At 41.8% G+C, this 64,477-nt stretch overlaps 1 protein-coding gene across 7 annotated transcripts; it reads left to right on the top strand.

Moving 5' to 3' along the window:
• The first annotated feature begins 7,011 nt into the window (after window positions 1-7,011).
• Csnk1a1 (casein kinase 1 alpha 1) lies at window positions 7,012-41,546 on the top strand. Of its 7 annotated transcripts, none has more exons than XM_075968521.1 (11): window positions 7,012-7,142; window positions 7,773-7,879; window positions 19,661-19,787; window positions 20,763-20,861; window positions 23,240-23,323; window positions 26,637-26,776; window positions 28,530-28,608; window positions 29,263-29,337; window positions 30,650-30,756; window positions 32,552-32,664; window positions 40,675-41,546. In XM_075968521.1, the coding sequence occupies exons 1-11, from the start codon at window positions 7,020-7,022 to the stop codon at window positions 40,680-40,682; spliced, it is 1,062 nt and encodes a 353-aa protein (XP_075824636.1). In that variant the 5' UTR covers window positions 7,012-7,019; the 3' UTR covers window positions 40,683-41,546. The 7 variants fall into 7 exon arrangements, with proteins under 7 accessions (XP_075824636.1, XP_075824634.1, XP_075824635.1 ...); XM_075968519.1 differs by having other exon boundaries at window positions 32,552-32,700; XM_075968520.1 differs by lacking the exon at window positions 40,675-41,546 and adding an exon at window positions 34,520-34,650.
• Window positions 41,547-64,477: the final 22,931 nt, after the last annotated feature.

Here is a 64,477-nt window from a genome sequence, read left to right as displayed (position 1 = left end):
TATGATTGGATATTTTTTCTTGGTGGATTAGGGTCCTACAACCCAAACCACCCCCCCCCACACACACACACAGAGTACCATGTTGACTCTGCTCACTGCACAGTCTTATGGTAGCCCTGTTGATCTTTGCTGGCACCAAATGGACCCATTATTCCATTTCCTGTGAATAAACATCAATGCCTCCTGACTAGCAGGGAGAGTTGGGAGTTAACAGGATGTGGCTTTAGGACCAGCTCTTCTCAGGAATGGTAACTCAAGCATCTCCAAATGTGGTCTCACAAAGAAGAGTGGATTGCGAGAGTTAACTGTGAGTCACGGGAACACAGCCTCATGCGCTGGCTGGTGAACAATGCAGCGGAAGAGAAGAGGGATTGAGAAAAGAAAGGCACCTAGAAATTGCAGAAACTCTAGAATATAGAACAGTCTTCCCGATAAGATATAGCTAGCAAACATCCCAAAGTGCCGGGCAGTACATTTTCAGGGATTAATGGTCCATATAAATATTAAAATATAATTTGGTAATCTAAATATTGTCAGGTCGGTGTAAGCAGAGTTATGGGAATAGAGTAGAGAAAGTTAGCCAATGACAACACATTGTCTTACTACCCCGAGGCTCCAGTCCTGGCTTTAGTCAGTGGGGATGAAGTGCGGTTCACCTTCTTGTTGTCAGCATGTATTTTCAGCTTTTGTGTATTGTACTGCGGGACATTCAAAGCCTCTGGCATTGTTTCATAGTCCTGAGAAGGAAGGGAGAGACTTGACTGAACCTTCATTGTTGAATTTTATTATTTTATTGTGTTGAGTAGTATAAGTCATTTTCTCCTTTCCCTCTATATTAAGCAATATTTGTAGGCAAAAAAAAATGGATTTTTAAAGGTCCCTCTTCTACATCCAGAGAAAACTATACAAAAAAAAACAAGTTATAATTGCAGTCTTTCTTAAACATCCTGAAAGAAGCATATTTCATTATCCCTTCTAATTTCTACTTGCTGCTGTAGCTCCTGATGGAGGATCCGGTTTCCCAACGGTTTAGGGTTGAAAATCATGGATGAAGATCTAGCCACCTGAATTTTGTCTGTTTTTTGAGACGGGGTTTCTCTAGCCCTAGCTGTCCTGTAACTAGCTGTGTAGATCAGGTTGACCTCAAACTCATAGAGATTTGCCTCCCAAATGCAGGGATTAAAGCCAGGCACCATGACTGCCTGGCCTTCTACTTTTATTTCCTGAGGCAGGGTCACTTGTAACCAAAGCTTGCCAATTTGAGTAGTTTAATTTGCTGTCTTGCCTCAGAGATCCTGTCTCCCTGCCCCCAAAGCACCGGGATTACAGATGCCTGTCATACCTGCCTGGCTTTTACAGAAGTCTTGAACTATGAGTTTGAACTCTGCTCCTCATACTACTATCTATCTATCTATCTATCTATCTATCTATCTATCTATCTATATTTACTGAACTAGCTATACATTTATTTTTACAGGAAGATGAACTCACGCAAAATGTGAGAGATTACATGAGCGTATTCTTTTTTACAATTAAATATATATACTTAGATAGGGCCTTATTATGTTTCCCACATCTTAAACTTGCAGCATCTTTGCCTCAACTCCTGAACGTGTCCATCACAAGTAAATGCCATCTTTACTGAGGTTCTTTTGTTTGTTTGGTTTTGTTTTAAAGAGTCAGAGTTGAGCCGGGCGATGGTGGCGCACGCCTTTAATCCCAGCACTCAGGAGGCAGAGGCAGGCGGATCTCTGGGAGTTCAAGACCAGCCTGGTCTACAAGAGCTAGTTCCAGGACAGGCTCCAAAGCCACAGAGAAACCCTGTCTCCAAAAACAAAACAAAAAAAGAAAGAAAGAAAGAAAACAACAACAACAAAAAAAGAGTCAGAGTTGAGCTGGGCGGAAGTGGCGCACGCCTTTAATACCTGCACTTGGGAGGCAGAGGCAGGCGGATCTTTATGAGTTCAAGGTCAGTCTGTTCTACAGAGCTGTGACACTAAGAAACCCTGTCTCAAAAATCAAAACCAAAAACAACAACAAAAAAGAGTCAGAGTTGGTTTCTCTGTGCATCCCTAGCTATTCTGGAACTCTCTCGACAGGGCAGGCTGGCCTTGAACTCAGCGATCTGCCTGCCCCTGGGCTAAAAGGTGTGCTTCACACTAGCCACGTCCTCGCCCTTTACTGAGGTTCTTTGATCTGCATTCCTTCCCAGCAAACTCATTTTCCTGTCCTGTTCAAGTGAGCCAAAATCGTTGTAGAACTCAGTTGCTTCTCGAATGGAGAGCAAATGCCTTCTTAGTCTTCTCTTTTGTGTTAAAGGGGACATTTACACTAGCACATTCGTAAACCAGGTGAAGAAAGAAAGGGGTTACAAAATTAAAATCTATTAGGTTTTTCTACCAACACGTTAGTCAGAAAAGAAGACCTAACATTCCCTTTCAGAGATAAAATGAAAAGATTTGAATTTAAATGTGTGACTATAAATTTAAGCGAGCAGCTAGAATAGCTCTTGAGTGAACTGAATCAGTGCAGATGGTATCAATAAAATCAGTTTGCTGAACCTGTTTGATTATGCTACCAAGAGTTTTTAGGCCAGCAGTATTTCTAGAAATATGTTCTCACCAATTGATGTTGCATGATAACAAATACTTAGCTACAGTAATATTCATTATAGCATGGTTTGTACAAAAGTCAGGAAAACAGAATGCTCAATAGGGATTGGTTCAATGTTCCATCAATACTATATGTATTTCCATAGACATTAGAAGTGACACTGCAGAAACCCAGGTATATGGGGCCTTATCACACAACAAATCATTAAGAGGAAAACTACACAGGTCTCAAGATAAAATTAACAAAATGGCTATAGTTTTAAGAAAGAAAATTGAACATGTGTACACACATATATCCTTGAAATGCTAAACAATCTTTAAAAATATCAAATTGTGAGTTGTATATGAGCTGAAAGGGTTAGCAGGGCAATAGGAGGGTCTGATATCTGTGCCATTTGCCCAATGGATATAAGTGAGAAGAACTTTTAGGCGCTCTTGCCAAGCTCAGCGCCCTCTGACAAGTAAGGACCTCATGAACTACAAAAATAGTCTAAGTGTAAAGGACTATTCAATATAATTCTGAAACTTTTTTTTAGTACTGTGTACTGCGCTTACATTATTTCTACCCATCTCCCTCTCCAACTTCACCCCCATCACCCACACTCCCTCTCAACTTTATGATTTATTTTTTTCCTTTTTTTTTTTTTCGAGACAGGGTTTCTCTGTGGTTTTGGAGCCTGTCTTGGAACTAGCTCTTGTAGACCAGGCTGGTCTCGAACTCACAGAGATCCTCTTGCCTCTGCCTCCCAAGTGCTGGGATTAAAGGCATGCGCCACCACCACCTGGCTATGATTTCTTATATATAAACACACACACACACACACACACACACACACACACACGCGCGCGCGACCTGTTGTACCTACTTAGTGTTGCTCTTATGTGTTTAGGGTTGACCACAATTTGGGACTGGATAATAACCTATCAGAGAGCATGACCTCAGAATACTGATTGTCCCTCTCTTTCAGTAGCCATGAATTGCCTTTCATCTAGACACTGGGACTTGAGATTTCCACATCCACGTTGGGTGTGAACCGGTGTTGTCGTTGGGCTGCTCTTGTGTAAGTGAGCATATTGTTAAGATCTGGTGGAAGCGACTTCCTGTCATATACAGAAGACAGTATCTCATAGCAATCCACTTTTAACAGAACCCCATGAACAGTGTAGTGGGAAGAACAAGAACTGAGAAAAGGAAGAAATATAAAATTGTTTATCAGGGTCAACCACTGGGAAACAAGCAGAAAGGATTGTGACTAACCCGAAAGCGCATTTCTGGTTCCCTCATGATTCTCATCCCTCCTCTGACTCCTGCATCTGATATTGACCGCACTCAGGGGTGCTTAATAGTCAACACCTGGGACAGTGCTCGATGGAAAAGTGTTGCGTTTTCCTACTGATGTGTAGGTTTGCGAGCCTAGACATGGACAGGCGGCTTGTGCCTTTTGGAACCCACCTGAGCTTTCTGTGGTTCTTTATTTTACCCAAAACACACTCTGATCACCAGAGAACTTTTCTTAACACTGGCTTTAAAAATTTGTAACCACTTGCTCTAGAATGGTCAATACACACAGATGTAATTACTGGGACACAATTGTCCAAACTTGTGTTCTACTGTTCCCAAAAGTTTTCTGTTTTGGTTAAGTTGAGGTTCCAGTCCTGTCTTTGCCACTAAGAGTTGTGTAACCTGTGGCAAGACAGTTCATCATAGGAGGGCACAAATAATATGTAGGAAAGCATTCTGGAAATTGTATTTGAAATAGTAGTTATCAAACTTGGTCTGTAAATTTCCCCAGAGCCTAAATTTTTTTTTTGTTTTTTTGTTTTTCGAGACAGGGTTTCTCTGTGGTTTTGGAGCCTGTCCTGGAACTAGCTCTTGTAGAGCAGGCTGGTCTCGAACTCACAGAGATCCGCCTGCCTCTGCCTCCCAAGTGCTGGGATTAAAGGAACTAGCTCTTTGTAGACCATGCTGGCCTCAAACTCAGAGATCTGCCTGCCTCCCCCCCCCCCATGTGCACCACCACTGCCCGGCAGGAAGAATTTCAATAAAGTACAATGTGAAATTAGATTAGGAAGTGGAGAACTACACTTCTGTAAGTTTACACAATGCTTTGCTAGACTTGCACCTATCCACACACATACCTTAAAAAAAAATCACTAACTTGGGCCACTTTGTCCTCTCCCTATTACATCAACTGAGCATTTATATACTGCCACCAAGACTCCTTTTTTCTCAACTTCCATGGAAGCTATGACCAACCCTGGTTTTCTTATACTTCAGAACTCCTTGTTAAATCCTAGATGGATTCTGTTTCTCACTACTGTACCAGCTTTCAATGTGGCATTTAAAGCTTTTTTTTTCCTTTCCCGTTTTCCCTTGGTTTAGAATGACAGCTCAGTGGTTTAGAGCACTTACTACTCTTGCAGAGGACCCGGAAATCAGTTTTTGTCACCCATATTAGGTGGCTTTCAGGCACATGTGACTCCAGTTCAGGCAATCTAGTTGCTTGTTATGGTGCACATAAACATGCAAACACACACACACAAAATAAAAAAAAAATACATCTTTTTTTCATTTTGATGAGTTCATTTTAGGGTTGAATTAACATTTTTACAACCTAGGGCTATCATCATGCTTCCTTGCAATCGACAGGGCTTTTGTAAACTTTATAATTTCACGTTTAATTTTCAGTCAAATTTTGTAATTGAAAATAAGGTCAAGTCCTGATTGTCTTATCAGTTTTTACTTTAAACAAATACCTTGTTAAGTTTATATGCCGTCAATTTTGTTTTTCTTTTTTCAGATTTATGTGTTTTATATATGTGAGCGCTCTACTTACATGTATGCCTGCATGACAGAAAGGGGCTTTGGATCACATTATAGGTGGTTGTGGACCACCATCATGTTGTTACTGGGAATTAAACTCAGGACCTCTGGAAGAGGAGTCAGGGCTCTTAACCACTGAGCCTCTCTCCAGGCCCCACTTTTATTTTTTAATAGTTAATCTGTGCCATTTACATCATTATTGTACTAAAACGCTACTGTTTCTTTGGGGGATGGGTACAACAATTTTTACTGTGCGGTTTTTTTGTTTTTGTTTTTTTGAGGAGAGGGGTTGGAGACAGAGTTTCTTTGCGTATCCATGGCTTTCCTGGAACTAGCTTGTTGGCCAGGCTGGCCTCAAACTCGGATTCACCTGCTTCTGCCTCCCAAGTACTGGGATTAAAGGCATGTGCACCATTATTGCCCGGCTTGTTATTGTTTTTCTCTTCATCATATGTTAGTAATATTATGAAGCACCTACTAGATTCGTTCCTTTCAGACCAAGTGTATTCATAGGGGGAGACCAATTCCAGGTTCTGAGTAGGGGAGGGAAGTTCGCAACATTCCACGGAGCCCCGAACCTTAATTATTAGTAATCAACTAGGCCAGATAAAAACATGAGCCACTTCCTGAACCCAGCTCGCCCAGCGCAGCTTTTCTCTTTCCAAGCAGAAGCTAGGCTGGAAAAGGACGGCGCCAGAGAGGGACAACCTGAAGAAGGATCAAAGGTTATAAACCACCTCAAACGCGGAATAATGGTCAACACTCAACTCCCAAGGAGATCAGAAGCTTCCATAGGCCACATTTGAAATTTAAAAAAAAAAGAAAAAGAAAAAAGGTGACTCCCTAACGCTCTCCCCAGACGCACAGCCTGAGACAGGCCTCGGGGCCAGAAGTGACTAACAGGTAGCAAGAGTGGACCCGCAGACGGCCGGAAGTGGAAGTGAGCCCGGGCTGGGGAAAGACGGCAGGCCGTACCGGGCCTGCGCGGTCCGCAGGCATTGCAGCGCGCAGGCGCAGCTGGGCGGTGCCGGGGTGACGCTTGGAGCGTGGGCTGCGACTCTCGCGGATCCGGTTCCGCCCTCCGTCTCGCAGCCCACCCTACCGAAAGAGCGCCCGAGCTCCCTTTCCCAGAGTGCTCTGCGCCGTGAAGAAGCGGCTCCCAGGGACTGGGGGCATTTTGTGTTGGCTGGAGCTGGAGGAACAAGATGGCGGCATCGGCAGAGTGACGGGGTCCCTCCGGGCCGGAGCCGGCTGCAGTGGTGGCATCGGTACCGCCGCCCTAACTCACCGCGCCCCTTTCCCAGCCCGCAACGTCGCCACGGACGCGAGACAGCGGCGGCCGCCCCAAAGCAACCGGCCGAGCGTCAGCCGCCGCGACCACTCTTCACGAACCGGCCCCTCAGCGAGCGGCGGCGATCCGGCTTCTCGCAGCCGACTCCGCTCCCCTGTAACGCCAACAAAGCCTCGCTTTTCGCTTGCCCGCCGCTCTCCGCAGTTGTACCGGGCGGAACAGACCCGGAGGCCTCCATCCTCTCCCCAGAGGTGTCGGGGCTTCGCCCCCGCCTCCATCTTCGCGTCTCAGGATGGCGAGCAGCAGCGGCTCTAAAGCCGAATTTATCGTCGGAGGGAAATACAAACTGGTGCGGAAGATCGGATCTGGCTCCTTCGGGGACATTTATCTGGCGATCAACATCACCAATGGCGAGGTAATCACCCGGTGAGGGGAGGGAGACGATAACGCTGGGCTGTTGTTTTTCCCCCCCCACCCCAACCCCCCCTAAGTACTCCAAGCCTCATCCCACTGCACGCACGCACGCACGCACTGGGGAGTCTAGAGCGAGCCAGCTTTCCTGGCTTAGCAACCTCCCCCACTATTTCCCTAAAAAGGAAAAACGCGATAGAAGGGATGGATAAACTCTGAGGTTTCCCAACTTGTCCAAAATGTCTCTATTTAACGCTAATTAAGATAAGAAGTAGGGCGAAGTCGCGTAATCGCCATGGTAGTCTTTGTATTTTTTTAGTTTGGGATTCTTGTTCCAGTTAGAACAGTTTCCTTCTTTAAAAAATCTCGCCTTACGTTTCAAGGTTGCCTGTTTTCTGGACGAATCCTTTCATTCACTTTAGATTGAGAGGACAAGGAAGGTTCGCCATTGTCCCCAGGAAAAAGCCTTTGAAGCTGGTTGGCTTGTTTTGTAATTAGTAAAGGTTGCTTTTCCCCATCCTCTCACGTCCTTGTAGTGGCGACTAGAAGCAAACATTGCTAATGTCTCTTCTCGTTTCCCAAGTGAGTTTGAATCCGTAGGGATGTTGATGCCATCATCCCCTTTCCTCTGCAGGAAGTGGCAGTGAAGCTAGAATCCCAGAAGGCCAGGCATCCCCAGTTGCTGTACGAGAGCAAACTGTATAAGATTCTTCAAGGTGGGGTTGGCATCCCTCATATACGGTAAGCACCTTTGAGCGCAGTTGATCACAGAGGGAATTGCGAAATGGTGAAAGGGGTTGAGGCTGATAATGAAACCGGCTGAATCGGTTGTGGTGCTGAGTTCCCCAGGTTCCACAGTTAACCGTAATTGTTGAATAAATTTTAGTTCTCCGACTTAGTTGAAATTTTGTGTGCTACTGCATTTAGTTTGTCATTTTTCCGCTTCCCGTGGCTTTCATTAGCAGTTAACTATGCAGGTCATCTTTGATCCCTACGCGGAAGGGATCTTGCTGTCTTTACGGCGACACTTTTGTAATTCTTACGTTTGTCCACTGAAGTGGTTTTGAAGGTGCGGATGTGACCGAGTTTCGTCTGTTGGGGTTGCTATCGGAACTGGTTTGGGAAATGGCTGCTCTTTTGTTGTGTTTTTGTTCCAACATGTCTTCCTCCTCCGCTTAGAAAATGGCGGAACGACGTGACTCAACCCCCATATTCCTGCCTTTTTCTTCGCTTGGATTCACATATTAAGCTTCCTTGATTTCCCTTTAGCAGCCTTAAATGGATAAACCCTTGAAAAGCCAAGAATTAAGTTCCATAAGGCCATGAGACTCTGGGAAGAAGATGTCATAACAGAGTATGATCTCTAGTTGATGCGACATAACTTGTTAAATTATGCTGACCTAAAATTCTTAATATCCCTGCCAATGTGTTCGTTAGTTTTTGCTTTTGTGAATGGTAATGTCTGAAATATTTCGGTTCTTAAAAACTTTATGGGGCTATGGCAAAGGCAGTTCAGAACAGCACCAACTGTTGAAATCTGGTCAGCTTTATGAAAGAAAGCTTCACTTAGTAGCAGTTTGAGTAGCTTCAACCTGTTGAGTTATTTTGTCTGTAACATTTAAGGAAAATTTGGGGGGTGACTGGTAATAGAAATAATGATAAAAACTGCTCTTTCGAGTATTTAATTTTATTAATGTTATTTTTAAAATTAAACCTCACTGTTTCCAGCAGTGGTTAAAGATAACATTTACAGAAAAAGTCATAGTTGAGGATTAAGTGGACTGCTACATGTTTTCTCTCCTTTTCCATTCCTCCCTCTTCCCTGTCTCTGCCTAGTGTGGGTTAAATAGACCAGCTTCGGCCTTGAACGCAGAGATCTGCCTGCCTCTTCCCAGATGCGGGGAATAAAGGAGTACACTGTCATACCCAGCTTCTTTTTCCTAAATCCTGAATTGAGTGATGAATTACCTTCAATCTAAATAACAATACATTTAAAGGACAGACATTTTAATATAGACACTGTGAGAAATACTCCACTGGTCATTTGTAAGTGAGCTCTTTCAAAGAAAATTCCAGATTTATGGCAAAGATTAAAGTGAAATTGGAGGAGGTTTGAGTTTTTGAATGGTTTTTGGTCCCTAAAATACAATATGATGGGAGGAAATAGGGCCCTTGACCTCCACTGATTTGCTTCTATTACTATTGTTTTTCCTGTTTGTTTTTTGTTTTTGTTTTTTTTTAACAAGTAGAATCAGTTTGTGTCAGGTTATTTGTGTTTGGCTCATTTCACGTATTGGTCATGCTTTTAGGATAATCCTGTGCTGGGAAGTTCATAAATTTCAAAAATTCATCACTGCATTTTCAATGCAAAACCAATGCTAATGTGTTCTTTAGTCAGGTAGCCTTAAAGACCATCATTAAGGGCAATGAGTAGTTTACTAAATAAGCAGATGAATAAATTAACAGGGGAGCAGACCAGTAGGTGCCCATTATACAATGGTGAATGCAGAGAGAGTTATGGCCTTTGTAAGCTTTCTGTGGGTGGGGCTAAATAGATTAACCTGGCTTTTAAATAAGGCTTCCTGGGAAAGGAGATGATTTCAGGAAGCAAGCTTGGTGGACTGGTTGGGGAGGGCATCCAAGAATAGAGTGGCTTCTGGGAGTGGTTCCTAAGACAGAATGTAATTAGGGAGGGGTGGGGAAAGTGTACACTTGTTAGCAGTGGGAGAACAGGTACATAGAAACACAGTGTGTTGTAGTTTTTCCTTTTTATTTTGAGATGGATCTCACTGTATACTTCTGGCTGGTATCAAGAACTCAAGATTCTACTGTCATTCCTTCTAGTGCTGGCCACTATGACAGGCTATTTTGTTGGTTTTAAACAAAAGTATGAAAGGACACTTTTTGCACCAAAAGATAAAGATTCCCAAGGTACTTTTTTTGTGCTAACATTTTCCCATTCTTGTATATTTGTCAGCATTTCTGTGCCACTTATGCATAGAATGTTTAAAATATTTACTTGGAAAATATTCAGGCAAGTTGGCTGGCTAGTTTTAGGTAACTAGAATAATGTTTTGTCCATTAGTTAATAGTAATTTAAAAGCTCAAATTTTTACCTATCGTACACATCCTCGTTTCATACCTAAGAGTTTATATACACACAATACTGTTTATAAGATTAGCTTTAAGATATTCTGGTATATCTTAAAAGACAGGATCAAAATTACTGGGCCTCCACAGGTGGGTGGCTTCCCTCTTCCTGTGTAGTTTGAGGGTCTTACAGCTGCCTAGAAAGAGATATAACCAAGAGTGAAGTATGTCATCTGGTTGTATGGTGTAAGAAGAAACTTAATCCTTTTGGCTTCCAGGACATCTGGAAGCTCACCTAGAATTACCACGGCCTTTACATTCCTTTTCTACGTGCAGCTCTGAATTGAATTAATTCTGCAAAGGAAAAACAATTTATATAAACTAGAGCTCTTTAGCGGAACAATTAGATTGAATGCTTGATGCTTGAGTACTTGAACCTAGGGTGATCTACAGTTTTTTTTTTGTTTTTTTTTTTTTTTTTTTTTTTTTTTGGTTTTTCGAGACAGGGTTTCTCTGGCTTTTGGAGCCTGTCCTGGAACTAGCTCTGTAGACCAGGCTGGTCTCGAACTCACAGAGTTCTGGGATTAAAGGCATGTGCCACCATCGCCAGTTGCTTTTTTTTTTTTTAACCTCTGAGGTTCATCAACTTTCTGTCTATACAGTTGAAAAAGAATGTAACTAATGTTTTAGTTTTGTTGGGGTTGGAAGAATATTCAATAGAAATGTTGGGGAAGGCTAGAGAGCTGGACAGTTCAGTTTCCACTACCCATCAGGGGTTTTCCATAACTGCCTCTAACTCCAGCTCAGGGAATCTGGTGCCCTCTTTCTTGTCTAGGCATTTGCACTCCTATATGACATACTTTCACACAGATCTACACCTCCTCCCCAGAAGAAATGTTTGGGAAATTTATTCTGCTGGGAAAAGAACTTATTGCCACCTGCTTTTTAGGGCAGAACTTTTGGTGTGAACAGGATTCTTCTCTACTTAAAAGTCTTTTGCTTAGTTATTCTTCGACCTTTCAGGTTTGGACTTTTAAGGCCTGTATCCAGATGATAGTTGCAAAGCATTCCCCCTCCCCCAGAGTTTGGTACTTATGTCCAAGTCTTATATTTACGTAGTATTTTATGAAACAGTACCTCACAAAATGTACACATCTGTCTCTGGCAACTTTTAGATTAACTATTTAGAAAAACATACAATGGTAAGAAGGTAGTTGGGTATGGGGAAATGTTCTTGCCTCCTATGTTTGATCCCCTCTCTTTCGTTTTTCAAGACAGGGTTTCTCTGTAGCTTAGGAGCTTGTCCTCAAACTCACTCCAAGACCAGACTGGCCTTGAGCTTTCAGAGATCCGCCTGCCTCTGCCTCCAGAGTGCTGGGACTAAAGGCGTGCACCAACACCATTTTAGAAAGCATTTACAAAGTATTAGTTAATCCTTTTCACAGCTGAAGTATTTGTGAGTAAAGTTGAGATGTTGTAAAAGGAAACTGTTGCGTTAGCTTCCTTCAGAGTGTAACTAAATTTACCAATGTTCTAGAAATGCTTTGTATTGTGCATTTACGGGATAGTAGTCGTGTTTTTGAGCTGAACAAAATCTGAGGGATGAATAAGGAACATTTACTCGTACAAGTTAAACCTTGGGTCTCTGAAGAGTCTTCTCTGGCTCCTACTTGTCCCGAAGGCCATGATCACCTTGATGTCAAGGTCATACCCCACCTGCTCGAACTCACCACACCTTTCTAGTTGATACTAAGAAAGCCACATTTAGCTTCATTCACTATCCACAATTCTCCTGTCTCCTCCATCCACATAGCGTTTAGCAAAAAACAAAAATTGGCTTCGAGGTGAAGAGTCATTGATGAAACCCATGCTTAACATATGGGAGACTAAATTTAATTAAGTATAAGCATCCCAAAGAACAATATAATTAGGCTTGGTGGCTCATACCAATAATCTAAGCACTTGAACATTAGCTGAGGCCAGCCTGGGTAACATAGCAGACCTGTCTGGAAAGGAAAAAAAAAGAAATCTAGAATTTGTTGTAACTAAAATGAATTTGAATCTTTTTGAGACTCACCGTGTGGCATGGAAATCACTTTATATACTAGGCTGGCCTTGAACTCACATCCTTCTGCCTCCGAGTGGTGGGATTAAAGGTGTTCCCCCATCGCTGCCTACTAATTTAATCTTTAAAATGGGTTATTAAGTAGGTTACATGAATATGTTTTCATAGTTTCCAGTGAATGAATGTATACCTAAAGTGATGTTCCCTGCTTACTGTTTTGTTTATAATGCAACCTCAGTGGCTCCTAATAGTTGTGACCGCCAGTGTTAGCTAGTTGTAAACTGATTTGTGGTTTAATGGAATTTTTGAAATCTTAGGTATAATTTATATAGTGAAATGTCCAAATGCTAATGTGTGGCTGGATTAGTTCTGACAAATGTATTTTTTTACTGAGATGAAAGAATTAACATATGCATATTACTTAATTTGTGACAATTTTTTGTGGTAGTTGTGTGTCATTTCTTCTAAATTTAATGAAAGACTGTTCAAAACAAAGTAATAGCAAAGCCTTCGGGTTGGTAGATACCCTGTAGAAGTTACCTAACGGCATAGTTGATGTAGTTAGGACAGCTGCTGGTTGACATCTCTAGCTTGTTTTCTCCCATGGAGGACCCAGAATATCGCCATTCCCTAGTCTTATGACTAGTGAGAATGAGATGTGTTGTGGCTGGTTTTTAAGGTTTTTCTTGGCTGCCTTGGAACTCGCTTTGTAGACCAGGCTGGCCACAAACTCGAGATCTCTCTGCCTCTGCCTCCCAAGTGCTGGAATTAAAGGCATGCAACAAATTTTAGATTTGTTTCTAAATTTTTGTTGTGGCTGTTTTAATAAGGACTTTGAAAGTACTGTACGTAAAGGATTGGTTGAAGAGTGTTTCTAAAGAAAATGGAAAAGGCAAAAACCAAACTGTATCTGAACCTAGAATTCCATAATTTTTAATGTTAGCTGCTTTTCAGATAAAAGATTGTTAGACCAAATAGTTTTATCTTGTTTTTGATACAGAATTTCATGTAGTCCTGGCTGGCAAAACCTGGCTTCTGCCTGGCAGCTAACTTGAAAGGCCATGGCCACTCCTGGCTTCCAAATGGGTTCCAGCTTTTAAATGTTTTATATAAGTTGATAGGATTATGATAAAAGATACTGCTTCTCACCTTTGATGTATACCGTACAGTGATTTGTTTTGAGGTGTAATTCCTTTTTATTTATAGGATTGATAAGCACTGTTGAAATAGGGAATGTGATGCTGGAGAGATGGCTCAGTGGTTAAGAGCACTCACTGGCTGCTCTTCCAGAGGTCTTGAGTTCAGTTCCCAACAATCACAGTGGCTCGCAGCCATCTATAATGAGATCTGGTGCCCTCTTCTGGCCTGTAGGCACACATGGAAGGAATGGTGTATGCATAATAATTAAATATTTAAAAGAAAATAAATAAGGGAATAGTTGATAAACTTCAGTGCGGCTACATATTTTTCCTTTTATGTGCAAGAAGTTAAAAGAACCAGACATGGTAGCACATGCTTGTAATTTAAATACTTGGAAGGTTGGGACAGGAGGTTCAAAGACAACCTGAGCTATATGAAAGCCCCTCCCCCCCATTGCTGATTAGTTAAGACTACTTTTGTAAAAAAAAAAAAATATCTGAATTATATTCCCAGCACATATGTTTGATGGCTGATAACTCACTCTAGCTCCAGGGAGTGCAACCCTCCTCTGTGGTCCCTAGCACTCACTACATCCATGAACATAATGGAGAAGTAAATAAAAGGAAGAACAAGAGTCAAACAGTATCCAGGCATTATATACTCATCTCTTTTAATTATTATAACAATCCTGTAAGTTGGAAGTTTCATATGAAAATAACACCTGGTATATGACAGATATTTAAGGCCTTCTAGGGTGATTCTGGTGTCAAAATACAGGATCAACCCTACTATACTATGTAGGGTTTTAATAGCTGCTGCCTCTCTGCTCAGCTAATTTATCCACATGTTTTCTGGACCTGTATCTCTCAGTCTCTCGTAATGGCTCATTCCTTTAATCTCAGCACCTGGGAGGCTGTGGCAGGTGGATCTCTGGGTTTGAGGCTAGCCTGATCTTCAGAACCAGTTCCAGGACAAACAGCTACACAGAGAAACCCCGTCTCACAAAATCAATGGATTCTTTAAATTTATGTGCTCACAAGATGTAGTATTAGGCAGTGAAGTGCTAGAAATTACACTGTAACCTCATGCAACCAAATCGTTTGGAGGGGCTTGGTGGGGGAAAGTATCTAAAACATGTAAAAACACAAACACTATTGTGCATTCCTACAGTGCTGTGAGGGAAAGAACTAGGTCTTAATAGGTTCTTAGCATGGTTTGTGACTATAAAGGTACTTACTCTGGCTTCATTGTATGTGTTAACTTTTTAATCCAGCTGTAGAAATAAATCTTAGAAGTATTTGATGTGTGTAGAGTTAAGTTCTTGAGTTTCTTAATGGTCTTCAGTTCCAATACGTATTAGACTAAGACAGGACGAAAGCTAATTGCTGATTTATTTACAAAGTAAAATGTAGCTGTGCTCTTTTTGCTTTGAATACAGTTAGAAAGAATTCATTATCTCACTGAAATTTAGTTTTCTAGAGCCAGGTGTGGTGGCACGCACATGTAATACCAGAACTCCAGGCCATATGTAGTGAGACCTTGTCTTTAAAACTTAAAGGTTCTTTAACTTAATCACAAGGTTTTACCACTATGTTGGGCATTTTAATTTTCTAGGCTAACACGAAGAGTGTTTGCTGCTTTCAGTATTAGTGTAGTGCATGCTTTTATTTTTGTTTTTGGAGACGGGGCCCACACTGGTCTCAGACTCACAGAAATCCACCTGCCTCTGCTTCCCGAGTGCTGAGATTAAAGGTGTGCGCCATCGCTACCTGTTTTTTTTTTCTTTAAGAAAATGTCGACAGTGGATGAAGTAGAGGTAGTATAAATTAGCCCCATGTTTGTGTTGTATTTAAATGTAGAAGAAAAAAGTTTACAGGAGAACTTCTAAGATGGTGTCTTGTCAGCTCTTATCTGAAATTGAAAAACTTGAGTAGTTATATTACAAGTGTCTCATACATTGTACTTGGTAAAAATGTTGGAAGAACCTGGAGTGGGGTGCATGCTTTTATATGAATGTTTCTCCATTTTATGTTCTTCACATTCACTGAGAACAAGGATCATGTAGTATAGGGTATTGAACTCACGGAACTTTCCTAGTTCTGGAATTAAAGGTGTGTGCTACCATGCCAGTCTTCTCTTTTCTGTTCTTTTTTGTGCCTTTTAGTATTTAATTGATTGGATTGTTTGTGTGGGATCTGTTGACACTAGGTTTAAATTGTTCCTGACACCAAGTTCCACTTAGTGAAATCAGTGTTCCAGTTAAATGACTATTAACTGCTATTCAATCTCTAGTGATTGAAACTGTCTTGGTTAACGTAACACACTTGAACTTATAAGCGTACTTACATCATTTATTTATAATAAGTTATAGATAATAAAAAGCTTTTTCCTGTATGAGTGCTTACTGTGTACGAATGAGTTTAAAATAGGCACACTTCAAAATTTGGTTTTTTTTTTTTTAACATGTGTCACGAGCCAGGCAAGTGGTACCAGTAAGTTTGTCTTCCTCTGAAAACAAAGAGAACAGTGTCTAGATCTCAAACTGAAATTGAACATAAGGGCACAAGTGTTTTCTTAAGAGGATAATGTGTAAGACTACCAGAAAGCCCTCAGCTACTTTCATTGGTCAGTATCTAATAAGTTAGGGGTTTCTATTTCTATTATAAAGCGCCACGACCAGTAAACCCTTTGCGGAGGAAGGGGTTTATTTTATTTACAGTTCCATAGCACAGTTGAGGGAAGTCAGGGTAGGAACTTAGAGGCAGAATCTGATGCAGAGGCCATTGAGAAATGCTGTCTTGCTCAGGCTGCTTTATAGCAGCTAGGACCACCAGCTGGGTTGTACTGGGCCTTCTTACATTAAGAAACTGCCCCAGGCTTGCCCACAAGCCAGTCTAGTGGGGACATTTTACAGAGTGAGGTTCCTTTTTCCTTATGACTCTAGCTTGTGTAAAATAAACAAAAACAACAACAAAAAACACTAGCTAGCACAGTCAGATTCAAGGATAAACCCTGTTAAAGTTGTTTGAATCTAGTGAAGTAAGCCTTTCCTCAGATCTTTACCACGTGTACTGGAGAGATAGCTCAAGAGTACATGTTGCTCTTTCAGGGGACCAGAATTCAGTATTATCCAAGGTAGGGTGTTTGCTTGGCTTCTGGGAGTCCCAGGGTTTGACCTACAGCACCTAGAAAGTGATTATTAATCACTTTTGATTGGTGTGCAGAGGATTGCTAGATTTTCCACTTCCCAATGAAGATGTGTATTTTTTTTTGCTTTGTTTTGAATACTTGCTTGAATATTCTTGATGTTCAGTTGTCTACATTCTGTCCCATAGTAGCACTTAGCAATATTTAAAGTAATGACAAAAACTGGCAAAAAAAAAGGTCAGTCATTGTCATTTTTGACAAACTAAGTAGTATGGTTAGAATCTATTATTCCAGCCAAGAAACAAAAGTGGGAAAAGTAGCCGGTATAAAATGGGTTTTCAGTGAATTAACCTGTGAAGAAAATGAGGTAGCAGTGTGTATACCAACCACACTGGTTACTTAGTTTATTGTAATCTTTCGTCCTTTCACCAGACTCTCTAAACTATGCTTTAATGATCACCTTATTTCTAAAGTTTGGATCCTTGAAATTTTTGCTTTCTTAAACATGTGTTTCTTATTTGGCATTCTTGTTGCATAGTAAACAGATGATCATGAAAGAAGATATTACTTGATTGTCTTGTTAGCGACTATAAACGTCAGATTAATAACTGCAGTAGCTTGAGTGGTGTACAGACTTTATGCTGATAGTCACAACTAATGAGAATTTGAGGGTACAGTAGACACATTATGCCCAGAAGAAAATGTTCCACAGCACTCTGCCCTTTCTACCCTTTCCTCCAGCTCTCCCATTCTTTTGGAATGCTCCCCAAGCCTTGCAGAGCAGGATATAGAAATCCCAGTTAAGGCTTGCCTTTCAACAGTTCTGCTATCTCAGCGCTCTTTGACCGTTAGAAGTTTCTATAGTAAGCACATAATCTACTGCCTAAAGAATCCTCTAACCACAGCTGACAGCAGCGCTGGTGAGTGGACATAAACAAAAATATTTAGAAGGCATTAGATAGGTACAGAGTCTCCAGTTAGCAATATACGTGGAAGCTTCCCCACTAGGTAGGGCCCGTGCCTTCCCAAGCCACAGACTTTTACCCAAGCTCACAGTACCAGATGTGAATTCTTTACTGTGGAGTTAACTTCAAATCTAGACAGGAATAATTAACAGAACTGCCACTGCTGGATCTCATTTTCATACAAGTGTATATTGTATGTTTAATGCTCTCTTACTTAGATTAACTAAGGTACCTGAATATGGACTCGTTAGTAAAGGTCAGAAGTTAGAGCCAGCCGATTTGAGGTTTTATCTATATTTCTCTTGAATGTCACTTTTGGAATCTCCTGCAGTTCTGATGGATGGCATTAAAGGGATAATAGCATTGAGTATCTGGACCACTAGTTAAGCAACTTTTTTTAAAAAAGGAAAGAAAAGATTCCATCTGGGCAGCTGTAGTGCACACCTTTAATCTCAGTCAGAAGGTGGGTCTTCAAGGACAGCCAGGGCTACAAAGAGAAACCTTATCTCCAAAACAGGACAAACACTTATAGTAAACTGTATTTTCTAGGAAAATGTTCGTGTTCTTTTGTTAATACTGATGTTTTAAAACCAATGCTATTGCTGGGCAGTGGTAGTGCATGCCTTTCTTTAATCCCAGCACTTGGTAGGTGGATCTCTGAGCTCGAGGCCAGCCTGGTCTACAAGAGCTAGTTTCAGGGGGCTGGAGAGATGGCTCAGCCGTTAAGAGCATTGCCTGCTCTTCTAAAGGACCCGAGTTCGATTCCCAGCAACTACATGGTGGCTCACAACCATCTGTAATGAGGTCTGGTGCCCTCTTCTAGCTTGCAGGCATATATGTAAACAATATTGTATCCATAATAAATAAATATTTTTTTAAAAAAAGAGCTAGTTTCAGGACAGGCTCCAAAGCCACAGAGAAACCCTGTCTTGAAAAAAAAAAGCTATTTATCAGTAGAACAACATAATAGAGCAAAATTGTAGAGAAGAAATAGCATTGAAACACTTAAGTAGTTTCCTAGAGATTGGCATTTAATGTTCTCGTTTGGTCTTTTGAGACAGGCTCTCAACTCACCCTATAGTTTAGGCTGACCTTAAACTTTGCCTCAGGCTCCTGAACACTAAGGTTATAGGCTTGGCCAACATTCTGATGTTATACCTTTAACACAGATTAAAAAAAAAAAGCCTTTTCTCTCCTTCTGAGTTTTTTTAATACATATTTCCAAATATGGTAACCTCTTGGCTTTAGCTTCTATTGGTGTTAACAAAGAAACTAAGCCAGTTTAGTTACTTAAAGTAATTTACTCCAGTTTTAGTTGTTCTGGAAACAGACTTGCTGTATATAACCAGGTTGGCCTCATATTGTTTGGGAAGAATTTTATAGACATCAAAATGCGAAAAAATTTATGGTGATTATTTCTAGTCCTCACAAGAAAAGTTAATATTTTGAGTTATTGAGGAAAAATTTTTTTTTTATTTTTTTTGGCTCCCCGTCGGGGAATCGAACCCCGGTCTCCCGGAGGAAAATTTTTATATATGTACAGTATAACATAAAATAGTTAAAGTAATTTTTCTCTAACAGATAAATAGAATCGTGTGTCTATGCTATTCTTGAAGAACTAAACTAAGCAAAACGTGATTCCTTTTCAAAGAAGGACAAATAAATTGAAGGGGAGTTTGATGTGGAGGGAGTTGGGAGGTAATGACATGACGAGAGGCCTTTCTGAGGTGTGGTACAGCTGATGGAGTCAGTTCTTCATTACAAAGTTAGTCCAAGGTCAGGACACGATGCAGATGGCTTAAAATTGCTGTGTTGGTGAGAGTAGTTACGAAGAGGCCATGCGGGAGGGAAAGGGTCTCGTTACTCTTGAGCAGTATATTTAACCACTGGATTTGTCCTGTAAATAGTGCAAAGGTTCCCTTTTAAAAAAATGTAAATTTCCTTGTTGGAGCCAGAATCTCCCTAGCTAACTATGACTTAAAATTTAGCAACTTTAATGTCCCAAGCTCTGAAATTATAGGTGTGTGCTTCCATGCCTAAGGAATACGTCGTAATCTTAGAAGTATTAAGTGATAATGTTTTTGCATTGACTCTCCCATTTCTTGTTTTTATTAGGTGGTATGGACAAGAAAAAGACTATAACGTGCTAGTCATGGATCTTCTGGGGCCCAGCCTTGAAGATCTCTTCAATTTTTGTTCAAGAAGGTTCACTATGAAGACTGTACTTATGTTAGCTGACCAGGTGTGTGAACTTTGACAGAAATAAAAAAAACTGCAAAGTTATTTGTATAATGGTCAGCATTTCACAGACCACATTGTTGTAAGCCCATGTGTCATTATTTCTCTTAAAAAAATTATAAAAGGATTGTTTGTTGTCTTACAGTAGTGTAGGGTATTTGTTCAGGTGTGCTTTAGAAATGTGTTCCTCAGGCAATAGACTATTACTTGCAGCATTCTGTATTTTTACTGTACGTGGTAGCACAGACTCTTAGAGTCCCAGCATTCAGGAGACTGAAGAGGGGTTTTGGATTCAGGGCCATCCTGGGTATTATATAAGATCCTACTCAGATGAACAAAGAGCTTAATTTTTTGTTTTTTTTTTTTTAAATAAAGTACCAGAGTAACTAAAGATGAAGCTTTAGCCAAATTAATGCTTGAAGTAATGAAAGTCTGAAGCATGAATAATAGCATTGAAGCAACACTAGGACATTTTAGAAATGCCTAAGTTTGCCTTGTTTTGTGGCCCAATCTGGCTTCAAACTCCCTAGGTTTACCACTGAGAAAAATGGAGTAGAATAGTCCTTTCTAGGAACTGAAAGTCAAAAAGAGAAAGAAAATATCTAGTCGAGGTTCTGTGGTATCATTAGCAAAAAATTGCTAAGGACTATAAGGCTTTCTTGCAATATAGCAATTATTCTTTTTTACTATGTAGAACAGGCTGGTCTTGAACCCATAGAGATCCACTTGCCTTTGCCTCCTGAGTGCTGGGCTTAAAGGTGAGTATCACCACATTCAGCAGCCCGTTTTAAATCATTAAAAACTAACAGAACAAGTCAAACACCACAAAAGTTTAGGCCTTGGTAGCCAGCATGCTTGAAATAAGGGGCTTTGTTCTTTTTGTTTTTCTAGTGCTGTCATTAATTAAAAGACTGGAGTACTTGAGAAATTGAGTTGCTGCTTTTGTCACTTAACTGTTTTTATCCCTTTTCTTTTTCAGATGATCAGTAGGATTGAATATGTGCACACAAAGAATTTTATACACAGAGACATTAAACCAGATAACTTCCTAATGGGTATTGGGCGTCACTGTAATAAGGTTAGTTAACTGCTCTTGGCATGAAAGAACAAAGAGTAAAATATTGATATGAATTACTTTGATAAATTTTTGAATCTTTAAAAAGCCATAGTAATTGTATTTGCTGTAATCTGCTTAAGAGATTGTGCTAGAAGGATAATCAGCTAACTCTATTAACTTAGTGACTTGAAATATATATATAGTCTCTCCAACTTAGCCCACTGAGGTTAGCTTATTTATGTGAAAATATGAAATTCCAAGGGCTTTAATCATCTGTACTTAACTTGGACAATTGTATCTAGTTTTCATTCACTTAAATAGTGAAAACGTTTACCTTTAATCCTTCTTGAGTGGTATAAATCAGATTCTAACTTTATAGACTTTATAAAGTAGTGTGGGTTTGTAATATATGTGCTTGTGCCAGTATGGCAACCATTGACCCATCTGTCACTATGGCGTTAATCCTTGCTGGCTGAGCATGGTTGATACTGAGAATTCTTTAGTCCTTGGATTGGAGTATTTAAAAGAATAACTTTTGAGCCTGCTTCAAAAGTAGCTTACACTTTATTAATTGGGTTCCCAGTTGGGTGAGTTCTCCACCCTCCATGCTGTTACAGGAAAATACTGACGAGTGATTGAATATTCATATAGCTAAATGAGTGCTTATTGGGGATTTCTGACAATGGGTTCTGTATACGGGGTGATTAGGTTGTAGTGACGCATGATTGCAGTTAGAAACTAATGATATTGAACTTTTGTCTGCAATGCTTAGTTTTATTGAGTGAATTGCTTTCTTTATTCATTCAATGTTGAGCTCGGGCAGACAGGCAGCATTGGCAATGCACGAAGCATGTTCCAATCTGATGATCTCAGAAATTCTCAACTTCAGGACAACTGTGGGGAGGGAGGGGGCTTTTTTTGTTTTTGTTTTTCTTTTCTTTCTTTTTGTTCTTTTGTGGTTTTTTTGGAAGGAAACTTCCCATTTGTTAACCAGTTAGGGAATGTGGTGTTTTAGGTCCAGCTGTAAATGTTTACCTTTGTTTGCCTGTATGAATGCCAACTTGGAGCCATTATATTAGAACTGGTGTTGCTTGTTAATGTTGGTCTGACCAAGTTTTAGATTAGATTTTTCACTGAACTTCAATATATTGAAGGGTTTTACAGCCATGTAATTTGTCTTGCATTCCCAGATTTCATTTAAAGAAATGTGGCTTCTCTCTTTGAAGCAGCCAGGTTCTTAGTTATAATTCTAAAACCTGGTAGTTGGTTAGAAGAAAAATTTGGCCTTATATTTTTCTCCTACAGTTTTGGCAGTTTGACTCTTCTTTTAGCCATTTCCCGGCCCTCCCTCTCCTTCCTGTTTTCTTACCTTAAACACCCATTATCCCTACATGGTCCCTGTTCTGCGTAGTGACAGAGCAGTAAGTACATGATTTTTGCCTTCACTTTAAACAGTGGCCTAGGTAGTAACACTTCACGCTCTTCCTCTCCCCCCTTATGAATAGTTGTCTTAATCACATACATGTCTTGGATTCCATGTTCCTTTTTTAGAATCTGTGTACTCCGTACAGTTAGTCAAATGATTTTTGTGGCACTGCTTATCTGGAGCTGTTTTCAGAGAGATTATTGGACAGAAGTGAAGTGTTTTATATAAGATTCAAATGTAAATGTTTCTCTTGAACACTTTAGTGTTTTGTTTCTGTAGCTTTTTTTTTGTTTTTGTTTTTTTGTTTTTTTTTTGTTTTTTTTTTGGTGTTTTCTGTACTGTAGTTTGAAATTGCCCATTGTGTAAGACTGGTTCCTTCAGTCAGCTTGTACCAGTAGTTTATACCCACAGGGGATCAGGTTTGATGGGGTGGGAGCAGCTTCCGAGTTTGGCTTTTGAAGTTAAAATTTCTTACTTGAAAATTGTTCTGAATTTGATATTTAGGAGTAGCCACTCCAATCTTAGTGAATTTGCTCATCTCGTCCAGTAATCGGCCCTGCATGCTTTTAAAAATAAATTTTAAGGTGACTAAATGCCTTCTACCTCTTCCTTACTGAAGATTTTTCCCCCATTCATTCTTTTTTGGGGGAAGGGCAGATTGTGATAAAGATTGCAGATCCAAATTCCCCATTTTTTATTTAAAAATGAAAACGCCAAATGTCACCATTGCTCTCCCTGTTTCAGGCAGTGACACAGTCCTAGTGGCATTAAAAACATAAGTATTCTAGAATTCATGTTGTTGAGCTCATGATTTTTATTTGGAAACTGAGAAGCTACAGTGCTTGGTGGAAGAAGGATGGCATTTGGCTACCCTGTTCTTTCTCTAATGCCTCGGTGTTGCCTGTCTGCGCCGGCCATTGTTGCAATGTACGCAATACTGTTTGATGCACTGCCACCTCTATTGTCTGTTCAGTGTTTAGAATCTCCAGTGGGGAAGAGGAAAAGAAGCATGACTGTTAGTCCTTCTCAGGACCCATCTTTCTCAGGATTAAACCAGGTCTGAAACTGTCTCCTATTCCAACCTCAACCCCAAAGTCATGTGCTTTTCTTTCTTATTGTTTCGTTTGAATTACTTTTATTTAATTCTGGAGAATATAGATCTTGCTCAAGCACCTCTTACGTTGGCATTATTCAGACATACTTGGCAAACATGTAACATTACTAAGATATTTTTGTGGCTTTTGCTTAAAACTTTAAAAAGCTTAGAGAAAACTTAAATGAAAATAAGATTGTCTTTGTTTTAGATCGACAGCATTGATGAGGAAATGCTGTTAGTTTAGTATTGGAACCTTTACTTTAAAAATAGACGAGATAGACTAGCTTTAAAAATGTGTTTGGAGTTGGAGAGCTTACTACACAGTTAAGTCTCATGTGCTATATTGACTGCTCTGCTGTACTTTCCTCTCCTTCCTTAAGAGCCTCAGGTAAGTAGAAGTCAGAGTTCACATCTAGGATTTCTCAGTGGTTGCTTAAAGAGGATTATACACTCTAGACTAGAAGACAGTGTATTTATAACAGAATAGTGACAGTTGAAGGAAAAAACAAACTACCTGAATGTATAACCCGATTTAGATTTGGGCAGGCTAAACCACCCAGTAATTTAATCACTTTACATTTTCTTATACTTTTCTAGAAATTGTAGCTGTGCCCTCCATGTGAATTTGTTTTTGGTTTTATTTTGAGGCCTAGTCTCTAGCCCTACGTTGGCCTGAAACTTGATAAGTAGATTAGGTTGCTCTCAAACTCAGAGTCATCCTACCTCTGCCTCCAATTAAAGGTCTATGCCATCAAGCTTGATCCAATGAGTTTTTATAGACAAAGGAACATTTACTTTAGGATGTGAATTTTGGTGCTTCTGGAACCCACAAGTCTATAATTTGATACCACATACCTTGAGAAGACAATATTGGCATAAATAACCAAAATTGAAGAAATAAGCAATCTGGCTTAATCGCCTAAATTACCTTTCATTTATTTTCTGCACTGCCTCTGCTTTGGTTTTGCATTTTGTTGTTTTCAGTACTCTCCAGGGGGCAAGCTCCTCCTACACAAAGGTTTTCAAGTACTCAAGAGTTACCTTATCCCAGAAAAGAAATGCCAACCATTGGACTGAGTGTGGTGGCACATGCCTGTAATTTGGTAGGAGGAGGATCACAGCAAATTCAAGGCCAGGACTAGTTACACAGGGAGTTCCAGGTAACCCAGGCATACTGAGACCTTCTCTAAAAATAATTCCAAACAGAGCTTACTGTTATGGCTAAATCTTGGTGGAGTAAGAGTGCATAAGTTAAATTGGTCGTTACAGGAAGAAACTTTAAAAACTTAATAGCCTCAGTTTTACCCATTCATCTGTATATTTTGCTTACATTTTGTAGCATAACAGCTTGATAATCTAAAATGCTTTACTATTCTGTTTATATTGTACGAGCTAGTTAGGTTGCAAATAATTAATGCAAGTTCTCAGAAAGGTAGTTTGTCCCAGTCATGAAAATTGCCCGAGTCTCTGCAGATGCAACCCTTCTGCTTAACTGGCACTGACTTTCCTTGTTTGGTTCTTTTTCTTTCTGTAGTTTGTTTAAAGATTGGAGCATTTGAGGAGTTAGTATTTTGCTTGGGTTTTTTGGTTTTGTTTTTTAATACTGTTTCCTCATTTTTGAGTACTGAGCTTCTTGAAACTTTGGTTGTTTACACAGAATCCACTAATTGAGTTGTGAATGGAGATTTAGCTTTGAGTAGCAGCTGCCAGATATAATCCACATTAGCACACTTCCCCTTCTCTTTGAAGAACTGAAGGGAGTAATCCAATTCCATGACCTAGGAATTGTTTTCAGTGCCTTCACACTTAATATTTGTTGTTTTTTTATTTTCAGTGTTATTCTGCAGAACTATGTGCTTGTTTACTGATAACTGGTTTTCGTATTAAGAGCAATGTGCAGTGTGAGCTAAATGCATTAAAATACTTTCCTGTATTTCTAAACAACTTGATTGCTAGAGAGTTTAATATTAGAGTTACAGGGCTTTTGTTGTCCACCTATATTATCACTAGTAATTTGGTTTTTATAGTAAACCAGATGAAAGTATAGGCCTAATAGCTGGCAGAAGCAGGGTTTTTGTTTGTTTGTTGAAACAGGCTTTTTTTTTTTTTTTTTTTAATGTATCCCTGGCTAGCCTGGAACCTTCCTTGTAGACCAGGCTGGCCTTGAAAGAAGAGATCTGCCTGCCTTTGTCTTCCAAATGCTGGAATTAAAGGCATGTGCCACCAGGCCTCACTGATCTTAACATGAATAGATGATTTGTTTACTTGTAACATGAATTTTAAAAGATTACCATAGCAGTTTTCTAAAACATCAGATTCTATATTGGTAAAAGAGACCAATATAATGATTTAACAAAAATAATAAAATGTGGGTGTAATTAGAAGAGACACAGTAGTCTCATTGCACACAGATATGTCAAGCTTGATAATGATGATAGGATTTTATTATAGTATGGCAAGTAGGGTTTTTTGTATAAAAGTTAAAGTTTCAGATACATTGGTAAAAGAATGAATTTTGTTGCCTTTCATCAAAAAATAAGTTTTCCTTTTTAAAAATTCAGTTTTGTAGATCAAATTTGAATTACTTAGAAAAAAATGTGCTGTTTTTCCTCCCTGGCTACCATATAGATTATATACAAAGTAAACATTTTCTCCTAAAATGCTACTGTGGCTTTGGGTTAGCTCGTTTAAACAGATGATTTGAAAGCCACCTTAATTTAAATGCTGTACTTTTAATTTTCAGGTGAACATACTATACTTTTTAGATATCTTACGAAACAATGTAGTGCGTGCTCTTGTTTTTTATTATCTTAAAAATGGTTTATTTTTATCAAACTTGGAGGATTATGTCCTTTAAATAATTAGCCTTTTATTAGCATACTGAAGAGTGACCTCTGAGAGAAAAGAGTCCAGAAAGCTTGTACATAAATTTTGGAACATGCTTTTTTTTACCCATTAAAAACGGGCTTTCAAATTTCATGTGGTTAAACAACGTTCTTGACAACTCTGCCTTGGGATATGTGTGTGTGCGCATATATACACACACACACATACTCACTGTGTGAAGACAGGCTGCTATGTGTATAAGAACCGGGCACGTCAAGTTACATAAATAAGGATAATGGTTGGGGGTTACTTGTGAAGAATAGTAAAGTCTTACTGGGATGTTAAATCTATTATCTGTTCATTTTATATTTCATTTTGATATTTGGATATACTTGTTTAATTGAAAAAAAGGCTAGAGGCCTAATTTCTCTTTGTTTTTCTTTTAAAGTTATTCCTTATTGATTTTGGTTTGGCCAAAAAGTACAGAGACAACAGGACAAGGCAACACATACCATACAGAGAAGATAAAAATCTGACTGGCACTGCCCGATACGCTAGCATCAATGCACATCTGGGTATTGAACAGAGGTGAGTCTATCGAATCCATCATGGAAGCAAGCAGTTGATGGCTTTTCTTAAGTTTGTATTAAAGTTTTTTATAGTGTCTTAAGGATGCTTTTTGGCTGAGGATTAAGAAATTGCTTATTGTTGTACCTTTTGCTTTTAACTAGTGCAGAAAAGCCAGCTAAATTAATGGTACCTTTTATTTTCTTTCTTGAAAGTTGTCTCTGGGCTAGAAAGTTAAATGTCTAGTATGGTGACACATGCCTGCCGTCTTAACTGTAGGAGACTGAAGCAGGATGACTGTTAAGAATTCAAGGCCAGGACAAACAAGTGGGTGTTTGCCTTAAAGAATCATGAATAAATAATAATATATAAATATAACAATATTAAAAAAAAAGAATTCAAGGCCATTCTTGACTATATGACGGGTACTAGCTAAGCAGGGTCCACATTGTGAGACCTTATCTAAAAAAAAAAAAAAATGAAAAAACAAAAGCCTATTAAACATGGAAGTTGGAAACATAATTAGTATTGACATCTGCGGTTTCACACATACCTACTTTTTTAAGTACTGATCTTCAGCGTTGTGTATTTTAGTGTTATGACTTGTGCTTATCACTGGAGTTGGCAGTGTGAACCTGGGAGAATGGAGCCTAAAAATGGGGTAGACTAAATTTTCATGCAGTAGCTAGCTTTATTCAGAGGCATCGGACAATTGATACTCTGAGGGTTAAGATAAGTCACATAAGTATCCAGTCACAGTGACAAACCGCACAAGCGGCACATGGCAAAAATGTTTTTCCATGGAGGCATATAAACAAACAATAGCCAGTTGTGATGAATAATCTGAATAAACTCCTGTCCCCTACCACGGGGGGAGGGGATGACAAAAGTGCATTCCAAGAACAGTTCCATGTCTTTGAAGAAAACTGAGATTGCAGTACTCTTGTTTACTTAAAAACACTTGAATTCTCCTTACATGAGTCCATTCTTCTACCGTATTCCAATAACTTGAGTTCCAAGGGGTGGGGATGATCCATGGGTCACTTTTACAAGGAAAGTACTGTAACAGTACTGAGCTTTGTGGCTCATGCCTGTAATCCCAGTGCTTTGGTAGTCTGACAGGATTAGGTATAAGTTTGAAGTCAATCTCAGGACAAATAAAAATTTGTAATAAACCAAAATGTGATTGGTTTTTGTTTTGTGGTGGTGGTGTTTTTGAGTTCCTTTTAATTTTTGGTTAGTGTTTTCTCACTAACAGAAACAACGCAAAAAGTGCTGTCTTTGGGTTGAAATGTGGGAAGAGAAATAGTAAATTTCTGAATACTCTGAGATGTACAGGGATTGATTACATTCACTTTGTGGATCTTAAAATATTACCTATCCAAATAGCCCAGGAAAGGGTATTTCCTGTCACTGGATTTATTTCTCTTGGCGCATGTGCATTAAGTGTGTATACACCTGTGAGCTTAGCTTTTTTTGTTTCAGCATCTGTAGAAGATCTTTAGGAGTTAAACTTTAAGATATCTCATACTACTTGTTTTTCATTAGTCATTAGCTTTTAGAGAGTTAGCTAGCTATATTTTCGTTCTTTAAATTCTCTGACAACCTTGTGTAGTTAACCAGTCCATTTTGGTTTTTAATAACTCTAATTACCTAATTTTGTAAGACACTCAGTAGTCTTTATTGTCATTTGTGAACATTGTTTCTTATATGTACAGACTTAGTTTTTATATTTTTCACTATCTGGTTCATAAAATAACATTCTCTTTTCTAGTCGCCGAGATGACATGGAATCTTTAGGATATGTTTTGATGTATTTTAATAGAACCAGTCTGCCCTGGCAAGGGCTAAAGGTAAATCAGATTCAAATTACTGGGGATTGTTTTTGTTTATCTTATCTGAAGGAAAAATATGAGACAGGTGATCCCAGAACTTGGGGAGTGGTATTGGGCCCAGAAGATTAAGAGCAACCTTAGACGGCATTCATAAGTAAAGAACCAACCCTTCCATTTCAGGGGAAGGACCCTTGAAAGGGGAGAGTAAAAAGAAAGTAAATACTGTGGAGGTGTCCTTTAAAGTGTTTTCCAGATCTGAGTTTCAGCCAAAGTTAATTTGCTGTTGCCTCTAATTTGGGGGAATAAATTAACCATTTCAGTAAGAAATTAGTTAAGAGCAATTGTTAAACCTGAAGGCTAATGTTCTTGTGCTGGTACTAATTGGTGACAGCCTGCCTTAATCTAGATAAAAGCATCATAAGCACAGGGCTTGTGATGTTGAAGTGTGCTTTTGAGAGTGTGTAGAATAAATGTAGAATTTTTAATAGCTATTTTAAACCTTTAAAGGAAAATAGTGCAGTGCTCAGTTCTTTAGTGAGTAGCTTTATCCGATATGGACTTGATTCCATGTGTTCTTTTCTTGACTCTCACATGCTGAATCTATATATTCTGTCTAGTGAGTTCAACTGCATTTCTTTAAGATTAAATCTGTCTGTGAACTACCTTTTACAGGCTGCAACAAAGAAACAGAAATATGAAAAGATTAGTGAAAAGAAGATGTCCACTCCTGTTGAAGTTTTGTGTAAGGTAAGTGTACATGATGAATATTCAAAAATAATTCACATGATCAGGTGTGGGGGTACACACCTTTAATCACAGCACTTGGGAGGCAGAGCCAGTCTGATCTGTCTAGACAGCCAGAGTTTGAGTAGTAAGACTTGTCTAAGTAAATAAAAACTGGAGAGACACCCCGCCATGCTCAGAAGCATGTGCCATGCTAGGGGTGGTGTCATAGTTGTGCCTTTATCCCAGCATTCCAGACTCAAGAGTCAGGAGTTCCGGGCTGTGTAGAGAGATCCTGTCTCAAAAAAGCAAAAGTAGTATTTGCTGCTCTTACAGGAGGTACAAGTTAAGTTGCCAGCATCCACATTGAGTGGTTTATAATCACTAGTAACTCAGGCTCCAGACTTTTCTTGCTTTTATCCTCTTTGGGCACCAAACACATATGAAGCAGGTACAGTGTGCATATATAAATAAGTCTTAAAAATAATTCATATAAAGTTCAGCGGAATGGCACAGTGAGAAGATACCTGCCATCAAGCCCGATAGCCTCAGTTTGATATTTGAGATAAGTGGTGGAACAGACCAACTCCCACAAGTTCTGTTCCACATGCATGCTATAGCATATGTATCCATACACATATGTAGTGCACACATAAAGTAAAAAGTAATCACTTTAATAAAATAAAAAAGCAGGGTTTCTCAGTAGTGATGGAGCCAGTTCTAGAATTCAGTCTGTAGACCAGGCTGGCCTTGAATTCAGATCCACCTGCCTCTGCCTCCCAAGTGCTGGGATTAAAGGTGTGCACCACCGCCTGGCAAAAGAAGCAAATCCTACATTAACAGACATCCGATCTCAGCGTAGGGGAAAAATTACCCTAGTAATTTTCTTAGACAAAAAAATCAGTTGTTTTTGTTATTACCTGCAGAAAAAAATTCTGAATTGTGCTATAGAAAAAGGTTGTTTCTTTCACAATTGTCATAGGGTTTCTATTGCTGTTATGTAACAAACACTGTGACCAAAAGCAGCTTGGGGAGAAGAAGGCTTTTGTTTCATTTTAGAACTCTCAGGCCGTACTCATCTCTGAGGGAAGTCAGCGGGAGTTTAAGTCTGGAACTTGGACTAAGGAGCTAAAGCAGCCAGTGGAGGGCTGCTGCTCAATGGCTTACTCCCCAGTGAGAAAGGGCACTCCTACAGCAATCGTTAAATCAAGAAAATGATTCAATCTGCTGGGGGCATTTTCTCAAGTTAAAAGAAACTAGCCAGGACATGTATTTTCCTTTGATTTTCCTAACTTGGTGTTTTTGTTTTTCACTTTTTTAAATGTTGGCTCAATAGGGGTTTCCTGCAGAATTTGCCATGTACTTAAATTACTGTCGTGGGCTGCGCTTTGAGGAAGCTCCGGATTACATGTATCTGAGGCAGCTATTCCGCATCCTTTTCAGGTCAGTTGTTAATCCCTAGTGGCTGCAGAGGCTGAAAGATGGCTTAAGGAGAGCATAGTGATCTTGTAGGCAACTCAGATTTGGTTCCCACCACACACGTTGGGCAGCTTGTAACCACCTACCTGTAGCTTCACAGGATCATATAACCTCTGGCCTTCATGGGTATTTGCTCGTGTACAATTGCTCCTCCTCCCACCCCCAGTGTGTGTTTTACATATGCATAATTAGGAATAATTTTTGCCCCATCCTAGTGGCTGCATATACAGAATGACAAATCCCTAATCTAAGGCTCAATGGTCACAGGCTGTGAGATTGTATAACCTCGGAACATCAGAAGCTGCACCCATAAAATCTCACCAACATGACAGCTTAAATTAAGGATTGCTGAGAGCAGGAGAAATTGTCTTCCCCAGGGAAGAGTTCACTAGGTGGTTATGCGATACCAAGTAGTCAGCCCTGAAAACATATAGAACGTTACACATACTAAGCAGATTGTACTCATGGATGTGGGGGGGGGGGGGAGGGAAAGAGTAACAGCAGTTCATGAAAAATGGTTATGGTTTCTTTTTTCTTCAAAACAGGGTTTATCTTTGGTGCCTGTCTTGGAACTCACTCTAAACCAGGCTGGCCTCTAACTCACAGAGATCCATCTGTCTCTGCCTCCCAAGTGCTGGGATTAAAGGCGTGGCCTGTCTGGTTTATCATTTATTTTTTTATTTATTTATTATTTGTTTATTTGAAAGAGGGTTATATAGACTTTTTTGGAGAGAGGAAGGGAAGGGAGAAGTTATGTAATTACATTAATCTCAAAATTTTAGAAGTAAATGGTTTTTTAAAAATTGTTAAACAGTAATTTCAATTGTACAGAAACCTATTCAGTACCAAATAAAGTGTTAAAAGCCAGGAATGGTGGTACATGTGTTTAATCTCAGCTCTTAGCTAAGCAGAGTCCCAGGCCAGCCAGGGCTACACAGAGAAACCTTGTCTTGAAATTATGTGTTCCTTCTCCCAAGAAAAAGAAAGGGGCATTAAAATATAGAATCTGCCAGAGGGCTACAGAGACTCCAGCATTTAGAAGATAGAGGTAGGATTGGGAGTTCAGGGTTATCATTAGTTCCAGAAATGATGTCCTGAGATACTAACACCATCTCCCTCACAGAGCTGCCAGTTGTGTGCATGCTCCCCAAGGAGGTGCTAAATGAACCTTTCTAGGTAATTGACACCTTGACTCACTGTAGTTGCTTATTCTGGGTTTTTTTTGTTCTTATTGTTAGTTCTGTTTTGTTTTTCTAGTATGCCCCTATGGAAGTTTCTGTTTTGATTTTGTTTGGTTTTTAGGACAGGGTCTCACTATGTAGACCAGGCTGACCTTGAACTCAGTAGATAACTGTCTTACTGAACACTGGGGTTAAAGGCTTGTGTCACTGAAAATTTAAAAGGCAGTTTTCTTTTTGAAAATTTTTTTTTTAATTTAATTCACCAGACCAGAGTGGCTAGCGTTTTCCTTTCAGTTGTGACATGTGAGAAGTAAATAATTACCTAAAGTTATTTACAAGAAGAAAAATCTTAGAGGTTACCATGCTTATGACAAAATACTCTAAAGAGGATCCTTGGAGCTGGACCCAGTGATGCTTTCCCTTAATCTCAGCCTTCTGGAAATAGGCAAACAGATCTGAGCTTGGAGAGTTCTAGGCCAACTGGAGCTACAAAATAGGAAAAGAAATGCCCTCGACTGTCTTGAGAAGTGAGTAGGCTGGACAGTATTGAAAGGTTAACGTGGCATTTTATTTTTCAGGACCCTGAACCACCAATACGACTATACATTTGATTGGACGATGTTAAAGCAGAAAGCAGCACAGCAGGCAGCCTCTTCCAGTGGGCAGGGTCAGCAGGCCCAAACCCCCACAGGCAAGCAAACTGACAAAACCAAGAGTAACATGAAAGGTTAGTAGCCAAGAACCAAGTGACGTTACAGGGAAAAAATTAAATACAAATTGGGTAATTCATTCATTTCTAACAGTGTTAGATCAAGGAGGTGGTTTTAAAACATAAAATTTGGCTTGTATTAAAAAAAAAAAAGACGTCCTTGGAAAATTTGACTACTAACTTTAAACCCAAATGTCCTTGTTCATATATATGTATATGTATTTGTATATACATATATGTGTGTATTTATATCATTTCTCTTGGGATTTTGGGTCATTTTTAACAACTGCATCTTTTTTACTCATTCATTAACCCTTTTCCAAAATAAACATTTGGTGTTGGGAATATGGCCAATCAATCCAAAATCCTAGACCTAACACTTGTTGATTTTTAATACAGAATCTGGTTAGCCATGGTATTTTGACTTACTTTCAGACTAACAGTGTTAAGATATTTATACATTGTTTGTTTGCATGCTAATGCTTTAGCATTTAATGGGAAAATGTGAACATGATCTAATTTTAAGAGGTGAGTCTTGGCATTGCCTTCAGCATGTCTGTCTTCTCAATTGCAGAGCACCTTGTTAACTGCAAAGCTCCACATATCTTCCTAAATCAGAAATTCTCTCTCTGCTAATGAACTATGGCAGATCTTAATTTCATGATGATCCTTTAAAGGAGTGCTTTATTGAAATGCGAAGGAACTTTAGGTACTAGGGTTCATTCAGTGTGAAATTGAAGCCTGCAGTTAGACCTTGTCAATTGAAGATAACTGAGGCAAATGCCATTAAACTGCTGGTCTGTCTGTCTTTTTCTGGCACTTTGAGTGCTTCTAAGGAGTAGAACTGTCAGAGCACACCCTCACTTCCTAATCCTGGTGCCTGAGAGTTCAACTCCTGCTTCCATGTTGTCTCCCCTTCTGGGGCTTACCTATTGATGCCTGCCTGCTTTGTGCACGTGGTGGGCAGGTAAGCTTTGGTTTTTGGTTTCTTGTTATTTCTGAAAGACTGCTCTAGTCTGAATGTGGTTTTCAAATATTAGTATTTGTTAATATTAGTAATATTCTGTATTTTTAGTGTTGCATTTAAATAATTTTTTTAAACTTGAAAATAGATTTTAGGCCGGGTGTGGTTGCAAATGCTTTAATCCAAGCATTTGGGAGGCAGAGGCAGGCAGATCTCATGAGTTCGAGGCCTGCCTGGTCTACAGAGTGAATTTCAGGGTATCCAGGGCTACATAAGACCCTGACTTTGTTAAGAACAGCTTTTATTATCTGAGGAACATTTGAAGAAATGGAATGAATTGATGTCCATCCTTGTCCCAGCAGCTCAGTAAAGTTGAGGGGCTTCCTTTCTGTGTTTCTGTATTTGGGAAGGATTGAGTTGAAGATTTGGCAGAGGAGGGGTTTCGATGATGAGGCCTGAGCTAAGCTGTTGCTCAGGGTGTTTTTTAGCCTCTGTACTTTAGTTGGGACTTGGATACCTCCTTTGTCTCTTAATACTGTGTAAGTAATCTTCCGTTGAAGTAGGTGGCAAGTATTTGTGAGAAGTGGAGAGTCTCTTAACTAAGATACTAAGCAATGTCTATGTTTGCATTTTTCATGAAATGAAGCCATTTATTTATTTATTGCCGAAAGCTGGCTGGGATAATAGGATCCATCACAAATTGTAGCTTCTAGAACTGAAATTGAGATCTCATCTGGCCTAGAACTATTTTTCTTCAGGCATTCAGCAGCCTTCAGAAAGAAGTATTTTCATTTTGACCTAGTTTAATTGTTCTAATTTTCTATGTGTTTCTTACTCAATATATAAGCAGAATTTTTGTCCTGCTTTATCCAGGTATTAAAGACGAGAAGTTGGATCCACTGAGTTAGTATGTTTCCTTGGAAAAGAAAAGTGATTAAACTTAAGTTTAAGCTGCCTTCTGTATCGTAACTTTTTCATAAAAGTAACTTAAATCATAAAACAGTTACAACATCAATAGACACAGTGGTCGTGCAAATTATTACATGTACATGAACCTACAGTGTTCTGAAATATGATTTTCAGTAAATACCTTAATGACTGCTTTCAGAAGGTACATTTCTAAGACGAGGTTCAGTGACATGCTTATATATAGTCTTAGCTACTGGGAGGTTGAGATGAGGATTGCTTAAGTTAATGACCAGTGTTCCTTCTCAAGGGGGGGGGTGAGTTACCAAGAGGGTTTTTGTTGTTTTTTGGGGGTTTGTTTTATCTTTATTTTTTACCTTGAGCAAAATACTGCTTGCCACTAAAATACGTCAGTCTGGGGCTAGAAAGTTAGCTAAGTTGGAAAGTGCTTGCTTTGTATGAATGTGGACCTGAGTTCAGGTTTCTAGAACCTCCATTTTAAAAGCCAGCAAAGACTGGGAAGTGTTTGGCACACACACCCTAAATCCCAGCACTTGGCATAGAGCAAGCAGATTTCTGTGAGTTTGAGGCCAACCTCAAAATGGTGAGACCGGAGACCCTGTCTCAGCAACAAAGCTAGCAAGCTGTTATGAGGTTTGCTTGTACGTCCAGCTCCGCCTAGCAGGGCGGAGACAGGCAAAACCTTGGGACTTTCTGGCTGGCCCTATAAAACCTAATCAATAAGCTCTGACCTAGTGGAAGACCCCAACTCCAAAAAATAAGACATCAGAGGAACCACCACTAGACTTGACTCCTGACCATGACCCGCACAGAGATGCACAAGCTGTGCCACTACCCAGAATATACAGTAAAAGAGATGGACTTTCGACTCCTTAACATTCGTGAATTTAGTGTTCGTACAGAAAGCTAAGAAAAATGCACATGCCGTAAGAGTGGTATGAAATAAGCATGAGAAAATTAGTCTTAGACCCTCTGCCACTCACATTATATAGGTGATTCCAAAATAGGATGTATAAAACAATACTTAGTTTCTGCTACTTTAGCTTTTGATCTCATGGAATCTTCCAATAATGGTAACATATTATTTCTCAGCTCAAAAATTATAGAAAGTAGCCAGGCAGTGGTGGTACTTACTACCTGTAGTCCCAGCACTTAGGAGGCAAAGGCAGGTGGAGCTCAGTGAGTTCTAGGACAGCTAGAACTGTTACACAGAAAAACTGTCTTGAAAAATACAAAATGAAACAAAAAATTATAGCAGGTGGTGACTCATAACCTTTAATCCGAGACTTGGGAGTAGAAGGATGGATCTGGTTGAGGATCACTCGGGCTATATAGTGAGACTCTCAAAGACCAAAATAAAATGAGTAAAAGATACCCCTTAAGACATACATATTATAGCTTCCTCCCCTTTTGATGATAATCTCATGTGCTTGTTTATGTCAATGAATTCAGTTCATAAATCTTTAGCAATCAGGCCTCTAAAAGTTCTCTTCTGGAAAGATCTTCTAAATGTTGGCATTATTTTTTATAGTTCTTTAGGGTTTTGTGAGGGTTTCTGTTTTTTTGACTACTCGGCAGTTATTTTTTTAAGCGTATGTTTCTTTCATAGATATTACAGAAATTTCTAGCCACTTAGAGTGTTTAAGTGTTCTTAAAAATCTTGATCATGCTGGGCGCACACCTTTAATCCCAGCACCTTGGAGGCAGAGTGGATCTCTGTGAGTTCGAGGCCAGCCTGGTCTACAAGAGCTAGTTCCAGGACAGACTCCAAAGCTACAGAGAAACCCTGTCTCAAAATATGTAAATATAAGCCGGGCGGTGGTGGCGCACGCCTTTAATCCCAGCACTCGGGAGGCAGAGGCAGGCGGATCTCTGTGAGTTCGAGACCAGCCTGGTCTACAGAGCTAGTTCCAGGACAGGCTCCAAAACCACAGAGAAACCCTGTCTCGAAAAACCAAAAAAAAAAAAATGTAAATATATATATATATATTTGCTCATTTAGCTAGTGTATGCTTCTTATGTCATAGGTGGATTCTCTGCTCTGATAACTTTGCATTATTAGGCCTTTCAGTTACTGCATTCCAAAGCCAATCAAGACCAAGAGAAAGGATTTCCCCTAATGTCTCTTGGACTTTTTCTTATAGTGCTGAAGTGCCCCTAAGATTGAATTTTTTGCTTCTCTTTGTATAGCAAAGAAAAGATGAAAAACTTCTCCCTCTGAACATTTGACAATCCATTTAATAAGTGTTCTTCATATGTTGATGATTGTCAGAAAGGTACTTGTTTATGACCTAGAAGAGACAAATATTTTATGAACATTTAAATAATTCAGTTAGTTCTGATAACCCACGAGTAGCTGATGCAGTAGAACAAGTTTGAGAGTGGCCTTGACCTTCTAAGACTTAAGTGTTTTCCCTCACACTAACCTACCTCTGTCAGTGATCCCCAGAAGCCTAAAGGGCTTTACCATGTGTAGTTTAACATTTTCTGACTTCACCAACTGCTGCCAGGAACACAGCTGATAATTCAGCAACTTAACCCAAAACAGGAAAGGGAAGACCTAGTGATACCTGGAGAAACTGACTTACCCTCAATACACTCAGTCCAAAGAAGACCTGGGAACTGAATCTTTGCTGAAACCTGGGATTTTCGTCAGCTTTTCTCATTGTGGACAGTAAAACTAAAGAGAGCGACAAAAGAAATGAAGAAAGTGCAAGAGACCTTCAAGACTCCCTGGGCCTGTTAACTCTCAGCTCAGGTTCTGGGATGGCTGTCAGAAGGCCTGGGAGAGCGCTGTGTAATGCCCACCATCTGCCAGTTGGGACAGATTCCTTTGTAACAGGTATGTTCAGCTTAGCGACTATGGAAACTATTAGAAAATGAATCTGGGTAGAGAAGACAGTCATTCAGATTGTTTTTAGTCTGCTGGTCCAATTTAAGGAGGAATTGAACCTGTCACACATAAATTGCCGGTGTGCAATCAAAAATACTTTCATCTTTCACAGTGTTCATTTTGTAGAGCAGAATTTGTTAGTTTCATATATACTGGCAGCTTAATTCACCTAGCTTAATCTTGTATAACCAGAAGACCCTAGGAGAATATTGTAGAAAAAGTTACTTAATACAAATGACATTGTATGTTGATTATTGAGTTGATAATAAATGGTTTCGTTCTTATTATACTGTGGAAGGAGGCTAAATTTCAAACACCCACCACAAATATATAAACCTTATTACTGTATGAACATCCTTTAACTGGATGGTAGACCTTAATTATAATCTCATTAATACAGACATATGTAGAGACAGGAGGAACTGTCTCAAAACATAACTATACCTGTTTAAAATGGATTCTGGCTATTTTTTTTATTAGACATGTTTGCAGTGAATTCCTTAATAAAGATACATTTCTTGTATATTACTTTTTGAGGGGGTAAAGTATGATATGATTGTTAGATAAAATAAGCACTTTTTTCCTGTTTAAAGAGTAGCTTAATTCCTGGATAGTCACACTAACCCTGCAATTTTGGTAATAGTCTTCACTCTCCCTCTCTTTTAGGAAAAGAAGAGGTTCATTCCTCATTTTAACTGATGTCACAGTGAAGATTTACTCTGGAACCAGAAGTGCTACCCAGGCTGCAAGATTTTTAAAACAAAAACTAAAGCACAGTGGAAGAGACTGTGCTTAGTGGTGGTTGAAGACTGAATGTTGGAGGCCTGCTATTGTGTTTTTCCTTCTTGATTACCATCCAAGAACCGCTCATTTGAGGGATGTCACCTGGGTAGAAAGAGCATCCTACCATTGACCTGTCTAGCTGAAGAACTCAAACTGGATTTGACTACTTTATTCTACCAGGAATATTGTTAGGCTAATCTTCAACCAAGCCCTAAACAGTTGTAACCAGAGACTGAACTAACTGTTCCACAAAGAAAGACTTTTGACCTAGAACTTCCCTGTTATTAAAAACTAAGTTGTTTTGTATTTGGCTTATAGTTTGTTAGTGGCTGGTTTTCCACTTCATACCTGATCGTGTAGAGGGATACTGAGTGTAACGAAATACTAAAATATAATCACATGATTACAGCAAATTATTATAAAGGAGAGGAGCCCTAGTTTTTGTAGCCAGGAAAGTCATTTTTACAATTTATGAATAACTTTCATAGTTAAAGCCAAATACTGATGGGGATAAAGATCCTTTGTATTTAGCTAGTCCATAGTTTCTATCTAGATTTTAAATTTTTAACTTATTAATTACTCCATGAATTGGAATTAGATTGCGGTCTGGTCAGTTTACAGATGGGAATTAGGGTTTGGTTAGTAGCCTTTTAAAGTAGGCCCTACTGTGCCTGGGGAGGTGGCCCAATAGATAAAGCACTTAGCACAGAATATGAGGACCAGCCTTCAGATCCTCCAAAACACTTAAGTTGGGTAGATATGGTTGTCCACTTGGAATCCCAACACCTGGAAGTAAGAGACAGCGTCCCCAAAGAAAGCTGGCCTGATTGTGAGCTCCAGGTTCAGCAAAAGGCCCTACATCAGTGTATTCAAGGTGATGAACCATCAGGAAAGATACCACCTAATTTCAACCTCTAGACTGAATACAAGTGTGCCTACACTCAAGTATATACACACACACGCAAGAATGCGTGTGCACAACGGATTTTTTTGGTTTTAAGTTTGCCGGTGCTATTTCATAATCTTAGTGTTTGTTTTCTATGCTCTTAGGATGATGGAATTGGGTTTGTTAAGTAGCTGCTTCTGGTTGACAATGGGAAGGAGGAGTAAAGCACATCATTGCCTTCAAAGCTTAATTGTATTTACCAAATACGTGAGGATGTCTGGTTTTCCTCCCAATGAAAAGTTCCTAGTTAACTGGTGAAGGAATGCTTATTTTAAAAAAAACGATGATTATAAATGTTTGATATACTGACTTTCCAGTTTTAGTCTTAAAAACATCTGTAATAAGAAGTAGTAGGGTTAGATTCTAAATCTCACCAAACCCAAAGGAAGTCCCACCAGTGTTGGCGGGGGGGCTGGGGAAGAAATACATTACTGGCCAAAGCATGGTTTTTCTGTGATGTGGTAGGCTTGGTTTTGATTTTTGTCGAAGTTAAATGGTCAGAAATGTAATTCAGTCATCTGGGGGTTTAGAAGGGAATAGACAAAATGGCTCTTATTATTTGATATCCAGGTTATTAAGGGTATCAATAGGTGGGCGTGTTTATTCTGTCTCTAGCCATAAAGAACCATTTAGAACCAGCATCCTTAATGCAGAAGCCCTGGCTTATGGGAGAAGGAACTGTACAACAGGATAGGACAGGAAGTAAACATTGCCAAAGCATTGCATTGCTTATTTCTAGTTCACAAGTCAGTGAGTAGAGTGGGGGTTTAGCGGAGGGGGGGCTTGGTTGGTTTGGTTTTTTGAGACAGGGTTTCTCTAGCTTTGGAGCCTGTCCTGGAACTAGCTCTTGTAGACCAGACTGGCCTCAAACTCAGAGATATGCCTGGGTCTGCCTCCCGAGTGCTGGGATTAAAGGCGTGTGCCCAGGGACACTTTCTTTTTAATGCAACAGTGGAAGTTAAACAAGTATGAAGATCATTGTAAAGTTTTTGTATGCAGACTATACATATTTCTTAGAGGTATAACAAAGTAAAGTTGTGCTTTAAAAAGTGGAATAACTGTTCCTGTTGTGAAAATTCTGCCAGAAATGGTATACACAAAAGTTGGCTTCTGATCTAGTTAGAACCATCCTCTAGTTGCAGCAATGTCACCGGTTTCTCATTTCAGTTGAGTTTCTGAAATAACTTGTGTTCTGGGTCCAAAAGAAGTGGACATCCTCTTGGATAGCTAGCCATTCACTACTGTAACTGAAAGTTGGATGCTGAGGCTGTAACTGACGATAGATTTCTTCCTGGATCATTCAAATCAGCGGGAAATGGCTTTAATTAGAAAGTTGTGTACTCTATTTTGAAAGGTCAGGTTTGATGATTTCCACGTTAAGAACAGCCACTAAAATGTGATTGTTGTCCTAGTTCTCTAATTTGGGGAGTTTGTAAAAATTTAAAACTTGTAACAACCTTTTTCTGTTTTGTTTAATAGGTTTCTAGGCATGAATTGAGGAAGAGAAGCAGCAGAGCAGATGATTGGAGCAGCATTTGTTTCTCCCCAAACTAGACTTTTAGTTCATATGTACACTAGCCAGTGGTTGTGGACAACCATTTACTTGGTGTAAAGAACTTAATTTCAGTATAAACTGGCCCTGGGCAGCATTGCTGGTGCTGACCCTGAGCTGTAGCCGCTGTAATTGTGAATATTAACTGAGGTAGTGAAACATGGTGTCCGGTTTTCTATTGCATTTTTTTTTCAAGTGGAAAAGTTAACTAAATGGTTGACACACGAATTGGTGGAGAAATTGTGCATATGCCAATTTTTTTGTTTAAAACCTTTTATTTTGAACTATACTGCTTTTGAGATCTCTTTTCAGAAGAACGGCATGAACAGTCTTCAGCCACAGTTGTGATGGTTGTGAATGTTCACAATTGTGTGTTCTTAGGGCTTTCCATCCCTGGGGTTTGCAAGTTGTTAACTTAAAACATTCTTTAAAAGGCTGGCTTCTTGTTTGCAAGCCAGCTGATATGGTAGCAACCAAAGATTCCAGTGTTTGAGCATTTGAAAGACTCTGCCTGCTTACCTGTGCTAGAAATAACAGCATCTAAAGTGAAGACTTAAGAAAAAAAACATAGCGACTACTAGATTATCCTTAGGACTCTGCATTAACTCTATAATGTTCTTGCTACTATAAAAGCATATTTGTCACAAATTTAGTTACTGTCTTACAACTGAACATGTATGTGTGTGCTTAGATAAATGTAATCACTGTAAACATCTGTATGATCTGGGATTTGGTTTTTATTTTGAAATGGGAGCTTTTTGTTTACAAGTTCATTAAAAACTAAAAACTGTTTCTGTAAGGAAGTGAAATTTTTTTAAACAAAATGCCTTGCTGACTCAACATGAAGTATATCTCAATTTTTTGTTTTATGTTTTGAGACAGGGTCTCATTTTGTGGCTCTGGCTAGCCTGGAATCACTATATAGACCAGGCTGGCCCTAAACTCTCAGATCTTATCCCTCTCTGCCTCCCTAGAGTCCTGGGACTAAAAACACGAGCCACCATGCCCAGCTTTCCCTGATTTTTTTTTTTTATAGATTACTGCAAGTCATCGTTATATTCCTCTGCTGCGAAACATTTTTTTTTGTCTTAAAGAGGAGAGCATCCTTTCCGTTTTCTTCCAATGACTCACAGACACAACCCAGTACTGCAGCTGCCATAACTTTGGCATTGACTCCTGTGGCCACTGACTAGCAAGCAGATGGACTGATTTTGAATATGAGTGAAAATGTTAAGGGTTTAATAACTATATTACAAGATATTTTTCTTAAAAATCCTTGCTAAATGGCTCTAAGAGTATCAACACAGTGTGAAGTTAGTGATCTTGACCCTCTAGCCCTGCTTCTGTAGGTACCTGTGCACGCTTCCTCATGGTCTCTTTTGGCCGCTTTCCTTTTTCCCTTTGATCCAAATGAAGGGGAAACTTATTGACCATAATTTTTCAAATGGTGTAATTTATTCATTACAGCATGTCAGGATAAATTAAAAGTTCATTTGTCTGAAAATGCTGCCAGGAGCCTATTGTGTAAAATACTCTGAATTGTAAATTGACACGTGTTTGAGAAGATTATTGGGATTGATTTGTTGTGGGTTTTTTATTTGAACAGCAATAACTAATTCCATGATTGCCATATTCTGTTATGAAGAGATGTATTCGTACCATAAAGCTAAAGGAAGGCTTAGTGAGTTGGGACTGGTGGGTGGCAGCTTCTGTTTCTTTTCTAACCATGCTTGTCAGTTAAGGTGTTTGTTTCTTGACTAATAAACCCTTTGATACTTTTAGCCAGAAATCAGTCTCATAAAGCTATTTTTGAGTATAGTTTGTGTAAGATAAAACTGTTCAGCTTTGGCTATAAATTTCCAGGCTGAGCTCCCTCTCTAGCGAGATATTTTTCAGTGCTTTTATTTACTATGCACTTAGACTATGCACTTTTTCTGAAATATTTTTGTAACACTTTTTTGTATTTTTGCCATTTGAAAAGGTGTGTCATTGGTCTGTAACTAAGTTGCAGGTTGGAAACTGCTGTCAGCTTTGTGAATCAGAGCAGAAATGTTTTTGTTTCCGGTGTTTTGTCCGTCTGCAGCTGGAGCTGGAATCCCACTGATCTTCTAGCTACCTTTCATTTTCCTCACAGTTCACCAAGAAGAGCAGAAGCTCAGTGAATGCTGTTACTAATCCTGTCTGGAAGTGAATCTCATTTCACCAAAATTAATTATGTTTTTCCACTAAAATGATGGTATATGTTGAAGACACATCACTTTGAAGTTGGAAGACCTCACCACTAAAGGCTCCACAGTGGCTGACTCGGCTGAACTCTAGGTTGCCACTCTTTTCTTTGTTCACCCACTGGGTGATGCAGCTTTTTAAAATGTTGGGAGATGGCCATTCTAACTACTGTTGAATGTCTCTGTTTGGGGAAGGTATAAATAAGAAAATAAAAAAAGAATATATATGAAGGGGAGGCTGGTTGTCTCCCATGTGGTTGTGCATATGCTCTTAGAATGCATAAGTGACATAGTCTGCCTTTGCTGTAATCTCTGCTGAGTCTGTTGTAAATACTCAGTGTACTGTGACAGGGCACTGATTATTCTGAGTTATGAACCACAAAGACGGTGGAGTCTAAGCTGCTAGGCTGTTTTCCTTGAAAATTGCTGGGACAATAAAGAATGGTTTATTGTAACTAGAATGAGCCATGAGGATTGCAAAAGGGGCCATCAAAGCATCTTTAGCTCACATGAAGATTTGCAACATCCAATATAGGTGTGTAGAAAGTGACCCCTCTTCCAACTAGTCTTTGTGGTTTTGTTTTTGTTTTGTTTTGTTTTGTTTTTTGGTCTTTCTGTGAGGTGGTCTTTCTTGGTGATGACCAAGATGTGAGGGTGCGTGACGTGGCAAATATCAGAAATATGATCCAGACGTGCAGTTTCATTGAATTTGTGTGGTGTGGGTGTCCAGGGCTCGATTTTTCTTTTTCAAGACAGGTCTCTCTGTAGCTTAGGAACCTGTCCTGGAACTTGCTCTCACTCTGTAGACCAGGCTGGCCTCAAACTCTGAGATCTGCTTGCTTCTGCCTCCCAAGTGTTGGGACTAAAAGCGTCTACCACCACCACCTGGCTGCTTATCAGATTCTTAATTCCCTTTCTTTGATTTTGGTTTCTTTGGGCTAGTTTTGACCTCTTAGGCTCAGCAGTCCTCCCCTGCACACTGTAGATATGAACTTGTCTATTTTTTTTTTCTGGTGTAGGCAAGGTCTCCACTTTCCCAACATTGACACCTGCTTTTCACATGGGTGCTGGGGGATGCTTTCATGCAAGTTTTTAGCTAATATGGTTGGTTGTAGCATTTGTGTGCACATTGTTAGAGAGTATGGGGGTTTTCCCTGTAGCTTTATAGCCTGTCCTCTCACTAGCTCTGTAGACCAGGCGTCCTTCAATTCAGGAGAACCAGTGCTGGGATTAAAGGCCAGTGCCAACCCCGACCAGCTGTATGTTTGCTCCACTCATTGAAGTAAAGAGGATGGGACTGAAGCAGAAGATCTTGAGATCCAAGTATGTCTGCAATGTGAAATGGTTGCAAAGTTATTCACAGTTAACAAGCATTGATGTTTTGCAAGATGCAGTCACACTTAGCCTGAGTGGTGAAGGGTGGCCTTGAACTCCTGATCCTCCTCCCTTGGGCTGGGATCATAGGCATGAGTCATCTAAGCAGAGATCCACAAGAGAGGTGCATTCAAGTTGGTTTTCTTTATAAAATGTGCTGACCATGTTTGTTCCTTTTGTGACTAAGTAAAACTACACGGGTGCTCAAGATCACCTGCCAGGACTATAAGCCAAAAATCACACATTTTTGTCAAGGCAGCTATCTCATGTGATGACATTGACCGATCTCACAGAGATCCAGTGGGATTAAAGGCTTGCACCATTATGCCCAGTGAAATGGTACTTGTCTTCTTCGAGACGGTTTCTCTGTATCTTTGGAGCCTCTCCTGGATCTCACACTGTCGACTAGGCTGCCCTCGAACTCATCCGATTGCCTCTACCCCCCAAGTGCTAGGATTAAAGGCGAGCACCACCATTTCTGGGTCAAATCGTGCTTCTTAAATTACTGGTAGCACCATTTAAGCCTAAGTGACTTCATAAATTTTGTGCCTTCAGCCAAACCTCACCTTTTTATTAGTGATTAAATCCACTTGGGTGTTGGTAGTGAAAGAAAACATACCAGCCTACCTTGTACTTGACAGCTTCATTAAAAAATAGCAATTAGAGTTTTTTTTTTCTTGGCCTTGGCTGTTCTCAAACTCTGTCGACCAGGCTTGTCTTCACTCGGAGATCTGCGTGCCTCTGCCTCCCAAGTTTAAAGGTGTGTTCCCAGCTAGGACTAGAAAAAGAGGAAGGCTAGTGCTATTGACAAATTAGTATTGGGTACGTTTAAGATACAGTGCTCTAGTCAGGAATACTGTGAATTCTGTTACGTGTAACGAGTTTCTTGTTTTTTGTTTTGTTTCTGGATATAAATATACAGTTGGAACATTTCTGTATGCCCAGGTGAGTATCATTTGGTCTGATACAAACTAGTATATAAAAGGATTTTTTTTCCCCTCCCTCTTTAGAATACAGTAACTTTTAGAGCCTGTCATGGAGCAGAATATCTTGGGTATAAACGTGCAGGCCCTTTATTGATATATATTAGATGATAGTTTCATTATGACATTTCATACATGTACATATATTTTGATCATGGGCAACCAATTTTATTTTCTTCCCATATTTCCCAAACAGTCCGCTTTAATATCTTTTTGTGTGTGTGACTCAGTTATTCACCAGAGTATTTCCAAGCCACTTCCTTTCAGAAGCCATTAACTGCCTAGAAAAGTGGTTCTCAACCTGTGGGTCACAACTCTTGCAGGGGGATCACCTAAAACCATCAGGAAATACATTTTCTGGGTCTTAGGTACAGTGACACCTCTGTTTTATATCCATCTCCAGGCGTGTCCACATATAAGTCAAGTTTACTGAGCTCTTAGCCCTAGAGGCAGTTTCCAGCCCTTCCAGGTTACTCGTCCAGTTTGCCTATGACTGCCGGCATTTCCTTACTCAGTTGCAATGAGAGCTGGACACTCATTTTCTCTCTATTGCCCAGTACAGTAGGGGCTCTCTGGTGATTGAGAACTTTTCTTCCCACTTTTGTTAAGGTGCAAATTCTGATCCCTGGACCTCAGTGTGTTTTTTTTTCCCCCAGGCTGATATTTTATTCATTCCTTTATTGCCTTGCATGTTACCTAGCCATATTGTCAATGTAGCTTATATAAGATTCTGGGATGTGATTTTTTTTTAATCCATTTATTAAAGATTTCTGTCTCTTCCCCGCCACCGCCTCCCATTTCCCTCCCCCTCCCCCAATTAAGTCCCCCCCCCTCCTCTGGCGGATGGTGGGGACTGCTGGGAACTCAGGAACGGTGGCAATGGGTTTCTGATCCTGCTGCACGCGCTGGCTTTGTGGGAGCCTAGGCAGTTTGGATGCTCAACTTACTAGACCTGGATGGAGGTGGGGGTTCCTTGGACCTCTGGGTTTTAAGCAAGGTGATTGACGCCAGGCGGTGGTGGCATGTGCCTTTAATTCCAGGCTCAGGAGGCAGTCAGGCAGATCTGAGTTCAAGGCCACCCTCGTCTACAAGAGCTAGTTCCAGGACAGGCACCAAAGCTACTCAGATATCCTATTTTGAAAAAAATCAAAAGTAAGGGGTCCTCCTGTCGCCCCAGGGTTACTCTGTGTAGCCCTGGCTGTCCTGGAACCAGGCTGGCCTCAAGCTCACAGATCACCTGTCTCTGCCTCTGGAGTGCTGGGGTTAAAAGGTGTGTGTCACCATTGTGCAGCTCAACTGGCGTCTTTTAAGAAGCTGGCAGATGGGGCTGGAGCTACCGCTCAACTGCTCAGAGCAAGTACAGCTCTTGGAGAGGATCCAAGTTCAGCTCGGAAGATCCTGTAGCTCAACCTCCGAGGATTCGATGCCTCTTTGGGCACCTGCACTTGTGTGTACACATACACACGAACTTAAGAGTCCAAGACACTATCCACAAGTCACCAGCACATGACCAAATGATAGGTGTTCTAGAATATACAGAGACAAGTACCAGGACAGGAACAGAAATGGGCCTGTCTTTTTCCAATCTCTCCTCCCAAGTCCCTCCTTAGTTAACTTCTCATTCCACCTATAACAAAAAGCAGCAACTGGAGGGAGGAGTGGGAAATGAAACTCAGGGCTGCCCCCATTGATTCTCTGAAATAAAATGGAATCTATCTGGTTTTTGAGACAGGGTCTGTTTATCTCTTGCACCACCCTCGCCTGGCTATCTTTTGTAGCGATATTAAAGCCATTGTTACATATCATTTCCTTTGGAAAACCGTCCTATGGATAGTGGATCATGTAGAGAAGACCATTAAAAGAAAATAAGATTTATGTGAGTATGGCTTTACCTCAATAATTACAGTAGGAATTGAGAAAACAGGTTATTTTGAAGTTCTATCAGATGGATCTATGAAGGCAAACAAACTAAAAATGCCATTTTGGGGCAAGCATCTAAGCTTGCTGACAAGGGTACCAACTGTCCTTGAAGCAAAGCTGACGGGCTCAAGAAAGCCAGACCTGACAGTGGTGGCAAGTATTAGAAACAACATAGCAGCTATTAAAGCTTCATATTTGGCATTCAGAATCAGAGCTATGAAACTTCAACACCTTTGCCGAGGATTTTCAGTTGCTAGTGGCCCTGCAGTGTTCCGAGTTGTGATCGGAGATGAATTTGTTATGCAGTAATGCAGTTTCTCTATCTAATGACCCTGCAGAAGAATAGATGGCATGTCAGCTGATACTCTTCATCATGTAATCCAGGAAATTAAATCTGCTCTACTCCAATGTTTAGTTTCCAGCCTGATGGATCCACAGATGTTGCAAACTGCTCACAGTTACTAGTTTACGTGAGGTGTATTAACGATGGTGACTCTAAAGTTGAGCTTTTGCAAACCTCTTGAAACAGCAACTACTGCATGTGATGTATTTGACATGGATCGTTTCTTAAAGAGCATAAGATCTGTGGGAAAGGTTTGTGGTATTTGCACAGATGGTGCTCCAGCTACGCTAGCTTGTCCATCTGGATTTCAACACTTGGTACTGATGAGTCACCAAAAGGCACTGGAACTCACTGTATGACTAATCAGCAATTATTGGCAATGAAGACGCTGCCACAAGAGTTAACAAGAAGTAATAAGTATAAGTTCCTTCAATTTTGTAGAAGCAAACACTTTAAACTGTCAACTGTTGTCAAAACTGCACCAAATTGGATGCGCCAAACAAAGCTCTGCTATTTCACACTGAGGAAAGGTGGGGTTTTTTTTCCTTTTTTTTTTTTTTTTTTTTTTTGGTTTTTTGAGACAGGGTTTCTCTGTGGCTTTGGAGCCTGTCCTGGAACTAGCTCTGTAGACCAGGCTGGTCTCGAACTCACAGAGATCCGCCTGCCTCTGCCTCCCGAGTGCTGGGATTAAAGGCGTGCGCCGCCACCACCGCCCAGCGGTTTTTGTTTTTTTCAAGACAGACTTTCCCCCTACATACTCCTGGCTGTCCCGGAATTCACTCTGTAGACCAGGCTAGCCTCTAACTCATGCTTCTACCTCCCAGGTGCTGGTGCTAAAGGCATAAAGGCATGCACCACTGGCTAGAGGTATTTTTTATTTTCCGAGAGGCTTTCTCTGTAACAGTCCTTGAACACAGATCTTCCTGCCTTTGCCTCCTGAATGCTGGAATTAAAGGCATGTGCCACAACCACCCAGCTGAGAAAGTTTTTAAAGAGTGTGAGCTTTTAATCAGTAAGCAAGACCAAAGTTGAAAATATTTTTCAGCAGCATAATTGTGAATTACAGAAAATAACTTATTTGGTTGCCATCTTTGCCATCTCAAGTGAGCAAGTGAGTTAAATTTATCCCTACAAGGCCCAAATGCAACATGCCTCGGTTTGTCTGAAGAGATCTAATCATTCCCAGTGAAATCTCAGCTATGGCAACAAAAAAAAAGAGAGAGAGAATAAAGTTTGCAGCTTGCCCAGCTTCTCTGTCTTCTTTGAGGAAGGCGACATTGAACCACACAAAACAATTACAATGATGATCTCTGTGAAAGAACACTTGCCCGTGCTTGCAGACGGACGGAATCTCATTGTATTTTCCAAATCTCCCCTACCCCCCAACTGCACTTGCTAGAAGCCCATTCTCAGCCAGATGAAGATGTTCCTGAGACAGCACAAGTTCATGGAACAGCCATGCGGTGATGCCAGGTATAAAATTTGGAAGCAAGTGTTTGCAGTCCTGTGCTGCATCTTCTTCCATTTCTAAACATGTATCTTTGTGAAGCAGGGTTTTCCAGCTGATTGGTTATTAAGTCTCAATACAGAAGTAGACTTGTGGAAGGTGAGCTTCATTGTGCTCTCAATAAAGGCTGCCCCCAGAATTCCTGATCTGTTGAGAAAAAAGCAGTCACACACTGATTAGCTTTTTTTGCATATTACCGCAAAATGTAGCCATGTAGTTTACTGTTAAGACTGTTAGCCATGTTACACCATACTTCAAGACAAAATTTCATATATTTGTAATCAGAACTAAATATTTCACAATATATGACTACATATTTATGTGATTAATCACTGCTTTAGTTATGTTCAATTTGTAAAAATGAAATTACATTCTGCATTTCAGATTTTATATTACAATTCATAATAGCAATTTACAGTTATGAAGTAGCAATGAAAATAATTTTATGCTTGGGGGGGTCACCATAACATGAGGAACTAAGCCAGGTGGTGGTGGCGGCACATGCCTTTAATCCCAGCACTCCAGGCAGAGGCAAGCAGATCTCTGAGTTCAAGGCCAGCCTGGTCTACAGAGTTCCAGGACAGGCTCCAAAGCTACAGAGAAACCTTGTCTCGAAAAACAAAAGAAAAGCTGTATTAAAATGGTGTAGCAGTAGGAAGGTTGAGAACTACCGGCCTAGAGATCCTCCTTGATCCCTGCCTTCCTCTCTGCTGTAACCCACTGTCAATCTTCAGGGAGCGGTGGGGCTCAAAAGCCCTTCCCTCCAGAATGTAGTCTTTACATTACCATATTACGTCTGAAACATTACTAGCTCAGGGAAGGAAAACAGTTTGAACAATTTCTGTGGGTGTCAGGCTGCCAGCCACTGGTTCTGCATACCACTGGACATGACACAGTGGGGTTACTGTGTCTGTAAGCTATTTAGAATTGGGAGGAGGCAGATGGCTTTTCATTGCAAAGTAACTTGCTTAGCTAACACGCAAGACTCTATGAAAGTAAAGTTGTAGTCTGGACTTAGTAAAACTGATGAATTTGGCCTCTGGCTTTGGGTGACTTTTAGTACATGGAGAGTATGTACGCTATCACTACTTTGGGGTTGTTAATGACTGCCTGCATGGTTTTGTCTCGGAGATAGAATCTTGCTACTTTCCCCAGGCTGTCCCTTCAACTCCTGGTTTACTCCTGGGTAGCTGGGACTACAAGTTCGTATACACCCTGGTGAGTGCTTAGTTTTTAGTTTATTAACCTAGGCACAAAACAGAAAACTTTCATATTATGCGAAGAGTAGCAAATTAAGTTTTCTCAGTTTCATAAACAGTATCGGTGCCCAACATTGTTGGTCTTTCTTAGGAATTCAGAAACGATGTTGTGTGTGGTGCACATGATGATGAAGGAAGGACCAACTGTGTTCCCTAGCCAATAACATGGTTTTTGTCTTGTGGGGGTTGGGTTTCATTCATGAGTTTTATTAGTGTATAAATCTTTGTGTTACTCTCAGGGGTGGGGAAACAAGATGAGGAAATTGATGCAGCAACATGAACCTAACAGTAGGGGAAGGTGTGTGGAGGATGGAGGTGATGGGTAGAAAATGGATGAGTGGCCAGTGATGGCCAGAGAACAAGCTCACTCTTAGACAATCGGGCCCTCTATTGAAGTCATGTCTGGGAATTCTGCACAGAGGAAATGTTGCCGGTTTTAGGCTGATCAAATGCCCCTCTGGGGTAAATGCATTGACATGTCTTCTGGGTGCTGCTTGTCTGCCTGTGCTGCTGCAGCAGTGTTGGGACTCAAACCCAGGACTCATTAGCTCTAGGGAAGCACTCTAACCTCCCTACTGTTTCTGGCCTTACTGTGAAGGAAGATGGACTGTATGCTTGGGGAAGGAAATCCCATATGTTAAACTGTTGCCGAAGTGTCTCAAAGCCACATTTAGATGTACACTGTCACCTGGGAAGATGCTAACTTAATATGAAGACTTTGGATTCCAAGTACTGAAGAGAGATGGCTAAGTGTTAAAAGGCCTTGCTGTCCTTCCTGGCATCTTGGATTCAATTTCTAGAACCTTTATTGTATGTGTCAACCGCTGGTAGCGGGGACATCTGATGGCCTCCTGGTTTCAGTGGGCATATGCACATACATTCAGCTAAATCAATTTTTGTATTATATTGGATCCCTTGCCCTTTTTTTGTTTGAAATGGTGATGGAAGGGATAAGCAGAACAAAATGTCAAGAAAAGAGTAAACAAGATGCCTACTACATATGCAGGTCAGGTCGCTGGGTGCTGAACGGGTTCATCGGTACGCAAACACTACTGCTAAGTCACATCCATAAGGATTCAATGCCTATGAAAAAGAGGGAGAAGAGAACTCTGCTGTAGGCACAGAGACATAGATTCCCCCATCCTCTGTTTACAGTGTGGGGGGTTTCATCACCAGACTGGGTTTGAACCCTCTCTCCCTCTGCCTCAGTGCTGAGGTTTTAGGCATGCCCAGTAGAAATGCATAGCTTCAAGCCCTGCCTAGACCCGTGAGCTGGTCATGAATGGAATGAAATCAGATTAAGGACTTGTTCAAATGTTGATGGCATCCACTTTGGTCATCTTAGCTATCATTTCATATATACATACACATTTACGGTCACATACACACACTATTGTACATTAATGAAAAATAAATGGCCAGTTGTGGGAACTGGTTCTCTCCTTCCACTATGTGTGTTCAGGCTCAGACTTGGCAGCAAGCACCTTTACCCACTGAGCCAGCTTGCCAGCATAGTCAACCTAGAGCTCTTTGAACTAGACCAGTGTGCTCTGGGTAGAACCCCAGCTCTGGGGTTGCATGTGCACACCGCCTGACTTTTTAATAATTTGTTTAAGTTTGTGTGTGGTGGTATGAAGGTGTCAGATCCCCTGGAGCTGGAGTTAGAATCAGTTGGGAGTTGCCATGCGGGTGCTGGGAATTGAACTCAGGTCCCCTGGAAAAGCAGCTATTACTCTTAACCGCCGGAGCCATCTCTCCAGCCCCCATACCTACTGACTTCTATAGGCGCTAAGGGTCTGAATTCAGGTCCTCATTCTTGCACAGCAGGAACTTTACCCATTGAGCCAGCAACCCTGTCCATCCCTTACCTATCACTTCCACCAAAACTAAAGCTACACAAATTTCGTGAAGCCACTGAAGACAATGTGGGGCAGCAACGTGGCTTTGGTAGTGACCGGCAGAACAAGGTGAATTCTACACTGGAAACTTTGATCTAAAACCGAAGAGTCAAACATGCCTCCAGGGATACAAGGATAGAGAATGACAAACTTACTGGCGAAAGGCATTGGCAAGGACACCCCGAGGATATAATGGGCCAATATGGGGAGGTCAAAGAAGAGATGTCATCGTTTAGCCCGCATATCTAATGTGAATTCTGCAATGGATGAGGACAAGGAGGATTTCTCCTTCATGGGAGCCGTGTGGTGAGCCTCCCAGGTGGGTGCAACAGGGAAAGCCAGGGGAGGCTTACCAGCACCAGTCTCACCTGGGGTACGACAGTCAGCCCATTTGGCAGTGACCAGCATAGGTACTTGGTTCTAAATTTCTGTCACAGGCTGACGTCAAGTGCTAGTGTAGAGAAAGTTGTGAGTGCCGAGCTCTTGAGAGGCAGAGGAAGGCAGATCTTTGAATTCAAGGCCAGCCTGGTCTACAGAGTGAGTTCCAGGACACCCTGCGCTACACAGAGAAACCCTATCTCGGAAAGTGTGTGCGTGTTGGGGGTGGGGGCAGGCACTTAAGAGGCAGTTTCTGTCTGTATTCTCAGAGTCTGAGCTAGGTTTTCCTTCCAGGAAGGAGAGCCCAGGCCTGGTAAACTCACAGCTTTTGTCCTGGCTCCTTGCCTCTCTTTCAGAGTTTGTCACATAGGAAAACAAGCCGTGCAACTCCCTCTGTTGCTAGGAGATGGACAAACATAGCCAGAAAAGATCTACTGAGGGTTTAGTGTTGCAGCTTTCCCATAAATGACAAACAGCTGTTTGGGAAAGCAGGGGGAGGTAGCGGCCAATCTCTGTTGGTGGCATAGGAGGACGGAAGAAACGAATTTCTGCTGTAGCGGTTTCTTGTGCTCAAATTCTAGAACAAACATGCCGATTAAAGCCTATTTAGAAGAGGGTTAGCTTTTCAGCAATATTGTGCCATTGCCTCATTGGACTTGTGCTTTATGAAAAATGGGGAACTTTTTACTTGTATATAATTTTAAAATCGGAAGAGGCCCCACCTTTAACCAATGAAAGTTCCCCTCTAGATTCAGGAGCTGCACTAATGCTATTTCCCTAACTGTAAAAGAAATTTTTGTTTTGTGAAACAGGGTCTCAGCTGTGTAGCCCTGGCTGGCCCGGAGCTCTAGATCAGGCTTAAACATGAAGAAATCTACCTGCTTCAACCTCCAGAGGCCTGGGATAAAGGCAGAAGACATCATGCCCAACTGTAAAAGGAGTTGTTTTTTTTTTTTCGAGACAGGGTTTCCCTATAGCTGTGGAACCTATCCTGGAACTAGCTCTTGTAGACCAGGCTGGTCTCGAACTCAGAGATCTGCCTGCCGCTGCCTCACAAGTGCTGGGATTAAAGGTGTGCGCCACCACGGCCCAGCAAGAAGCTTATTCTTAGTTATGAATGCCTGGCCTTAGCTTAACTAGTTTCTTGCTAGCTTTTCTTAAATTATGCCAGCTACACCTTTTGCCTCTGGACTTTCTCCTTTATATTTCTGTATTATATTTCCCTCTTACACAACCCCGACTGAGTGGCTGACCCCAGATGGCCTCCTCCCTTTCCTCAGGTCTCCTTCTATTTATACTCTCTGCCTGCCAGCCCCGCCTATCCTTGCTCCTGCCTTGCTATTGGCCGTTCAGCTCTTTATTAGGACCATCAGGTGTTTTAGACAGGCAAAGAATCACAGCTTCACAGAGTTAAACAAATGCAGCATAAACAAAAGCAACACATCTTTACGTCATTAAATGTCCCACAGCATAAACAAAAGCAGCATACCTTAAAAATAACACTCCCCAACACAGGTGTGAGCCATCACACCCTGTTCCCATGACATCTTGGATGTATCCTGCTGCCATCCCTCCCTGGCTCCAACCCCTGCTTACCATCTCCCCAGCTCTCTGTCTTGGCCTCTCTCCCAGCACCCCACACTTCACACCTACTGCTTCTCACAGGACTCACTGTGCATCCGGCCTCCCTCAGAAAATGCTTCCACTTTACCCACCCGACTTGCACGTCTCTGGGATGCATCCCACGCTCAGGGAAACTGCTCCCTTACCCTCGAGTTAACTCCTTCCTGTGTTTGACTGTTCAGAGTGAGCTCCCTGGGTGTCGGAACCCAGCCGTGTCACCCCATCCCCCGTGTTCAAAGAGGAGCATATTAGAGCCGATGTGTAATTCAGTGATGGGCTCATGAAACACTGCTAGCTCAGTCAATGATGTGGTGGAGCAGGTGAAATCTGGAGGACACAGGGTCTCAAATTGAGTGTATATGTCACCCAAAGATGTATTCATTCTTCTTCAGGAGGGGTATAGACCAGAGAAGATGGAGAATGCAAGATTTTGTGATTTAAATGGTAACAGGGCTGGCAAAATGGCTCAGTGGCAAGCGGAAGGTTCCCTCTGGGCTTGGCAGCCTGAGTTCAATCTTTGGACCTATACGGTAGGAGGAGAGAGTCGACTCTTATAGCTGTCCTCTGACCTCCACAGGTGCACCATGCATGGGACACTCGGTGATACACAAACACAAAGCCTTTAATACAGCAGGAATCTGAAAATACCATTGCTAGACATTCAAGACTATCAACCTTAAATATTGATCTTTTTACATGTATATTTCCAAATATGAAGTGGAGTTCACAAGGTTCTGCCCCTCCCCAAAGGTCATAGGTGGTTAACAATTGCCAAGAGGCTTTTCTTTCCGGAGCTGTACCACTAGGAAGTTGTCCATATTCCTGTAAGCAACTCTAATGTCCTTAGATTGGCAGGGGAGGGGGCTAGTTGGGAAGAGTAAGGGGTCAGCAGAAGTGTGCAGCACACAACACCTGTCTGTGCTCTATGCACTACCATACAGTTCACGAGCTTTGGGCAAGGAACTGGAGGTTGAAACATACAGAGACACACATAGACAGACATGGACCCCTAGTCACTGGTAAGAAGCCCTTTATTCAATAGCACCACAGAGGCTTATATATCCTACACAGTCAGGTGGGCCGGCAGGTGAAAACCTTATCCTCTGATCCTCAAGGCCAAGGTAACCCGTGCTCGTGTAGCAGAGCTGGTAAACAACTTTGACACAGCTTTCAGTCACTCAAATCAGAAGGAAAGTAAAGATCTCTAGCAGGGAAGACAGCTGGAGCAGGACTCCAAGTGGTCCCAACAGAAGCGGGACAAGGAAGGGTAATGGGGAGCTGGCTTTATTAGAACGAAGTTATAATCCGCGTTTGCCACTTTAGAACTCTCAAAGCTATGAAGACAGGGAGCAAGCACATGGGTTAAGCTGTTTGCGAGGCTGTGCTGGTCCTGGATCATGAGATGACTGAGGTCTTCAAGCGTTATCTGCTCCTTCTCTGGACATTTGGAGCTGCCGCATGCCTCCATGTCTTGTATCTTTGCGTCTTCAGCCTGGAAGGGGGCTCAGCGAGCCCCCACTGCTGTTAGACAGTCCATGACTGGTCAGTATGTCCACATTTGGAGGTAAAGCAGCAGCCTGACTGAGTTCTAAGATAAAAACAGGTACAAAAGGAAGGCAGGGACGGTAGCCTTGTATCCTCCCTTTAGTTACTTTGTAGGCCCGAGGGGGTCAGATTTCCATGTCTGTTGTGGTTAATGGACCTAGGGACAGCTGGCTGACACCCAGTCTTGGGGCTGAGAACTGTAGGACCTTGTCCCAGAACCTCCCCTTTATTTCCTGTCCAACGTCGGGAAATTTCTAACATCCCTTGGTCACTAGAGTTCTGTGTATCACGTGCAATGAAATAAAAATAAAGCCTGGAAGATCTTTTATCAAAAAGTAATAGCTAATCGAGGGATGTTGTCCACTAGGCAGAATGGTTGTGTGGCCTACCTCACTACATAAAACAGGCGCAGTGGTGAGCCCCTGTAAGCTCAGCGATCAGGAGGTGGCTACAGAAGGGTCAGAAGTTCAAGGTCATCCTCTGCTACACAGTGAGTTCAAGGCCAACCTGGAATTCACGTCCACCGAATAAGCCAAACATAGTGCACATGGCTGTAACCCCAGCAACTGGGAAGCAAAGACAAAAGGACCAGTCCACATTTAAGTCCATCCCAAGCTATATAGTGAGGCCATGTCAAAAAAAAAATCCTCCTTAATCTCATACCATGAGCGCTTCTTTTCTCAAAAGTTGTTCTAAAGTAGCTCCTGAAACAGCAGCCCTCATCCCAGCACTCGGGAGGCAGAGGCAGGCAGATCTCTGTGAGTTTGAGGCCCAGCCTGGTCTACAAGTGCTAGGTCCAGGACAGGCTCCAAAGCTACACAGAGAAACACAGGTTTTTTTTCAAAACCCTGTCTTGAAAAAACAACAGCAAATAATTTCATGGTTGGGGTCACCATACCATGAGGTGCTGTATTAAAGGGTCGCAGCATTGGGAAGGTTGAGAACCGCTGTTCTAGAACAAGGCAGGAGGTGCAAGTTTGCCATCTGTTCGCTAGTGTGCCTTCTCAGGCTGGTCTGCCCTGGGGCCTCAGGTCCCGAACAAGGGGCTGAAACCCTTTAGCTCTGCCTCTTTCTCGCCAGGTTTGAATTGCCCTGTCTGGTTCCTGAAACTCCTCTGGGCTGAAAATTAGGGCTGTTTTCTGCCCCTCACCCTAGCAACCTAGCTGACTCTCGGTGCCGCCCCTCAGCCCTTGTAACTAACAGATCAATCCATTGATGTGCTTTTCAAAGTCCAGTTTACTGGAAGCTTTCGGTGTCAGCTGTTTGGGCTCTTTAGGACTGGCGCTGACACAAGGCGCTCTGAGAAATTTCGAGAGGCTGGTGCCCGGCCCCTGACTCGCTGCCCTCAGCATTTTTGCTCAGGCCATTAGCTTGCTTTGGTATCTGAATCTGCTTGGATTCCTGCCTCTTTTGGGCCACATCCATCATCTCGGTTTCCATTAGGGCTCTCTCTTTGGCTCTGTCCCAGGTCTAATAAAGGTAAAGCCACAACATCAAAGTTGCTGCAGTGGTAACATTCTCTTGCATTAGCCTTTGCTCTAAACAGAGGCGGGCGTCCTTTTTCTGGGGCAGCTCCATTCCTTGGAGACGGTGCTGAGGTCGGTGGGGATGAAACCCAGTTACCAGACAGACTGTGTGTGTGTGTGTGTGATGTGCACATGCGTCTGTCTGTCTGAACCCAAGGCCTCTGACCCTCGGCAGATACACTACCGCTGAGTCATACCCCTAAACCCCTGGCTTCCATTCTGACTCTGTAACTGGCCTGGCAAATGAAGATAATTTCAGACTATTGAAACAATGGAGCCCAAAGAAATGGGAATTTCCCCAGGAATCTCATGCCGGGAGAAGGAAAACGTGCCAGCTGGGTGGAAAGCGTGTAAAAGGATTTTACACAGGTTTAATAACTTATCAGGTCATCTCACAGGATGAGGCTAAAGCCCAAGACAATGATGTGTCTGTGGGTGGTGAGCAGACCACACCTTGACCTGTACTGAATAGATGTGCTATACTTGGCTTTCTAAACTGTGATCTCACTTCAGGAGCCTGAAAGATGGACTTGGAGAATTCGCGGGATCTCTTTGTCCCTCTTCCCAATGATGCCACATGGAATAAATCTTCCTTTTTCTGCTTTCCATTTAATTTTTTTTTAGTTAATTTATTTTATATGTATGGGTGTTTGGCCTGCATGTATGTATGTGCACCATATACAGGCCTGGTGCCCATGGACGTCAGAAGAAGCCATCAGATCCCCTAGAACTGGAGTTACACAGGAGGGAGCCACCATGGCAATAGGAATCAAACCTAGGTCCTCTCACAAGGCAACCAGTGCTCTTAGCTGATGAGCCATCTCTCCAACCCCTATGCCTTCCACTTTTAGTTGGCTTATTGGGGATGGTGACTGGACTTGACTTTGGGCACAGGCTGTGAGCCAGGCTGACTCCTTCCTTTATCCTGACAGAGTTCTTGTGTCAAGGGGAGGAGCGGTGCGCCAGCACTTGAGATGAACGGGCAGAAGATCAGTCATCCTCAGCTGTGCAGTGAGTTAGACACCGGTCTGGGCCACGTGAGCTCGCATGAAGCAAAGCGAGCTTGACAGTTCTTGTGTCTAAACGACTGTGCACAGTTTTTACTGGGGTTCAGTTTCAGAGCACTCTAGCGGGTGTCCTATCCTGGATTCCATCCCCACAACCAAAACCAAAATGCTTAGCTGGGCAGTGGTGGCACACGCCTTTCATCCCTGCACTTGGGAGGCAGAGGCAGGCAGATCTCTGTAAGTTTGAGGCCAGCCTGGTCTACAGAGCTAATTCCAGGTCAGGCTCCAAAGCTACAGAGAAATCCTGCCTCAAAAAAACAAAGCTTACTGTGTCTCAGAGACAACCTTGAACTTTTGATCCTCGTGCCTCCACCTTCTAGGTCACTTCTGGAATCCCATGCCACCACCATTGCCTAGTTTCAGGGTGCTTACAGAGCCAAGTGCAGGGTCTTGTGTGTGCTAAGCAAGCACTTGCAAATTGAGCTACATCTACTCCCGTTTTTATTGCATTCGTTGACTTATCTTGTGTGTCTGTTATCTATGTGGCTACTCTTTCTCAGCTGAGCTCTGCTGCCTCACTCTGGTCCTGGTGGTGTCCCCATCTTCCCTAGAGGTCTGTCTCACCTACTTTTCTATTGCTGAGATGAGACCCCATGACCAAGGAAAGAGTTGATTGGGGAACTTACATATTGGGAGCAGTGACCCCCCCCCCCAGATCCTGAACTTCTTGTAAACAACTTGTTTTCCTCTGCTCTGAGACAGCCTGCAGCTGCTCTGAGCACGAGACCCTCGGGAGTTTCTGATGGCAGAAGAGTGGGTTCTGGTGGGTTTGGCTGGGACGTGGCTATCAGTTAAGGATCCCTATATAAGCTGCCCTTGGCCTCAATAAAGGGGGCATTCCTGTTTCAAGGATGACCTGTGTCTCTGTCTTTGTGTGTTTAAATCTCCAGGCCCTTGCCCGGCTCGCGAATGGTCCTGTAGTGCAGGCGCTGCAATACAGGAGCAGTGCCGTACTGTCAGGTAGTACACGTAGTAGGTTCCGAGGGTTAGACTCTGACCAACATGATAGGGAGCATAGGAGCATGGCAGCAGGCAGGCAGCAATGGAGCTGAAACAGTGTCTGAGAGCTCACATCTTTTTGTTGTTTTGTTTCAGGGCAGGGTTTCTCTGTGTAACCCTGGCTTTCCTGGAACTCACTTTGTAGACCAGACTGGCCTCGAACTCAGAGATCCAACTGCCTCTGCCTCCTGAGTGCTGGGCTTAAAGGTATGTGCCATCACTACCATCCAGTGAGAGCTCACCTCTTGATCCACAAGCTTGGCCTGCTCTTCCAAAGGTCCTGAGTTCAAGTCCCAGCAACCACATGGTGGCTCACAGCCATCTGTAATGAGATCTGGTGTCCTCTTCTGGCCTGCAGGAATGCATACAGGCAGAACACTGTATACTTAATAAATAAATAAATCTTTAAAAAAAAACACGAGCAGAGAGTGGGCTTTTGAAACTTCAGTCATCCCCCCCCAGCCAGTGACATACCTCCAACAAGGCCACACCTCCTAATTCTTCCCAAACAGTTCTGCCAGCTGGAGACCAAGTATTCAAATGTATGAGCCTATAGGGATTGTTCTCATTCAAATTCAAACCACCCAAAGGTCCATTCAGGATGTTTTTTTAAAGGTGTGTGTGTCTGTGTGGTATGTATGTGCCGTGGCACATTTATGGAGGTCAGAGGAGAACTTGCTGTAGTCAGTTCCTACTACCTGGGTCCTAGGAATTGTACTCAGGTCTTCAGGGTTGGTGGCATCTTTGAAGCCCTGTCTTAGAGGCAGTAGTTCTAAATTGGCCTCAAACTCACTGAATAACAAAAATTGACCTTGAACTCCTAGTCCTGCCTTCCACAGTATAAGCCCCCACAACTGATAAATTGATGCTTTTCGTTTTTAATTTTCACTTTATGATCTGTGTGCGCATGTGCATACACTTGTGTGCATATATGCGTGTTATGTGCATGGCGTGTGAGCGAGAGTAGGGGCGTGCACATGTCCCGGTGCTTGTGGAAGTCAGGACAACTGTACAGAACCAGTTCTTTCCTTTCTGGATTCTGGGGATCAAATTAAGGTGGCTAAGCTTGCCCACAGGTGCTCCCACTGGTTAAGCCATGCCACTGGTCACGTTTTTTGCTGTTATTTACATTATTTTTTGAAAAAAAAAAACAATCAAATTATGCGTGTATATCTGTGATGTGTTTGCAGATGCTTCTGGAGGCCAGAGCTGTTAGATTTCCCAGAGTTGGACTTGGAAGTCTTTGTGAGTCCCCTGGTGTGGGTGCTCAGAACTGAACTCAGCACATCTGCAAGAGTAGTATATACTCTCTCCTTTGTGTAAGGACAGAGTTTCTCCGTGTAATAACACTGGCTGTCCTGGAACTTGCTTTGTAGACCAGGCTCGCCTTGAACTCACAGACATTTGCCTGCCTCTGCCTCCCGAGTGCTGGGATTAAAGCGTGCGCCACCACTGCCTGGCTGTAGTATAAATTCTTAACCACTGAACCATTTCTCCAGCTCCCTTTTATTTCTGAGATAGGGTCTCATAACCTAAGCTGGCTTCAAATTTAATCTGTAGCATAGGTTGACCTATGAACTCACAGTACCCCCTACTTTTACCTCCCAGTTGTTGGGATTACAGGTGTGTACCCTCAGACCTGGTGAAATCATGGATTTTGATGAAGGGAGTTGGCTCTGACTGGTGGGCCAATCTAGTGAGTTGAGGCCTTCTTTCTTGAAATACTTTGTCTGAATGGGAAAAGAAGGGCCACCGTTGAGGCCTGCCAGGGCAGGGAAAGTGGGTGGACAGGCTGCTTGGCCCACTCACACCAAGCTCTAACTGGTTTCCACCGCTCTGCTCCGGTCACAGTACCCAGCCAGCCCGTGAGTCACAGCTGCGCTTGTCTGAGCAGTAGCCAGCTTCTGCACAGGAAATACAGGGCCACCTGGCCAAGAAAGGCCTGCGCTGAGTGACGCTTAGAGGAGCCTGTCCTTCCCAGCCCCGAGGTGACACTGGGCTATAGCCTGATGGAGCAGCGTAAAGAGCAGACCAGGGACAAAGATGAGCCATAGTGGGGAGCAGGGAGAGGTTCAGACGCCCCTCGAACAGTAGTCACGGGCCCAGAGAAGAGAAACCCCCATCTCCAACGAGAGGCAGCTGCGTGGTTTGGGGGCTGAGGCATAAATCCCGCGTGTTGTGATCCTAGACCAACATTCCCGGGATCCCACCAAATCCAGCGTTTCATAGCTTGCAGTCAGGTCATCGGTGGGCAGGAGGCAGCCACCCCAGCAAGCCAGTCCCTTTTCAGAGACCTCCACTAGGTAAAGCCAGATCCTTGACTTCGCTTCAGGAAGGGATTTCAGGATAAATCAGTACGAAACAGGGTTTATTTAAAAATTTTTAACATATCGAAACACGGAGGGGTACTCTGGGAAAGAGCAAGGCATGCCCAGGGCTCTGTACGCTTCTCAGAGGAGAGTCACCCTTAAGTGTCTTTACAATGGCCGTATGTAAGAATAACAGTTTCCCAAGTTCCATCTCAAGCAGTTGCTACGGAACCTGTTTTTATTCCGTGGATGAGATCATGGGGGTGGCTCCTGAGGTGGACTGGGTAGAATTACAGCCAGGAAGGCGAGTCCCCGGGGTAACAAGGCTTACGGAAGAAGCTCAAATGCTACCATAAACAAATGTTTATGCTTGTCTGTTGGACTAGCAGAACATATCTGGGAATAAACTAAGGCCACCTCAAGGCCTCACATGCTCAAGTTATTTGGAAATAACTGTGCCCAAGGAAGGTTGTTTCTGTGTAAGCAGCCTTAAAAGCAACTGTGGCCTTTCATACGGAGATCCTCCACTCTCAGCTGCTGAGACTTCAGTTAAGACTCTGGGCTCTGAATGTGTACAGGGGTGATGCACTGTGTTAAATAGCTAAGGTTTATCTCTGTGGGTTTAGTAACATTCCCTAAATAATGGGACCAGATAAGACTCAGTGGTAAGGGGCTCCTTTCCCTTCCCATGTCCCCTCTGTTTCCTGTTTTTATATCCTGCCTCAAGATGACAGAAAAACTCCCAATGTCTGGAAAACAGGACAAAAGAGCAAGCCAGATAAAGTAGTCAAAAGTCTGCGGTTCGGAGGGATCTGGGGAGGCCCTGAAGTCACCCAGGCTGCTGAAAAAGCAGGCTGAGGTCGGTTGGAGGAACTGTAGATTGTTGGAATTATGAAAGCTAGATACAGAGAAATCAGTAGGGGCTCCAAGGCATTGCTTTAGCTCTGAGACAGGGTCTTGCTGAATGGCCCAGAATGGCCTTCAGCTCTTAGACATTTTGCTTGGCCAACCAAATGCTAAGATTGCAGTGTTGGATCACCAAACCTGCCAAATCTGTAGTGTGGTTTGTTTGGTTTTAATTTTTTGAGACAGGTTTCCTGTAGCCCATGCTTGTGTCAAACTTACTATGGATGGAGGATGGATTCAAAGGTGACCTTGAACTCCTAACCCCCTACCTCTGCTTTCTAGGTCACTGCTGTGATTACATATCCCACCATGCCTACTTTATGGGGTTCTGGGGGTCAAACTTGGCCTTGTGCATGTTAAACAAGCACTTTACCAACTGGGGAGCTATCTTCTCTTTTCGCTATCTAACATTTGTGTGTTTGTTGTGTCTGTGAGCATGTTTGTGTGTGTGTATGTGTGTATGTGTGTGTATATGTGTGTGTATGTGTGTGTGTGTGTGTGTGTATGTATGTGTGGCTACTTTTCCTGCCTGTGGCCCGCTGTTACACTCCATGACGCACCCGTCTCTGCCCCCCAGGGCTGGGGTTACAGACTCACACAGTTATACCTGGCTCTTATGTGGGTGCAGGAACTCAGAACTCGGATGCTCATACTCGGCATACCAGCACTTCTGCCTCTCAGCCCTCTTCTTGTCTCCATTCGCCTTTTTGGTGCTGGGGATTGAACTTGGAGTTTGTGAAAGTTACAAAATCTTGCTACCACTGAGCGACTGCCCCCTCCAGTCCTACCTCCTCCCCCTTTTCAGGCAGTGTTTGTTATACAGCTTAGGATGGTCTGCACTACATAATCCAACCTGGCCTCAACTCGGAGTCTCTGGCTCAGCCTCCTGAGTGCTAGACTTGAAGGCATGGGGCATTCAACATCTCCAACTTTTCTTGTTGATATTTTTTTGAGAGAGGGTCTCCTGTACTCCAGTTTGGCTTCAAGCTCACTATGTAGCTGAGGATGTCTTTGAACTCCTGATGTTTTGTGCTTCCCCTTTCCCAGGGCTGGGATTACAGGCATGCGCCATCAGGCCGAGTTTAGGCTGTGATGCTCTGGATTGAACTCAGGGCTCTGCGCAGGCTAAAGGCAAGCACTCTACTAACCTAGCTATATGCCCGGTCCTTCCATAACTTGCAAATACCTTTATAAACGGCCACAGGGAGCAACAAACCCAGAAGAAACACGAGGAAGTACACTTCTATCTGGATCATGTTTACAGTCACCTTAATCAAAGCCGTGTACCTCACTTGGCTCAGATATTCATTATCAGGTCTCTCATTCAGGACTTTAAACTTGAACTCCACAAAGTGCTGAATGAGCAGGTCCAGAAGGCAGGCAACAATTTGAGATCCAGTCGGGGCTCCCTGATGAGAAGTGAGTCAGCCCATGCCCACGCAGGGTCATCATCTGCTCTTCCATTAGAAGCTGCTGCCGGGCCACCACAGCAAGGGACTCTGACACATTGGCAGATTCCCATCTCGCCACATGACTCAGCCCCACCACGACACTGGACACACACAGTGCTTATGCCAAGGATGTTCTGGAAGCTATTTGGTCACCCTCCAGCGATGACCATCATTTCCCCCGTTTAGACATCAAAGCGGTGACAGCAGCAGTGTTTAACACAGGTCAGGCACCCAGCAATTTCTTGGTCACACATTAAACGAGTCATTTGCAAAGCCATCGATGTCTCTGGTGCATGACCTGAGACCACAGAGCCAAAAGTGACCCCTCCCAACCTTCCCTAGCTCTACTTCGGCTAAGCCACCATCCCAACCCTCCCTCCACAGCCAGGGCAGAGTTCAGCTGCAGTTTCCTGGTCT

Source organism: Microtus pennsylvanicus, chromosome 4, assembly GCF_037038515.1.
Source record: "Microtus pennsylvanicus isolate mMicPen1 chromosome 4, mMicPen1.hap1, whole genome shotgun sequence".
NCBI classification, from domain to species: Eukaryota; Metazoa; Chordata; class Mammalia; order Rodentia; family Cricetidae; genus Microtus; species Microtus pennsylvanicus.
Note: the sequence above shows the minus strand (reverse complement) of the source record. Positions and strands in the feature narration are given on the sequence as shown.

Coding starts and splice junctions, on each gene's coding strand:
- Csnk1a1 (XM_075968518.1), top strand. CDS start 7,020: ATGGCGAGCAGCAGCGGCTCTAAAGCCGAATTTATCGTCGGAGGGAAA. Junction 23,324..26,636: donor CTTTCTCAGGATTAAACCAG/GTCTGAAACTGT, acceptor TTTCTTTTAAAG/TTATTCCTTATTGATTTTGG. Junction 28,609..29,262: donor TGCCCTGGCAAGGGCTAAAG/GTAAATCAGATT, acceptor TACCTTTTACAG/GCTGCAACAAAGAAACAGAA.